Below are 72,089 nucleotides of genomic sequence, written 5' to 3'. Positions count from 1 at the left end.
GCCTGGCTGTGGTGCAGAGGAAGGTCCAACTTGGAGCCAGCGGAGCTTTGAGAAGCTTCTCACAGGAGCCACTGCTGTAGCCCCTTCCTCTGCTACCAAAAACCCCGCCACACACACACAAACCAGGACATTGTATGAGCCCTAAATCAGAGAGGGATCTGATCCTCTCTTTGGGCAGGACACCCCACACTGGGGGTGTGGGTTAGCCACCAGGCAAAAGGAGGTGTCACCTATTGACCTAAGCCATTTTGGGCTCTTCTTTGTATGAAATAAACTAAGTACTTCTGCATCCAGCTCCAATTCAAAGACCAGCCTTTTGCCTTCCTCTCCCACTAGCATCATGTAAAAGAAAAAAAGCTCTGTGCCTTTTGGTACATGCAAAAGACTGAGATTTGAGGAATTGACAAAGGCATATTTGACTGATTTTTCATATTATGGGGAACCTGGAGAGATACATAAAAATGACATCTGGAGCTCTTCCCTCCATAAGCATTCCTTAAGCATCTGTTAGTGAATCAAATGATTCTATTATAACCATGTTTGCTAGGTGTGATTTTATATTGTCCTGCATTGTTTTATATGTTTGGGGTTTTTTTTAACTTATGCATAACTTAGATTTATTTTGTCACAGTTGTGCTGTCCCTCAGCAAGACCCCAGCAAGACAATGAAGCAATGCTGGACGCTGGTCTCTGTGTGTTAGAAGTTCATATTAACCCATGAATTGAATTGCTTTCTTCTATTCTGCTGAATAAATTAAGTACTTTGTTCCATTCTAAAACCTTATTTTAGAACTTCTTGCAGACATGGCAAATTGCTGTGGGATTTTTGTGGCAGCCTGATTAGACCTCTCTTTCCTCAGTTGCAGCCTTGTACATCAGTGATGTATTTTAACTCTTGTGCATGAAGAGTCACAGCTGGGGGATGTGAGCTGTATGGACCAGATGCCTCTTGGCCTTACTCAGCAAAACGACTACCGACTTCAATGAGATTTTAGCTCAGTTAATGAATGTAAAATGCAACTCTGTATTTTACTATGATTTCCGTTAGGGCCCTGAATACACAGACACTTACACATATACTTAATTTTATGCATATGGACCCTGATTTAGTAAGGTAATTAAGCACATGTTCAACTTAAAATACATGAGTGTTCTCAGTGAAGTCAATGGGACAATTCAAGTGCATAACATTAAGGGAATACATGAGTGTTTCCAAGGTTGCAGCTGATTTTCTTTTCACAGGTAACAGACATGGCAGAGGTAGGCTTTTAGGACCCTCTCTCTGATTGTGCCACTACAACCTATAGATAAAGCAAGAAGGAATTCTGTGACTTGACAAGTAAAGGCTGAAAACAACACAGCAGTGTTATTTTAAAGGGAATTAAAATTGTCTGAAATATATCCAATCAATCATAGAAATAGTAGACCATACTCCTATAAAGAGAGTTATACTTGCCTGTTCCTAGACATTGCTCATAAGACAAACATCAAACTGTTTGAACGTAAAAGCATTTGACAGGGACATGAGAGAGCTATCTGTCCAAAGCTCATGTCTTCTACAGTTTTCTTGGTTTGCCATTAGAAATTTCTTGGACTCAGACAACTAGCTTTGAAGGCTCACAGCCAAAATTCTGTCCCTATGAGCAGTACAGGATAGAGGGATGTTAATTGGAGTAGAAGATACAGCTTTTCCAAGACATCCTTCTCAAGGCAGGCTTGTTTGAAAGACTGGTAGGAGCAAGCTCAAAACCACTCCTACACAATTAACCAAGAGCCATGTCATAAGGACATGGTGGCCATGCCCTTCAACCTGTCAACCCGACTGCTGTCTGCAATCTCATCCAGCCACATAAGATCTCCAGTCAGTGAGTCATTTGAAACACCTCCAGACATCCTATTCTGCAAGTGCATGGCAGTTTACAGGCAGAAGTTGCCTTTACTGAAAGTTTATATAACTAGATAGGGTACAACAGAACCTTGTCCTTTATATCAAAACTATTTATTATATGCATACTTTTAAAACAGTCTTTTTCTCTCTTACCACACATACACCATTAATATAAGATCCTGCTTGTATCAGGCTGGGCTACAGACATCTTTGTTCACGTTTGTGTGAGCTAGGCAACCCGTGAGTTACTCTGGATACCCACTGATAGAAACTATCTGAGTGCAGGTAATTTTGCACAGCTTGGTCATTGGACTGCCCCTAGAGATAACCTTCTACCATTGCTATCCTGCTCAATCTTTCATGGATAGAGTATATCATTATATTCCTCATCTGAAAAGATTCCAGCTAGAAAATCTTTCAATCGAAGAGACTTATTTTGCCAGCATGATGTCATCTCAGAATCCTTTGTTTTCAAAAAGTGAAAGTCTTTAGATACAGGGATTCTGGGACAAATTCTCCCTGACCTGGGATTGCTTTAAGCTTAGAAAAACAACTCTAAAAGATAAATCCATCCACAGCAGGAATGAGCATAGGAAGATTGTCATCAACACACATGCAGTATATTAACCTTTTCCGTAGTCATCACCTCTATGGCTGACATAAGGATGTGTCTGAGACAACAGGGACCTCCCTGGGATTTCGGTGAAAGCCTGGTAACCAGACTTTGTCCTCACAGCCCCGCAGGTTCCCTGACATGGATGTATGCCATTTAGAGCATCAGAATCCAAGTGGCATACAGTGACTTCTGGAATTGGGAAAGTACTGTGCAATACAATAGTACTAAGGGCAAAAGTCTCTGCTCAGCTCCACTTTTGATTTTCCTTTTGTTTCCATTCTTTTGACTGCTCTGCAAGCTGTCACTGATGTCCAGTCATAGTCTTACCATGTGAGTCATGGATACCTCCTCAGCCTGTCTGGAGAGGAGCAAATATTTCTGCTTTTCTTTCTGTTATGAAGTCTGATACACTCTTCCAATTAATGCCCTGTTCGTGAGCTGCTACCAACTAAATCGTGTCAGATGCCATGTCAGCATAGTTTCACAGACTCCAGAAAATCTACCTCTCATTGTCTGGAATGAGAGCACTCTGGTCAATGGAATTAAACTGACTTTAAAAAATAATCAACCTCCAAGTGGAAGCAGTTACAGAAAGACTAGGAGGCATAAAAATGGATAAAAGTAATAGGAGCTCACTACATGTCACTTACATGAGTAAAATCTGTAATAAGCTACTTTTTAAAAAAATTCAAAAAGGATAAAAATGCAATTAAAAAAAAGTCAACCTCTTCATGCAATTAATCATCAATCTAGAGAGAGCATCTCTTCCCAGGCAAGGGTGTTGGAGCAAAACCACTGGAATCATTCACCAAACAATTAGATGTTCCTATGGGGAATGATGCACTACAAAGGTAATGAGCCACCTAGTTCTTACTTTCATAATAAAATTCTCCTGCTGTTCTTAAAGACTCTGGGGAATGCAATATCCAGCAGGCACACCAAGACTCAAAATACACTCTACAGAAAGCTGGCTGGCCCTCTGATACCACAGGTCCCTAGTGTATAAAATAACCAGCTGTATTTAGAAACCACACACTTCATTATGGGAATTATTTAAGTTCTATTTGACTTTTTAAGAGACTTAGGTATATGCTAAATGCCTTCCTTCACACTGCTACTCTTCTGAGCTGAAGAAAAGCAGTGATCAAGCTGAAACAATAACGCTCCAGACAACCAAATAGACACAATAGCTTAGCCAGCAGCTACCCAGGAGACATCTGTGTTCCCGCTATGGGCACACTCGTCCCTGGCAGGAGGGGTCTGGGAGAGAGGAAAGTGTTAACCTCAAACTCTGGACCCCTTGGTGGGAATCTTACCTGATGTGCCTAACAGTTTCACTATCCTGAATTTGGGGAGTGCTAGAGCCTGGCTAGGGAACAAAGGGGTTAGGTGCCTCAGGGTGAAGCTCAAGGAAGGCAGAGCCACAGAAGGACAGTTTAGTCTGTTAATACATTCGCTTGCTCCTTCCTTCCTCAGACAATGCAAATAACACACGTTTTAAAACACTTTCTACTGAGCCTGAACATAAATGATTTATTCCACCACTGCATTTGTTTTTCTGTGTACAGCAGAGGCAACCCCATATGGCAAGTGATTTGTTGTCATAGATGGATATTTGAATAACGTACCTCCAATACTTGGGATCTGTTATAAACAGGCATAAGTACTTCAGGGACAAGAAGTACCACAAATGTTAGTGAAGCACATCAAATATTTTAGGTAGGGCATAAATCAAAACATATTGACAGGAATTAATTTTGGATCTGTCTTTGCTTGTGTGGCAACTATGATTGGTTAATCATCACTAAAACTTTCATAGCTTCAGGATACAGCTACAGTACATTGCCTTATTATTTAGACAATTTTAGTGAAGAAAAATACAATACTGAGAGTATAACTACAATGTAAGTATGCACAGATATTCTTAAGTAAACTCAGAAAGGAGTTACAAAGATATAACATCACATATATAAAGATAACATGCAAGCAAACGAGAGAGTGAAAAGGTCATTTGTAGTTGCTGCTTCATTTAATTTCAATAAAATAACTATATATCTTCTAAGTGTCATCTGTCATAAGGGACAAAAAAGGAAAGTGAATTTTATTTCTGAACTTAGAAGAAAAACATCTTTGATGAGCAAAACAAACATCTGCATTTCACTGATGTTGTATATAGCAAAATGTTGTATATAGAAAAAAACCACATTTATTTACTTCATGCCAATATCTTTCTGTTGTAATTGTAGCACTGCTGAAGTCAACCAAGCTATGATAAGAGAAAGCTTGTTTCATGTCTCCAAGTCATTTCAGTATAACACAGATCTGTGTTTTATTTCTGATGGTACCAGTATATCTCAGTACCTCTTGAAGGAGGCCCATTTTGGTGCTTAGAAATCAGCTGTACCAACACTGGTCTGCTGTGCTTGGAGAGGAAGGCTGAAGACTAACTGTCTCTAAGAGAGAAAGAATTCCCCAGGAGGAAAGAACTCCACAGTTTCTGTTACAGATGGGAATATGTAGCACTACTCACCTGTACTGATTGGATTGTGTGTCCTTCAGACATTGCAGAGACATGTTCAGCTCTAGTGGAGAGTGGAATTTGGAATTCAGTCATTTAATAGTCTGACCCAGATTCATTAGTGTGTGCATGACCCACTGCCTTCAGTCAGCACATGTGTGCATATGAAAATTTATGTAAAACAAGCTTGCAAGATTCAAAGTTGACATTTGGTTATTTCACAGCTGTCAATACAACGTAGACATTTTGTAGCAGGAGAAATTGATTTTAAAAGAATAAAAATTACCTACCTTTAAGCTTAAAAAAAATCATTTATTATTTAGGCATTGCTTAAAGAATGTCTCATGTTTGACACATGATTAGCTGCTGGAAGAAGCAAGTTCTCTTACATAAACATTATTATATGCTATTTGTAGGGTTTGGTTGGTTTTTTTTTTAAATCTTTAGTTGACAGAAGACTGCCTGAAAAAATAAGTGGCTCACCACTGTAAGCCAACAGGCAGTCAAAGCTCTCATTCACATTATTGTCAAATTCAGTTGAAAAGTAAACCTCCCACAAAGTGACTTTTTGGTAGAGGGTTGTGCCAGACTCCTGATTGCAGTACATAGGCTCACACAGTTATTTTCTCCGACCTGCCAAAGTTAGATTTGAAATGGCATGGAAGAATGGTTCAAGGAAATGAAAGTATAATTGTTCTGTCAATTATATTTCTGACTCTGGCAATCACATGCATGTTGTGAGAAGCAAGTTCTTCAGTCCGTTTCATTATTTTGTTTTGTTTTCTTCCTGGAAAAGAATAATGATGTCTCATTTGCATAATTCACTATAGGGAAGAAAACCACATTTTTTTATAGGAAACAGTAAATTCTGCAGTAGTTCATAAACACTAACCAGTGGTTGCTGCAGGATGAAGAAAGAGGCCTTGAGGACTATTTGGCGGAGCACTGCATATGAGAGTATTAAATGTAAATTTCTGTGGAGAATAACATTTATGACAGTGACATAACACTCTCAGGACAAACCAATACTTAACACTAACATTTCATGAAAACAATCCATGCATTTCAAATGGATAATGAGTTTGATTTAAGGAAGAACAAAGCTCAAAAAAAAAAAAAAATAGAGTGCTTATTCAAGCATTGTTTTGAGCAATGTTTTCTTTCACTGACAATTAGGTTCAAGTAAAGCAACAACAAACTTTCTTTGAAAAAGAATACCTTCCTTTTCAACATTTTCCTTTTCCAAGAGAATCTTGTTTGTTGCCGTTTAAAAAAAAAAAATCAGATTTGATCAATTTGAACTCTGCAAATCAGAAACAACTTTGAAATGTTTTTCAACTATCTCTAACCACATGCAGATACTAGAACACACAATCAAAATCGTTAGCAGCAGCTTTCCTTTAGAAGCAAAACAAGATTTTGGTGATGACTAAACTGCCTTGGATTAGCAGAAGTTGAAGAAAACCCACAAGCACAATGTAGTTCCCTTTCTTCCTTGATTTTTCCCACTAGAATTGCTTCCCTTCCCTATTATAATGAAATATCTTTTTATGCAGTAAAAACCTGATTTCTTGACAATATATTATCAAGAGGCTGAGCACAGAGTAACACAAATATAGTAGAAGTTATAACATGGGCTTGAATCCATTCCGGTAGATTGGGGAATGAACCCTTTTCTCCTGGTCATTTCAAGGCTACCATGGCACTGCAAAAGTGCTGGAACTGACACCGGGAGCTCTGCAGATCTTTGCCTGATTCTCACCACAAACATAAATATGTTTGCTTGTATTGTCTTCTTTTTATAGTCTAGGTGTAGGAGTCTGCTTATTTCTCACATTTGTTCACATCAATTTTTGCCATTGACTTCAACAATTGTATTTTTGGTGCAACACTTTGAGGGGGATTGTGCTTCAGGGCAGAGGGAACTGGGCAAGAGGAAGATTAAACTGCATAAACAGAAATAAACCTTCCTATTTTTGTTCAGAAACTTATCCTGTGCTTCAGCAAATGCTAGTTGTGCATTCAGTTTCCAATAGTATGGTCCCAGAACACCAGGTACTGGTTTCCAACCTGAGAAACCCTGATTATAACAACCCTAACTGAATTCAAGGTTTGCTGCAAGATGCTGTGCCTTGCACTGGTCCCAAACACTCATCTTCCATAACTCATTAAGATCACCTCCTTGGATCTCAAGAAAAGGCTTTGTTCTACTGCATGGTAATACCGATTTACTTGATCTGAATGAAGATTCCAAACTCTTTTCTTATACAAATGACTATATGCTAAATAAAAATATAAACTATTTTTTCCCATTTTCTTATTTTCTTCTTGCTCTTCAAAGGCATTATCTAAAGATCCATTAGTTCATGTATTTTAAAATGACATGATTTAAGACTATATAGACCAATGTAGACTCACTGCTGGGTTCATTAGTGAATTATTTTAACTGGCAATGAACAAAATTTTAAACAAGTAATTCCTAAAATTAGTAGCAGGCAGATTAAATATATACAATAACACAAGAACTTCAAGTTCTTAAACTTGGAAGTGCCACTTACCTCTTCCCCCCATTAGCTGCACATGCCAAGGGCCTCATTTGGATCAACTTCAGCTCTATAATGCATCCGCAACTTCAGCTGTCTCAGCCAGACCGATGAACCACTTGGCTTTATTAAGTTTCTTAGCCATTTCCCAAAACTCGCTACTTAGTCTTTTGACAACTGTTCTGATTGCTGCAGAAATAGGTCATGCAATTTGTTAATACATAATATTTTCTGCTCATTTTTAATTCGGTGCTCTTGGGATTCGCAGGTGAGGAGCCTACATTACAGGTCATGAGGTATTACCATGGTGGAAGCCTCCATGCAGCATGAGACCATGCATGGAGACCACCATACAGGGCTTGTGAAAATTTCATTAGACAACACTACAGGAAGTCTGACTGTAGTTCAGAGTAATTTTAACTGCCAGTTAAAATCTCATCCCATTACTACCCAAGACTGCCAAGAATTTCTGTTTGTCCATCCGCAAAGAAATTATTCTTACGCTTTCTGGACCAGAGCCAATCATCAAGAATTGAAGTCCAAAACATTCCTTATTCTTTACCTTTCCTGATTAAATAAGAATTAAAACCAGCAATCTTGTTTTCACTAGGCATTCCAGTCCAAATTCTTATTTGTTTCAAAATTCTCTTTGAATGCAGAAAGAACTTATCATGAGGTGGTAAACTGCCTCTTGACCACTAGTTTCCATATTTCTTCCTACCCTTTGCAGTTCTAATCTGTGTCAGATTTCATAAACCTGACATCAGATACAAGTACACCATTACTGCCAGCAAAGTTTTATGGGTGAGAGGAAGCTCTCTTAGTTGTATTTTGCTAATTTCCATCTACCATGGAAAATGGACATAAATGGGAGAATCCTGTATTACCTATCTACACTTGCTAACTGACTAAATCTCTGCTTCCTTTTCCTCAAAAACCTCACTGAAAACATCCATTTTTCATGTCCTTCATACTCCTACTGATGATTAGACAGAATTTACTGAGGATTATTCTCTTGTGATAACCAACATGTTTATGTCCTGAAAAAACTATGGGGTATGGGGGGAAGAAATCCAAAGAGAACAAGCAGAAACTTGAAATTGTTGATTGAAACATTGAAAATGTTTTCCAGATCACCACATCTCTAAATTATTTGCCTTCTCATTGGTTGAGACAACTTTGCCAGTCGCATGAGAAAATGTCATGGCTCATTTTGACTTTAGCAGCAGCTTTCCTAAAGATTTCTTATTATTGTTATTTTAAATCTTAACAAGTAGCTGAACTCTAATACCTTTCTCTTCACTAATATAAAACCCACAATTATCTGCCAGTTGGTTTAAGGATTTAAAATTTTTACAAAAGCTTTGCCATCAACTTTTCACATTAAGTTTGGGAATTAAATCCCTCAAAAAAAAAAAAAAATCACCTTCTGCAATGAAGTCAAATGATACAAATACTCTTCTTCCCACCCTTTTTTGAACAAATAAATAAATAGACTGAAGTTCACAGCTCTGTTTCCAGTTCTCCTTTGACACAGACAGTGCCTGAGACTTAACAAGATGGAAGTGTGTCAGAGCTCTGAGCTGTTTCTTCTACTTCTTCTGACTTGGTGAGTCAGCACTTGCTATTAAAGGTAATGAATTACAGAAAAGGTTGTTTTCTTCAAAGCCTGAAAAGAACAGGGGGGCTATGAGGTTTTGGTTGGTTGGTTTTGTTTTTTTTCTTTTGTTGTTTGGTGGGTTTGTTTGTTTGTTTTTACACACAATTAGAAAATTAATATTTGTCCCTTGAACTGATGCTTCTGATCTTCTTTGGGGTCCCCAGCCTTTTCCTTTATTTGTCTTTAAATAAAGAGTATGTCTAGCATCAGATAAGAAAGGGGAGAAGGGAACTGACAACAATTGAAACTTTTCCAAGAAAATCCAATAAACAGGCATTTATAATGCAGACATTTCTGAGCTACCTTGTTGAGCACCATCAAATTCACCTTTAAATTGCAAATCCACCATACCAAAACATCTGAGACATGCCAGCAAACTGAACCACAAAAGAGTTTCTGTCAACATACCCAAGTCTCTGAAAACTAGCCTGGTGACAGTTATTTATATTTTAAATCTTTGACAGACATAAAACAAACTTATTTGGTGCCATATATGCAAATGTGCCATCAAATACTGGCGCCTTTCAGATTTCAAAGCACGTATATTCTTGTGCTGTTTTCCACATAATCTAGCCTCAAATAAAGGCATCAGTAATTTTGACTTGATTACACTATAATTATTCAAATATCTTTAATTTTATACTCTGGACTAATTTTCATATCCGTTGTTATCATTAAAAGAGATTGTTATAGATAATGTATCTCATGTATTTCCCCTAATTGAAAAATGCAGTTCTTGAACAATAACAGTTATGACAACAACAACAACAACCCTGTTGAAAGGCTACTTCGGCAATATAGCTGTAATTATTTCAAACATAAACTATGGAAAGCCACCATAATAAATAGCAGAGCAGAAATACAAGCTGCCAACAGTTAACTTTGTCCTTTTTGCCTAGTTTCTGTTTCTTCACCATGATCCAATAGACAGTGTTGGAACTTTGCCAGGGAACTCACAAAGTAAGCTTATTATTTACAAAACTCAATGATACCCAGGCTACATCCCAAGTAAATTCAGTGTAGTTGTTTCATACTGAAGACACTCCAGAACAAGAACCCCCACAGCTGGACCTTCCAGCAGTCAGTGACTCCCAGCACAGCCCTAAGTCATGGCAGCAGCATCTTCTCTATTAAAAGGTATGCTTTCCCCAAATAACTTTTCTTGTTGACAGATTCTTACTGGGTGTGGAAAGTGAGGAGGGGTAGAACAATTCACCAGAAAAAGTACAGGTAGGACAAATTAAGACAAGTTACTTCTTCCTAGATCTCCCTCAAAACTGGAAAAAGAACCAAGAGGGAAAATGTCAGACAAAAACAGTGCATGGAAAATATGAAAGAAGTGAGAGAAAGGTAACAAAAAAAAGAAATTGGAGACTGAGACAATAAAATAAATAGGGCAAGAGGAAACAAGAAAATAAAAGAAGGGGGAAATTAACTACGTGAGAAGGAACTACACACTGAGAAGAGGAAAACCAAAGGGTAGTGAGAAATAGAGTGTAGATGCATGAATTTCATATTTGCCAAACACCAACACAACTCTGAGGAAGAGGTTCAGGTGCCATATACTAGAATAAAAGAGAGGATGCAAATACCAAATTAAATTATGAAAAAGAGAAAAACCAGTGTGAAAGACTGGCATTAAGATTAAAAGCTCTTCAGGGGAAAGATTGCCTTTTTATCGTGTGCTTTTGCAAGAGTCAGTAGAATAGGATTTTTAGCATAACTCTTTTCTCTGAGTGCTACTTCAGTACAAATAATTAATAACAATAACAGTCAAAATAATTCATAAGACTAATGACTTTACAAATTATTTTGTGCAGTCCTCAAGGGTAAGTGTTCCTTTCTCTCAACTTGCTACCCAAAAATCAAGAGCAAATCTAGCTGCTTCCCTTGACAGCTCATCTTATCTTTCTCCTTTCCTTATTTCAGCTTGAATTATGGACCAATTAATATACTTTCTACCTTATAAGCAGAGCCAGAGAAACCCCCTACAGTTAGCTCCATGCTGAAGCTGACTGCATGTTGCGTTGAATTTGTAATGAACACCCTTCTGCTGGCACTCGGCACTGCTTTTTCAAAGCCAAGTGTTTGGATAGGTAAATAACAAATGCTGGATTTGTCAGATCTCTGGAACATTGGCATTTTACCATGGATATTGCAGTGTCTGATTACCACACTACAGTGTTAATATCTCTTTTTAAATGTATGCTCTCCAGAAAATGAGTTTCCCTACAATCACATTTGATCATTAACTTACACTTACAAAATATGGACCAGTTCCAGCAGAGCCTACTCACTCTTCCTTCATACCGATGTTCTTCTTTTCCATTACATACACTGGGCTGATTTTTTCAGCAAGAACAAAACCACAGAGAATGAAAGCCCAGAGAGAATTATCTGGTTTGGTGGCAGACGCGAGCAGTGCTCTGAGCTATCTGGATGCAAATCCACCCCAGCCTAGAAGCATGCACCCATGGTTTTTAGCACATGCCAACAGCCCCACCTTCCTCAGATGCACCAGTGGTCTCCCAGACCCACTCAGTAGTGCTGCACTTCTGGCAGTGAGCTGCCAGCTGCACATGGGAATGATCCTATTGCTCTGTTATCCGCTGCACGCGTCCATATTCTAGCTAGCAACAAGCACCTATGTTGTGAGAAAGGGAGAACTGGAAAAACTTAGCGTTGAAAGCCTTCTGTGAGCTCCTTCTAGTTACTTACTATCTTGATTTCTAAGTGAAAATATTCTTCAGGTGCAACTTCTCAAGAAAATAAAAACCAAAACCAAAAACCAGAGCATATCTATCATCATTTTCTCTTACGGTCATTTTGAAGTAAAATAAGTGGACTAGCAAAGATTTCTCTCTCCTTACATTTCATGCCTCTATTGTACATGTGAATGACTCTTCCCAGATGTCAGCTGTCAGATAGCACTGTGGCATTTGGTCAGTGAAATTTTAATTTCTGTCGATGAAATAATTGTAATTGAATTAGAATCAATACAGATTAAAAGAGAGGCAGGCTGCTGGACTGATCATCTCCAGGATCCTTCTCCACAGTTCTCTCCATCTTCCCTCTGTTGTTACCTATTGACTAAGATGTAAGATTCAAGGGAAAATGGAAGGCAGTAGGGATTTTTACTTACAAATTTTTATTTACAAAAGTTATTTTGTTTGGCTGTGCATTTTCCAACATTGTGGCCTCCCAATTCTTGAAAAACTGGTAGACATTATTTTAAGAGAATAGGGGAAGAAAAACTAATTTATGTTACTTTGTACTGGTATGCTACTAACATTTTACCTTTCTGCTGTGACACTCGCACGTATATAATGTAGAGGTGGGGTTTTTTTCTGGCAGAGGTAGAAAAGGGTCTGAAATTTCACCAGCTCTGCAGAAGCTAAAACAGTAGATGGACATCCATCTGTAGAGAGTTTCCTTAATTCACAGAAGTGACTTAAGGAGAAATGTCACTGTGCAGGTCAGTCGCCACCTCCACTGTTCTGGGGCCTCTGCCACCACCAGTGTTTTCTGGAACTCAGTGCATGCATTTTTAAGTCACAGATTCATTATTTCTAAATAAAGCCTCACCACTATCTCTTAAGAACACATTGTTGTGCTAGCAGCAGCTACATTGCAGAGTATGAACTTTTACTAGTGTGCATGCTGATCATGTCTCAGCACATTTGAATGAGCAAGGCTGCCCTGTAATTGCAGTTTTGTTATAAATCCAATAAATAATAATGCAACATGAAATTACATTTGCTCTTTGTGCTGTCATATCATATCATAAATTCGTATGGAATGATTTGTCTAGTCTCAAACTAAAGGACCCACTCAGCAAGCTGCTCTCCAGTTTTTCTCTTCTGTGTTTCTAAATAGTATTCCCTCATACTGTTGGGAGAGCTAAAAATGAGCTGGGGGAGGGGGGGAAAGTGTGTTGCCTAGGAGGCAAAATATCCTCACATGTTCATAAAAATAAGTGAAAACAACAAATCTGCATCAACTTTCCTTAAATAACAGCAGTCACACAATGGCAGGCAGCAGCACTCACAGAGACAGCTGGTCCTTATTGAAATAAGGAGGGAAAAGAGGAGAAAACAGAAATCAACATCCTTGAGTACTGATACGGTTCATTTTGTAAATTGTAAGTGTCTCTAAATAGCTCCTACAGTGCGGGACACAGTTTTAGACAAACCTATGATAGAAAAACATTTCCAACTTTTCCTACATCAAGAGAAATACGATTTGCAGCAGCTTCTGGCAGTACTAACATAAGCTAGTACAACTTATATCCAGCAAGTAATTTATAGCTAAGCCAGACTGACACTTCAAGAAACACCTTCCAGCAAGAGGGAGGAACTGACCGGTTTGAGGAATATTCTTAACACTGAATCTGCTTCCTTTTTGTCAAAACTACCTTCTGATGCAAACCTCCAGTGCACGATTGATCTGACACTAGGTCCCAACAGTCCTTGCCAGCCTCCTATGTCTGCTGTAGGCAGTAAGCAGCCTGTTGTCTGCTCTTCAGAGGTTTGGCAATTAACAATTCATTTTATCATGCAATATTAACAGCTGTAATAACAAAGCCAACCCGAGCAGCAGCAATATGAATAACAACAAAGGAAAAAACAAAACCTGCAACACTTGGAAAGCAATTAAAAGGAGCTGGTTTCATCAGAAAAGTGGAAGTTAGTTATTCAGGGATGAAAAGATGGAGAAGGAAGTAGACAGGCTGGAGCCAGAAGGGCTGCCTCCCCAAGTCAATTCTGGGCTAAGAGGCAACTGGTTTGACTTCTTTCAAACCAAACAGCAAAACACATTTGCCTTCAATGCAAACCAGGTGCATTTACCAATCCCATAGCTTCCCATACACATCACATTGTGCAGCCAAGGTACCATGAACAAGAGACCACCACCTTCACCCAGCCCCCGGGGCTGCCTCACTGGCATAGGGGTTGACAAAGGCACCTGTTGGGAACAAAATAAAGTGGGAGTAAAAGAGCTTGGCCAGTAGGCTCACTAGATGGGATCACTTAACCCTTAAGCAAAAATCACAAGGAGGAAGGGACTGAACGTGCCACAGATGGTCACAAAGGCTTCACTTGTCCCCTGGTTTCTATTGCAGCTACATCAACACTTTTCTTTCCGAGTTTGGCAAAGGTTTTAATAAAGCGTTGATAGGGCAGGGGTGTTGCTAGTAGTTATCTCTTCAGGTGAAGCAGACAGACTGGGGAAGAAGTGGCTGAACATCCTCCAACCCAACAAATGCTGGTAACAGGTGAGATCAACTCCTCAGTGGAACAAAGGACACAAATACAAGAGTTTAATTTTTACATATAGGTATGCACATAGGATCACTGCAGGTACAGAACTGCCCTTTTACAAAATACAGATGTCCAATTTCCTCAGCCCAGTGCAGAGCTCTACAGGCATTCTCACCTTGTTTCACATCCTGAACGCCTACTGGAAATTATTCATGAAGACCAAAGGCCTAACTGAATGCAAGTGATCTGCATTGCAGATTAGGGAGCTAAAAGACGTGTTTGGGAAGGAAAAGTTGAAATGATTGACCAAATTACTTGACTTAAATACTTGTCTCCAAAGATTATATTATTTAATCCTGTTGATATTTGCATGGTGATAGCTGGGTTTTATGCTTTAATCTGAATGAAAGTGAATAAATTGGATGATAAATCTTTAAAAAGTAAGCTGGACTTCCTATCTCACCGATTTTATCTTTCCGTTGGGACTCAGTGGTACTTTGATGAGACATTTGCCCTTTTCTCTGAATTCCATATTATACCAAATTCATTACGACAACTGCTGTAATCTGTGTAGCCCTAACTGTAAGCCTCTTCAATAAATCTCTTATGCTTTGTTTCTGCCAGGTTCTGTAACGGCATAAGGACATGTAAGAGAGGATAGTCTAAGGCAAGACCCAGCCTGTGGGATCGTTTTGTCTATGCCATCCCTGCTCCAGTTCTGGTGGGGTTGGGGAGCCATGTTATCACTTGCAGTAAGGGCCATACTAATGATAGAAAGGAAAAGGCCCTGACCCAAGGGGGCAACAATCATCTTTGAAAAACCTACAGAGATCATAATAGCAATAACTTACTGCTCTAAGATATATGGGAAATGCCAGTTTTCTGCTGCCTGGAAAGGAAGAAAAAGGGAGGGGGATTTTGTGAATGCAGTAGATATTTTAGTGAGAAGAAATCGGTTTTGTGAAAACCACAGAGTTTCAGAAGGGGAAATCTTAAAATATTTGCCATGAAAAAGTTAGTTAAGATTTATTTAAACAATTACAGGGCTAACTCACTTGCCATCAGAAAAGTTATTTAAAATTAGCATTCTAAATCAAATCCTTAAAAAGAGACAGAAGGGGTCCTAGTCCCGCAGCACTGCTGCTTAGTCAAAGCATTCAGAATTCAAATCAGACTATTAAATGCAAAAAGAATAATGCACAGCAATTACTTTTGTTCAGTGCTTCCAGCTTTGCTTTACAGATATAAAACGTACTTAGAACTCTGGCACTTTATTATCTCTAAAGTTACTTCTTGTTTATAGTGAATTCCTGGATATTCTTTCCTAATCACAACTGGGGTGTGGTAGAAAGTTGAGCTGAAGTGACAATGACAAGCTTAAAATTATAAACATAAGATGCTTTATATACAATCAGTGCATAAATTCTACCAGGAAATAATGGGCTGTATGCACCCCTCTCTCCTTTGCTGAACAGATAAATCAGCAGTGCTACCCCTAAACCTTAAAACCAAAGAGGTAAACAATCTGTTTAATTTAGTAATTAAGAGTTTGCCCAGGGCATTAATATGTGAGATTAAAAGACCTGATTTCTGAGTAGTAGAAGAGTATCTAATAAGTAGCACAACCCTGCAAGCCTCTGACTTGGTTTTACTTTTCCTGACTAAATTTAATCAGTTCCTGCAGTCACTGATCCGTGTTTGTTGCGCGGTGTGTAAAACAGCAAGTGCATTTTGCCTTGCTGCAAAATGTGGGAGGAAGAAAAGAGCTTGTGCAGTAAAGGAGCCCATAAGCTCCAGTGGGCTTAAAGAGCAGGAATGCCTGCTGCAGTCATGCCGGGTGCATTGGGAAACAAGGATCAGGTAACTGACTGCTCTGTGCAGACTTCCCCAGAGAAACATATTGTGCCCAAATTCCCGGGAGGAACATGAAACCATTCTCAAATCATCATCCACAAAAGAAAAACCCGGACCATCTGCAGCAACATGCATTTCACAACCATGCAGGCCTAAAGCCGACCAAGGAGAAAAATGTGGGGACTACCCACCGAGGGTCAAAACAGCAAGGAAACACAGGACATGTCTCAAAGGGAACAACCGAGAAATGAAGGCAGGCTCGTTCACACACTGGACAGCCCATTTAGGTACTTTATGCTTACTTGCACTGAATGCCAAGTGTACCCTTCATCACCTTATTATTCCTTAACTTTGCCCCATTATGCTGTGCAAGAGGATGATGCTCACCTGTTTACATACTGCTAAAGCTCCAGCTATACTCCATATCTATTTGTAGACTCTTCCAAGAAATGAGAAAGCAGATGCTTGAGGGAAGGGAGCGCTCCTCTCTGTTTATGAAGACCACAGAGGTCAGTCACACATTGTTCCTTTTGACAAATTCTAGTGTTGCTTCTAGTCTATAAGACAAAACAGAAAGAAAGAAAATGGTGACTTGTCTTCTATTAAAGAACTAACTTAAGAGACTTTCAGATCTTGTTTACGAGGGGCATCAGGAATTGATCCTATATGCAAATCAACAGGCTTCAAAATCCACCTCAGTAACAACTGCATATTGAGAACAACAAGAACTGCATTGCACTGGTTGGGTTTTTTAAATATTTTTGTAGTTTTCATAGGAATTCCAGCATTATGGATTACTGCCTCTTGGCAGCAACTGTGGAAGAGCTTATCCTCCGAATCAATCAGGCTCACATCATCTCCAATGAAAAAGTCATTAGAGTGTATTGCTGTAGCACTCTGCTTCTCACCAAGGATTATTAGCTTGGACAAAGCCTCATGCTAATGCACCTACAGAGTTTCCAGTTTAGATGAGGTCTGTATCTGAATGGCTTAAAATGCAAGCAGAGTGTAGGTGGAGGAAAAAAAAAAACCACAACAAACAAACCACCATATAGGTTTTAAAGGTGCTACACATGTAGATTAGTCATAAATACAAAAAAAAAAAAAAAGCTAGGGAAGACTCATTTTTCTTTTGCTTTCACATATATTAATCAGGACCAGTCTAGCAACGAAGCACTTTCAGAAAGCATATCAGTCAACAAATTTGACATTGCCTCTCAGTGAAAAGCCAGGTTGATGTTATGTTGCAAATTAATGTCCAGTATGGAAAATGAGTAACTCCACAACTCAGAAATGGTCACAGAATTAAAAGCTGAAGACCCCAGTGACACTACGCATTCTGTACCAGTCCACAAGATGCAGCAGATGTACTGCTCCCTCATAATGACTGTGCCACAGCGAGACTTTCCAGATAAGACACATCATACTCCGTGACTTGTCACTTACAACCAGAGGGGTTGCATCAGTGCCTGCTAAACTAAAAGATTTCTATAAAATGACAAGAGTTATATTTCCTCTTACTAGGACTAAGCTTGCTGCTTCTTCCATGTTTCCTACACCACAGCAGCCCAAAAAGTTAATCTTTGAACTCTGGATGCAAACTTGGATCCTAGTACTCCCATTTGTTAAAATAAGCACTAAATGGCCTACGGCTGATTTACCACCAAAATCCAGCAGGCACAAGAAAGTAGGTAGGTTGGTATTAAATTGATTCTGATTGCATTTTCCTGGGTTTCCCAGAAGCATTTTGCTCACATTAGTGCTGCATTCAGAAGCCCACAAAAGGAAGAGTTAGAAACACAATTTTAAGAGATTTAAAATATTTATAGACTGCGGTTTCATGATTACAATAAAAACTATTGCACTTTTGGGGCATGTCCATTGTTCAGGAGATGTCTTCAGCTCTATGAGGACTTTTCCATTATTAACAGGAGGTTGGCAAGTAATTTAATGTTCTCTTAAACACCGTAAGCAAATTGTTGAAGCAAGCCCATATAACCCTGGAAGGAATTTGTGCATGCTCTTCTAGATACAGTTTGACTCCTATCTCCAGAGATGACATGATTTTCTCCTTACTCATCACTTCTGGCTCTAAAGCTAAATTTGTGTAGTTTACTCAGTAATGGAGTAAAAGATAACATAGATGAAGCATTTGCTGCAAGGGGATCAAGCCTCTGTAGGCTTTACAACTTCTCGCAATTCCTCAGCATGCATTTTTCAACATTGCAGCCTCTCAGAAGTTTTGACTAACTGGTGGGCACACTTTAAGAGAAATAGAAAAAAAAAACCTAATATCTTTGCACTGCTCTGTTACTAAGATTTTCTGCTACTTGTGATTTCTGCTAATTGTCACCCCAACATACATATATATACATATATTTGCAGTGATTGTTTATTTAGGGTTTTTTGAGTAAGAGTTGTAAAAGGGATGTAATCAACTCTGCTCATAACCAGAAGTGGTATCTTGAGGTATTCTATAGAAAGTTGGACAACAGCATTTTGGCCTGGAATTTCCATACTATATTAACCCTTTAATTTTGCATGAGAGGGACAGCATCAAGAACAAGTGGCAGACTATCTGCGCAAAAATCAGTCTTCTAATTAATTGCAATTAATCATTATTAAGTGGAAATACAGAGATGTCTTGTCTGGCACCGATTATTAACATCAGGAAATCACTGTTTGGCAGTAGAAAATAGCTGGTTTTAAACTACCAACTGGCTTTAAACTGCAAACATACTATACTAGGAACTGACTTACCTCCTGTAGACATGGCTTTAAGCAACTCTTGCTTCTTACAGGAGTCAAAGGTACTAAACCCTCAGATGCTGCGAGAATCATGGGTGACAAAGATTGCACTTCTCCGTTTACAGGGAATAAGCAAAGTCATAGCTTCCCTAAGAGTTTGGTTCTGTTTTCATAAGTGTTTATAAGCATAGGGGAGGTATTACAGGAAGTTGATTTTTTCAGAAAAAAAATACAGAACCTGTATATTTTTATTTCTAAAATTCAAATTTTTTGAAAATATTAGCTTCAGATCAGAGCATATAAAATGACTTCATTTCATTTCCACTCAAAGGAAACCTCAAGATCTAAGCACTTCTGTAGCTTAAAAAAAGCCCATTGCACCATCTGCCGGACACTTTTTAAACCAAGTTCTGGGAAAAACAACACTGTCCACAGGTACAGGCTGCTTATTTCATACCCTGCTCTCAGGCAGCAGCCCTGTACCAAAATGCTGTAATTGCAAGCCTGTAAAACCATTCTGAGCTTCAAGATTTCTGCTGAAAGGTGAAAGTGAAGCTGCAGTTCACCAACACTGAGTGTAAGGCTTCTCAGCACTTTCTGGTTTGATATAGGCAGCCCCGTAAAAAACAGAATGAGCAAGCTCTCCAAACCATATTCAGCCATGCATCTGCAAAGACGATGACTGGCTTGCAGCAGGCTTCTTTCTTTTTTTTTTTTTTTTTTAAGAAAAAAAGCAATTGCATATTTCCCACTGCTATAAACGTTTTCCCATGTTTGTACATGAGCTCTTACCAACTGGCAGTGGTAGATGGCAGATAGAAACAATTTTTCATAGGTTTTAAAATCTGAAATTTTTCAAATCTAGGTGTTTAAGAAAGTGATTTTACAAGTTCACTGGCAAGTCTAGAAGAATTTATATAAACTTTTAGTATGATTGTATAAAAAAACCCCAGGGTCCTAAAGAAATAAAAAATTAATCCTCAAACCTTGTAGATGACTTGAATCTTCACAGCATCCTCAGGGTGAATCCTAAATGGGCTATATGGTTATACAGTAAACCCACTACTGTCATGGAGCTGATTTTGGTTTTGCCAGATAAAAATTCAGCTGATTTCTAGTCCATGTTTTGATGCTGGTTTTAACCACAAAAACAATACATGGCTTGGAACTCCAAATCCTGACAGAGTGATACACTACATCAATCCATTCAAAATGCCCAAACATCTTATTTTTAAAAGGACAGCAGGGAAGAAGGGGAAGAGGAGTATTATATTTTTACATTTCAATTTATCTGGCTGTTACATTTTGGTTAGCAGTTTATTTCAGACACAACTTTTCAGCTGACAGAAGCAATGATTGCACTTTGTATTCCATAACAACGTGTCTGTCACCTGGTTGTTCATTTTATGCCTTTCTGTCCCTGAATGCTTTGTCAGCAAGTCTGAAAAGACATGAAAAAAGTAATTACTATGTTCACAGATTTTACATTTAAATTTGGACCTTTGAAAAGCAGGTGTTAAAAGTTAACACAATTAATGAGGATGAGGAGCAGAAAAGCCTCCTTAAGAATTCCCAAAGACCACACCATAAAGACTGAATTTCCCTAACACAATTTAGACATCACAGGAATTGATGCTACAAGATAAAGCAGTAACAGTTGGCATATCTAGAATTTCATGCAATGTTTCTTCCTTGTATTTGTCCTTCTTGTCCCTAACCCAGTGGTCAGGGACTCAGAGTCCGTTTCTGCTCAAGCACCCTATTATTCTCCTTCTAGACTATGGGGAAGCCACACTTCCATCAAAACCACAGGTATAAAACTCAATAGCTCAGTATACTACCAGTCAGATAAATGATTGAACAGTGCTAAGTAATACCTTACACTATTTTTCAGTGACAGTAGTACCGAAAAAGCTACATTTCCTTTGCTCTTTGTGAGAGGGGCTCTAAACAAGGTGAAAAGCATCCTGCCTGGCAATGCCAGGCTATGCTAGAAGATGTCACTGAAAATAACATCTTCCAGCCCCAGCCTGTAATTTTATTCACCTGCAATTCAGCTGACATCATTGCCCTGGATTTCTCCTCCTTGATAGAGATTAAAATGGCTGAAGCCAAACATGAAATACTACACTATTTCAAAAAATCTGTTTGGGAATTCAAAACTCAGGGGCAACTGGACTCTGCAATAGCTCTTATGCCCTACTGACACTTCCTCCCTCCAGTCTCAGCAGTAAAACCAGATTTAAACATTACTGCGTTTTTAATGTAGATGACTGATTTCTGCTGAGTATCTTTGCCCTCTCCTCCCCTCCTCCTTCAGTTGCATCAGGTTGACAGGCAGAGAAAGAGAAGTTAAAGCAAGAAGCATCCAGGAAAAACAGAAATTCTAGCTCACTCTGCCTCATACAGACAAGGCAGGCGTGAAAATCATCCTGAAAATTCAAGTTTCCATAATTTTTCAAGTGGCCCCTTGAGGAACTCCCTGGTAATCAAATTGTTCCTAGATCTGCTGGAGCTTATTAAGAAACACCTCTGTAAGCAGAAACAACAAGACCTCTCTGCCGACTGCTTTAACTCAGTGGAGAATTTGTTGGGTATGGGTCCCAGTTGGCTTCCCCATAATTTAGTCCTGACACTGGCTGCATATATGGAGAGGTCTCCAGAGGCTGAAAGACTCTACTGCTGTTGCAAGCAAAAAACAGCTTCCAGAGTTTACAAGACTGAGGGCACTCAGACGGGATTTAGACATCCAACCAAAATTGTACAGCAATGAATCGGCAGTCAGTAAGTGCAGGACCTCTAGGAAATAAACTGGATAGAAGTATGAGTGATTATCATTTCGAGCATCTTCTATCCTGACATCCCTTACGCATGTATCAGAATACATAGGTACGGCTTAAACAGTAACATGATCCAGGTAGAAATCATAGCCAGACAGAATAAAATACAAAGTAGTTTTTGGCTGCTCTGAGCTGACAAAGCACCAGTTTGGGCTTATTAAGTAGGTACTCAGCTGGGAGACTGGAGAACTGGGCTCCCCATTCCTGGTACTGACTTCATGCCCTAAACCAAAAATATTAAGTACACAATGTATTCCATTAGAATAGACATCATCATGGATACAGGTGTAAAACCCCCCACTTGATTCTTAGCATGCAGCGCTGCTGCTGGATGACAAATTTAGAGCTAAGGATAACGGGGAAATACACAGAATTACAGCTCTACCATACATAAGTGCATGCCTAACTGCCCAGGAGAGACTTGAGAACCAAACACTGCCCAGCTATCTGGAAAAAAAATATTAATTTTCTCCCACATTTGCTCTGGCTGCTTGCCAAGCATTTGTACACAATTTCCACATGGATTTCCAGACTTTCCAGTCTTCCTATGTTTATATTTATCTGCCTAATCTCAGTGCACTCAGTAAGGTGTTTGGAGTGCAATCAGCACAGACCTGGAGGGGAGCCAGCTTCCAGAGGTCACAAGACATGAAAAGGAGAGCCATGGTGTTTAAAGATGAAGGATGAAGTTCATTTACTTACGATAGTTTGCTGGGTTTGGCTGGGGTAGAGTTGATTTTTTCCATAGCAGCTGGTATGAGGCTGTGTTTTTGGTTTGTGCTGGAAACAGTGTTGATAACACAGGGACATTTTGGTTGTTGCTGAGCAGTGCTCACGCAGAGCTGAGGCCTTTTCTGCTCCTCACCCCACCAGCGAGGGGGCTGGGGGTGCACAAGACGTCAGGAGGGGACACAGCCGGGACAGCTGACCCCAACCGACCCCAGGGATATACCAGACCATGTGGCGTCATGCTCGGCACAGACAGCTGGGGGAAGAAGGAGGAAGGGGGGGACGTTTGGAGTGATGGCGTTTGTCTTCCCAAGTCACCGTTACGTGTGATGGAGCCCGGCTGTCCTGGGGATGGCTGAGCACCCGCCTGCCCATGGGAAGGGTGAATGAATCCCTTGATTTGCTTGTGTGAGCGGCTCTTGCTTTGCCTATTAACCTGTCTTTGTCTCAAACCAGGAGTTTTCTCACTTTTACCCTTCTGGTTCTCTGCCCCATCCCACTGTGGGGGGAGTGGGTGAGTGGCTGGGTGGGGCTTGGTTGCTGGCTGGAGTTAAAATGCAGGACCAGTAGGGCTGCATTTAGCTGTAATTCTCTATTGGACTTTAAGATATACATAATATAGACACATATGTATGATAGAGATATAAAATATTTATGTTTTTAAACACAGAAACCGTTTTCTTAGTAGCAGAAGAAAAATTGCTCATCAGCTGAATTCTTCCAAAGGAAAATTATAGTCAAAGGTATCCAAAAACCATTGAAATAATGAAAAATCTTGAAGTCGTGGCAGAAGTGTATGTATTAAGTGCTCAGTCCCCATGAGGGAACGATAGGTTTGGACCCTGTTTCATTGCTGGGGCATGTGTGCATTACTGCACTCTTGACAGATGGCCAGCAACCAGAGCCATTGTTTGAACCCTTTCAGTCATGCTTTCATTGTCTCTAACCTACGGGAAGCAGAGCCATAAACATGCTATTACAATAAATCATCTACTGTTTTCATGAGTGAATCTCTACACACAAATAGGCTGAAGAACAATGCAGACGGGAGGTCTTATCCCTAGAGCAATGTAGCTGATGTGATGCCATTTTCCATGCACCAAATAGTAGCTATTCTTTTTGCCAACACTCAGACATTTGGGTAAGACACCTTATTCTGTCTTGTGATATAAAGCCATTTCTAATCACTTACCCACTAAAGTGTGGTAAAACAATCAATATAATTAAGACTAATTACTCTGTTAGTGTGAAAAACAGTGTCCCAGACCTTTATATTATAGCTCAAGAACACCAAAGATAAAAAGATACTCAAGAATCCTCTCCAGAGGACAAAAACTTCCCTTTTCTCATCCAACAAAAACAAACAAAAAAAAGAAATAAACCGATTGACTTTTTTCCAGAAATGGCTTCCCATACTGCCATTATTTAATCCTCAAGGTGACCTGATTTAGGCTGAAAGTACCAATAGATTACCAGAAGGAAGGAATAAAAATAGCACAGAAATGGTATGTGCCGTTCTCCTGAGACTTACAAACATGAAGGACAAGGACAAAATCTTGCTGTTGGTTCAAGGAAAAAAAAAAAGAGAAAAAGAATAGCAGAATCCAACGCCCCCTCCACTCTCCAAAGTATAAACTTCCATCCTTCCAAAAAAACAGTTCTTGTGAACTGATAGGCTTTGCTTTCCTTAACAGAAACTCTAGCAGGATTTTAAATTAACCTACAGATTTAAGAAAGTGTCATTTTCTATAGTTTTGCTGAAGCGTGGGATGGAATTATGAATCATTTCAGAAAATGATTAGCATAGTCTGAATCTTTTGTGTTTAGATCAGGAAACACACATACTAAAAAATGCCCGGAAGTAATTCCTCCCCCAGAAACCCTTTCTGTTACAGTTTACCATTTGTTCCTTTTAGAATAGCCAGCATATAGTTTGCAAATAGCACATTTTTAATATACCTTAGTGAGATGGGTTTTCCTCCCCAAGCGTTTTGTATCACCTTAAGGAACACAACCACTACAGTGGCTATCACTTGTTGGAAGTCTTTTTTCTACCAGAATCACTGATGTCAAGAAGAGGCAACAACTGTGACTTCATCAGTAGTTTAGTATCTGTTTTGTTCTGGTTTCCAGAAGACTGCCATTCCTCTTGTTTCACAGAGAGAGAGAAGACAGAACAGGAAGCCCAAAAGAGACAGCAGCTGGAAACAGACCCTTTGTGCTCCTCTAATATAAGATGAATAATAATCAAAGAAACAAGGGGTTTTGCCTCTACACAGCCAAAAAAGTAGGTCAGAGAACAAAGGCAATACAGCAAGATCTGGTTTTCACTGTCATTTTTCACAAGCAGGAGTTTGCCTCACCCTTCTGTGCACAATGAGCTCCAGAAAAGGCATCTGGTGCTCCTGGTCTCCAGCAGTGAGAGAATATGTTGTAAACCATTGCCCACACCAGTCACCTGAAATTATATAATGTCCGTGGCAGAATTTGATAATATCTATAGTACATTCATGCACATATAGAGGAGTCTGAGTGTTTGGGGTAACCCTACGTAAATCCCCCAGGAAAAGTCCAATAGATAATTATGGGCAAGCACAGCCCTACCTTAAGTATCTGGGCTTTGTCCTTCATCTTTAAACACCACGAGTTTCCTGGGCATGTGCAGGACTTCGGGAAACTGGCTCTCCTGCAAAACAAGTCTGTGCTCACCACACTCCAAAGACCTGACGGAGCACCCTGCTGTGCCCCACACAGAAGGATGCATCACTGCTGGTGAGAGTGCTTCCAGGGCAGAAAAGGTACTGACAGATGGCAAGTTTCTGTATATGTACAGTGCTCTGCCCACTCATCGTTTGAACTTGATTTAATATATATATATATACTTGCCATAGCTACATCAACAAAATAGGATTTACAAAATGCAGAAAATATATGCACTTACTTGCATGTGATTGCACTGAAAAGCACTTTGTTTTCTGTGTTGAATGCATTAAAAGATTATAGGCTTGCATTTAGGCATATTGCAGAACTTGCTAGATAGCACAATCATTCAAGGAGAAGACTGGAAAGACGTAGGAAATTCTGACTTTGGGCTTTTTTTCACTATTTTTACAAATCATAAAGCAACACTTTGGGAACATCCCAAAATCCAAAACCAGACACAACTTCTGTAAGGATTAATTCAGCCTTTAGATATGTACACCCTCTTCTCTGACTGCTTTGCATAAACATCTAGGAGAATATTAGCCCTTAGTAAGGGTTTTTAACCATGTTTAGGCCAGATTTTGCAAACTAGAGTGCAAGTTCAGAGTAAAACCTATTCTGAGATCTATTTCTCTAGATAGCAGGTTTGATTCTTGTCTTATTTGCAGCGATAATTCTGCAAAAGGCACTTTGCTCCACTGCTTGTGAAACAAATCCAGAGACTTCAGAACAGGTTTTTGAATAGATGAATATGAATCCTGCACACTGCCCTCATGTCAATGCTGAGTGGAGGAATTTCTCCACTAATTACAAGGAAGCTTGGTAAGTCAAAGCAGAAGGAAGTTAAGGTACTGAGGAAATTATATTTGCATGAAGCTTTTCATTTGTTTGTGGAATTTCACAGCTATCTAGATCATGATATTCTTGATGCAGACAGATATGCACATCAAGAGTAGGAAGGATGAGCCTCAAAGGTATGTTCACAGATGGCACACACTGACACTTCATCTTGCAGTGGTCTTCTACCCTACTTGCTTAAATCATCAACGTTAGAAGACAAACAAGCAGCACACAAAATGTAACCCTTCCAAATTGCCACTTCTTTAAGAACAACTGCTGTTGATGAAGACTGATCCAAATGACCATTTAAGATTAAAATCTAAGTTGAGTGCAACAGATCAAGCTCTGCATGCTACAGGTAAAATACTTGTATGCACCTTTCACTTGTTCATTTCTCATTACATACTGCTACAGTTTACCATAAAAAGAAAAACACTGCATGTATCATCAGCACGTTCTCATCAGAAAAATTAAGTATATACTCAGGAGACAGAAAAATGTGGCTGAATGACAGACTTCAGTAAGGCAAGCCATGGTGAACGTTGCTGTTGTGGGTCAAGTTGGCCCAGCTCTAGCTACCCACCCTGCAGGCTGCAGTGGTGCCAGGCCAGAGGGGATGTGCAGCCCCTTTTACAGGGCAGAGCTTCTGCTCATCTCTGAGGAAGCAGTCCACATTGAAATGCAGGACTATGAGATGGATCATGTCTGCTGTGGGGATGGAAACACTCTGCCAATGGCTAGTAACATCTCAAACTGCTACAGCTGTTCATTCAGTGAGCATGAGCCCTAAATCTTTACACTGTATTTCAAGGATTAGTCCAGCTTTACCACTATTGTCTGAGACAGGTTAATTCACCTCTTTACATCTCTTTTTTTTTTCCTCCCTATCCCTTCTGTTCCTCTCATGCATTTTGATTTTTGCCATTGGTGGAGGGATGGTGGATCTCTCGGTCTGTTTTAGCTTATAGCCCCTACTATAACAAACAAAAAAATTTAACTCTTAATGATAGTTATCACAAAATCAAATACGCAGGCAATAAAATGAGTGATTATCCTAATATGAATATTTGTTTGGTGCTTTTAAGTCAAAAAGGACTGCTTAGAAATTACAATCATTGCAATCAAAAATCAGAAAGTATACATATTTGCAATCTAGTCACCAGGATTGCTACTGAGTAAAGTGTCAGTAGCCATTAAGTTCTCCTCAGAGATCCTCTGTTGAGGTTACATCCCAGCTTCAGTAGAGCTATATGATAAGAATCTTCCTGAGAGAAGAACACGTTTCTCAGCCAGCATTTTTTTTTCCTCTTTTTTCTTTGTTTATTGTTTCAAAAGTTACTAAAAATTTAGAGTTTAATACCATAGTCATTGCTCTATTACCCAACATGAATTGTATCTACTTCTTTTACTTGCAGGTTTCTTTGTAGAAGGGAGGATTTTTGGTCAAAAAATAACCTATGTGTGAATTTCTGCTCTTCAGTATGCAGCTGAGTCCCTGTGTGATAAAGAAATAGCTAAGGGAGAAATTCAACCATGAATCTCCTATTTCGTGGAGTTATATATACCAAATTCCTTAGCAGTTACAACAGTTTATATTTTATTTTAACTAGAAGGGCAACAAAATTCAGAACAGTATCAGTTGGTATTTGTATCACCATGGGTATTTGTTCTCAGAATCAAGAGGGGGGGGAATCTATAGTGAACTACTCATTTTGATCCAGGCAATATCTACTGTCATTCTTTTTCCTTAAACACACAGAAACAAAAATAAATGGCCCCACTGGCCAGTAATTTTCCTCTTTTCTAAGGAACTGGGAGACTAATATGTCACTTTCAGACAAAAGAGACTTGGGCTGCAGGCTTTTTCAACACACAGAAAATGACTCTGTTACTTCTGGGATTTCTTTAAGAAGGCTGCCTGCCTCCTGTTTCTCTCTTCATTTTGTTGTTCCAGAACACTCAAACAAGCAAACAATTAGCTCAATGGGCTACTACTGATTACAGTCTCTTTGGAAGGAGTGAAGCATGAGCTCTTCAGTTGCAGAGTGATAGACCTGAAACCTCCCATAAATACCAAAATGGAAAGAGGAATACTGTTTCACCATCAACAGCACTCTCCCTGAGGTCTTTCTGTAGCTAACATCTCTACCTCAGAACAGCTGGTGGCAAGTCTTTCCTTCACAGGTTAGTTTCATTGTGGTTAGAAATACTTAACTGCAAAATGCCTTTTTGCCTCCGCCACCATGCCCCCTTCTCACTACATTTTGTACTGATTTTAACCAGCTGGCAAAAGGGTTTTTAAGGGGTTTTTTTACAACTCTGTAATTGTTGTTGGAAAAATTACTCTTGCCAGAATGCTGTGCTGCTTCAGGGCTCTCGTCTCCAGTTTGAGAGAGGCCTGAGGCTATAGACTAAGTGCTTGCTCTGTGCCGCTGGCTTCAGCACTCCAACAAGCTCTTTTTTACAATGTGGCCGGAGATTCAGGCAGTGCCATACTCCTCCTGTATGCTCTTCGGGAAAGAAGAGTCTCAACACAGATTTTATCCACGGCCTCTTAGTTCAAAGAATCCCCAGAACAGTAGCAACCTATAGATCCAGCAATGAATAGCGTTTCCATAGAACAGCAAGTATGAATCACATTACATCGTGTCATGGAGAAGAGTAATTTTCTTAGTTGAAACTAGTACAGATCCTTGATCTATCTATCTATCTATATCAAAAAGAAGACTGAAAGACCTTCAGTCTGCCCAAGAAACATGCAACACCCAAGTTCTTATTTATCTATTTTGCCTGGAGAAAAAAGCAAGCTGTAACTGCTGGATTTTGAATTTATGGTTCTTAAGAATTTAGGGATTAAGTTATACTGTGAAGAAGAAACTGTCATCTCAAATCTTAAAACTGAGGAAGGTTCCACCTTCTCCAGGGTGAGTTTATAGCAAAATACTTAAAGTCATCAAATCAGAACATCAGGTTTTGCTGTAGATTATTACAGTGAAAAGTTCTGAAGGAAAGATGCCTTCATCTCTTTCACAAACTGCCATGCCCAGTACCCTCCCACCTCCTCAGTTCCTGCATAGACTGGTGGGAGGGAGAGTACGCATGGAAAGGAGTTCACTCAATCTTCGCACACTACAGAGCCCTTACTAAGCAAATTAACACCGCAAACCATTTGGCCAGTTTAGCTAATGGGAAAGCTACAGATGTTATAAAGTGAAAAAAGAATGAGCCTAGTGCATCTACTTGGTGACAGGTCATGGCAGATTCAATTGCAGTAATAGCAAGAGTATTTTAGACTTAGATTAAGAGGCTTTCATAGCCTCTATATTTGCAGCACAGAACACAGGGTCAATTGATTAATCTTCATCAAACAGTAGGTTGTACAGAGAACAATAGAGAAGATAACCTCAATTTTAAAGCTGATTGTTTTCCCTGGCCTTATTATAAACTAGTTACTCCTAACCTGAAAAAACCATGAGATTATTTGATGTCAAACTTCAACAAGAATGCCTTATAATACTCATCTATTTAAAAATTTAATAAAGTTTAATTAAAATCTGTCTGCCTGTCCTCTGCACCCATGCTTCCGCAGAGCAAGCATTTAGATGTGCATTCACATTCATGAAATGGGAAAATGAGCTTTGCAAAGAATGGCTATGGGGTTGCATCTACCACCATTCCAAATAAATCCCAAATTTGCAGTAGCTGGAGTTTGTTTTCCTTCACATTAACTGGACAGAAACTATGTAGTGTGAGTTGCATCTTCATTGTGAAAAACATCTATACAGCTTTTCTTTTCTTTTTAACACTTGATATTCTCTGACACAACACTGAACTGGCTATATGTACCATATCTTCTGATCTTTACTAGTGATCCAAGACTAAAGGCACTTTACCATGGATATACTAAGAAGCTCAGTTTTGTTGCTCATATTGCAATAAAAATAGAATTTTATGCTATAAGAAACAGTCACACAGATACGACTGGTTACTCCTACCAGTTTAGTACCTCATAATTCCTAATATCTATCACTGCAAGGTTTTGGTCTTCCCAAACATGCAAGTGCTTACAGCCATTGAGCTCTGATACTCTGTTGTAATTTGATTATTTTGTGTTCACAGCTCTTCAGGGTACAGTGTTTGTAAAAACAGGCAAATACCCTGTACATAAAGAACAGGCGAGTTCTGCAGCTTACAGCCTAGTCTTTGATAACACTCAATAACTTCACGCCACTACACAGAAAGTACTTATTTTACTACAAGGTCAAGGAAAAGCATCCCAAAGGTCACTAGCACTAGATTTCTGAAGTATCCTATCGCCAGCAAACACAGCATCTAAACAGCAATCACAGTGCGATAATCAGTAACATTCATACGAATCCAACTCAACCTTTAATTACTTCTCAAAAGGTGGGAGAAGGCTGATTATTTTAGTATTCATAGCAAAAGTTATTTCTGAAAATTCTCAAAAGGTGATTTAGACACAGACTTCATGCAGGAACTAAGTTTTGTTAGCACTTTTAGAAGTTACTCTGAATTTTAGAGAATCAGACCTTAAAGCAAAGTCCAGGGCAAAAGCTAAGGGACTTCTTTCCTACGTTGTAAATAAATCCGTATTGTTCACTGGGCCCCTGCAGAGATGCTGTAACCAGCCATGTGTAGTTCATATTTCTAGTCTTCACTGTTCTCCCCATATTTCCAGTCTTCACTGTTCTCCCTATAACTTTTCTGATAAGCTTGTCACATTTTCAAGAAGCACCTCAAAGGTAAGCCTTATTTATTAGAAATTATCATAATTCCATCCTATACAATGGAGCTGTCTTGAGTGGCACAAATAAAAATTCCCTGGTTTCATCCGGTCTACTTTCCTATTATACTTTATACTATACTATAATATTATACTATTATCTTTAGCATGCCACATGTAAAAGCATATAGATAAGTTGTGTTTTATAAGTTTCTTTCATCCTTTTCTACCAAAGCAGAGTAACTCCTCTAAGAAACTGCATTGCTCTAACTTTGTCAAGCCTACAAATGGATACAAGTTTTTTTCACCTGTAACAGCAAGAAACTTAGGAACTACATCATCAATTTGCTACTGTTAGTGCCATACAGAATAGTGACACAAACTCCAAACTGAGTGAATACTTCTGCAAGGTCATCCCTACCAAATACATCTTAAAATGGAACAGAGAGACCCTGGACTAGGAGACAGAATAATATATTTATTAATCTCAGAATCCACTTTTTTTTTCCCCCCCAAAGTACAAAAACTGCAACTACAAACATCTAAATACAGCTGTTCTTATAGCTCTGACAGCAGCCTCTGCTCACCCAAGTTGTATTACTCTCTAGTGTAATCTTCATGTTCTTTAATATTTTACTTTACACCTGATTTTCTTTACACCTGTTCTTTTATTATATTTTTGTACATAAGCTACTTTTATTCAAGCTAGCAGTAGAAATGGAATGTAAAGTAAATTGGTTTCCAAAACCACTATGACACCCCAAAAATAGTAGGGGGAAAAGGTAGTAAAGTGCAGCCCTCTAAGATTTTGCTTCATTAGAAATAAAGAAAAATAGTAGCTGCTAATAAAAATGCCGAGTGAATTGATGTTTCATTAAACAAAAAAATTCCAGTGGCACAAAAGACTAATTCCGGTCTTAACACATAACATATTCATGTTTACTATTACCATAGATAAAGGCTAAAATATGTCTGCAGTCTGGTTGTCTGTATACATATTTATTAAGCCTAAGGCAGCTACTATGGGATAACAGTGACCTTTAGAAAACAACTACAACAAGAACAATTATCCTATTTTAAAATAAAGTTACTTGAAAACCAAGAAGCACAACAAATAACATTTTTCATAGCCCATAATCCCAACCTAAACACAAGTTTGGAAAATAAAGACATTTATGTCTTAAATGTTTTCCTAAACCAGAGATTTTGTTCATAATGTATAGATTCACAGTTTACCAACAACACATTTTTTGCACTGTTTGAAAGACCCTGGAAAATGGAATAGTTGTTTCCAAAAAAGAAACAAACCTAAGGAAAAAAAAAATGCATGGCATAGGATAAAAGATTATGTTACACTGCTCTAATTCTGGGCTACATGCTAGCATAAAGAGATGCTGAAGGGCAGTATTTTAAAATAGTTAAAAAATGACAGCTATAGCTTTCTTTGACCTGTTTCCAGGCTGCTCAGTGTGGTCCATTCTTTATTCATGAAGTAGGTCACCTTTCCCTCCAGTTTAATAAAGGCTTACAGGACAATTTATGAACTTCCATGAAAGCTTTCTATCAGCAGTGTTTCTAGCTGTGTCCAGAAGCTTCCAGAATAGGGACACCCTTATGGAGCCCTGATAAGACCTTCTGATCTTGTGGATTTATGTATCTGGTTGGCAAACTGTTAACATTAAACTACTATTATAGCCATCAGGAATGACATCACCAAATTTTGAAAAATAAACCAGGAGAAAGAAAAATCAAGTAAACCCCATTGTGCTAGGAAGATATAATAGACAGTAAGATGTACCGTAGACACAAAACATTTCAAATTCTTTCCCCACATAGTCCATCACACTTCCACTCATGAAAGTGCTTTGGGTTAAGACTAAACCTTCCACAAGAAATAGGCTCATAAAATAGCAACAATTAATATGAAAAGGGAAAGCATGAAATTAAAATTTACAGTCATCTCTCACATCCTCATAGCTTACCTCTCAATTTTCTAAGTCCTACTTCCCCAGTAAATGGACTTTCTCCCCCCTTGTCTACACATAAATTATACACATATTATGTGTGTAATTATGCACATAAATTATAATGATTAAATAATTTTAATTGCTCTATCTGCTTCAAAAAGACAGATACTCTATTAAGGATGCAGTATGCATGCTCTCTCTCCGTGTAAGCAAAGTATTTCTCTGCTCTGGAATTAGCTATAAACAGCTTGAAGCTGTATTGTCTAGTGAGAGAATGGTAAGAGTGTGAGAAAAATTGCATAAGTTTGAGGGCTGACCTCACCTACAGATAGCATACAGGCTTACATTAAAGTAGGTGGATAAAAAAATTGTTCAAGTAATCCTTTTTCATGCTTAAACTTTTCCCAAAAAGTTATTTACATCTGGGAAATACTACTGAGCTCCTAGCAGTCATACATGCATAACAGAAGTGGCTCCTGTTACAGAGAGAGGGAGACATGTATGGGCTTCATGAAAAGGCAGTCTGCTAACCTACTTTGGGTCATAGCGACTTATTTTATATGATTTTGGACTACGGAAGCATGGTTGTCACACAGCATGATTTTCTCTATACATTTCCCAACTAAAGAGTCATATCAAATATTCTGATAACAGATCCCTTCACTTCCTCCCTACCCTGTTTTACTGCACATTTTATGATCTTGAATCCTTCCTCCATTTAGGTAGTTATCCACAAAGCTGTTTAGCAAGAACAATGGCAAATTTTTACTTTTAGAGTTTGCAGATCCAAATTCCCCATAAAGCAGCGTCAGCAGTGTACAAGGGTTCTAGAATCAAACCCTGATCACAGCAGAGTCAGTGTTTTATTAATGATTTAGTTTCAGTGGTGGCAGAATTTCTTGGTCTAAAAAACACTGTAAAGGCTTGAGAAAAGCCAATACTCCAGGAAATAAATATTGCTGGAACTGCTGGAAATGAAAACCCATTTTTCTCTCCATTTTACATTTGACACATTTTACCTTTTATAATACTACCCTCTTTGCCCTAGATCATGACTACTGTTGTCAAACAGTACTTGATATAACGACTAGGATTTATGTGGGGCTGTGACTTTGCTGATAAGCACAAAAAAAAGTTGATCTGCCAAAGATAAGTTGAAAAAAATCTTAACATTTTATTCAATATTGATCTGTTATAGAGCACAAATTATACTTTGAATTGTCTTCAACCTCACAGAATACATTTTAGAAATAACACTTCATATTTTAAGAAACACGAGACTTGTTTAAAGATCATTTTCATTACAACATCACAAATGAAGACTGCCACTTTTCTAAATGGGTAATTGTTGACAAGAGCCATTTAAGCTGTCAAACATGCTAATAAATAGCCATGCACTCTGCAGGCATTTGGAAAAGAAAAAAAAAAAAAATAGCTGAAAATGCTTTTAAGCTATAGAAGAAGCTGAGCTGCGTAAATGGGAATAGCTTGTTTCCAAGAGCAGGGCAGTGCTCTAAATAAGAGTACTGCCAGCCCACAAACACAGCGGGACAATTACATACTGCGGTGAAAGCGAGGAGTTCAAAGTTGGTATCAAGCTCTCAAGGACAACTGGAACTCTGCTGATGCAACTTTCTTAGGTTTAAAGCACATTCTGAAAAACTGACCTACAAGAGTTCTTGAAGCAGCTACTGGTAGTGAAAATTTCTATCCATTTTTATTGTCTGCTGCTGCCAAGGAGTGCATCAACTCAAAATAAAAGAGCCACACAATATGTCCTTCAGCATAAAATCAGTAATTGTTATTAGTAACAAGTACCTTTATTATTCACAGGAATTTTCACTCTGATGCTTTTAAACAGAAGAGGGTTAAGTTGCAAAGAGTGTCCTTTCTTTTTTTAAAATTTTGATTCTTAAAGCTCACAGTTTTCAGCTGATGAATATACAGTAACAGTTTTCATTTTCAGAACCAACATTAGTTTGCTGCACCATTGGTTGAAATCCAAGCATTTAGTCAAGCTTGTTTCCCTTGCTGCCTGGTTTAGCACATGTAATGAGAATTATGTCTTTCACATTCATGCCAACTTGAATACTTTAGATGCAAGAATAACAGAGTCAGCACTATATCAAGATAGACAGCACTGCAGAAAATAATCCAATACTTTCTTACCCAGGTGGCATTCCAGTTCCAAAATGTTAAAACTAATGAACCATAAAAAGCTAATGATAAAATAGAGTTTGCTTCTACAGTCTAACCTTGCTTAGTTTAAACTGTTGTTGGATGATTTTAAAAAGTATTACCTTGAGAACGTATCCGGTTCCACACTGGTTAGGTCTTGTCATAACATTGCTTAAGCAGTCTTTCTCACCTTGCATCCAGATTGCAAAAATTAAAAAAAAAAAAAAAAAAAAAAAAACCAACTTGAATTTCAGCATAAACTACTATCTTTTTGTTAATCTTCCACTAATTGCAACCAAATCTCCACTTTTGTACATTATTTTGCAAACATATTTTCACATCTTAAAACTACAAAACAAGTCAATTTTGCACATGAATGCACATGCAAGTGTTGCATTGTATTACTAGTATGGTAAGCACAAATGATGAAAAATATTATTAGATTATTTTTTAATCAAAAAATTATTTCAGTTTAACATATTACTCATATTCATTGGGGTTTTTTCCTATTCAGCAAGGCACTGATATATAAGGTAAGCTCTAGGCTTCCTGCGAAGTCAACACTATCTAAACATGTCTTCTAGATGGAACATACCCCAGAGTAGTTTTCTAAATGGGGATATCGTAAGGACTTACATATTCCTTCCTTGAATTGGGATCCTCATCCTCAGACTGGCTGAACACAAACCTGAACTGATCATTGCCAAGAAACAGTATTATCAAGGACTATTGTCAGGCTGAGCTACAGTATATGCTTAAACAAGAAATAAAGATATAGTTGAGCAGTTACTCAACAGTTCATTTCAGTAGTATTAAGGTATAAAATACCCCAAAGATTTTATTTATTAATATGAGAATATATTCACTGAAAACCCTCAAGGAAATGACATGGCAAGACATGAGAACACTGCATTTTAATAATTGAAAACTTTCAGTGGAGATAACAGAGTGCTGGGTGGTCAGTTTATTCTATCCCTGTGACAGCCCTCCTTGTGAATCATAATGGTCCCAGTGCCACCTTCCTTCTCTTTTTTCTTAAGTTTTTTCTCTTCCATTTGCTTTGGTTCTTTTGCTCTAAGTTCTCTTCAGACATAAAGCAGGGCATAAACACCTGTGTGTGGATGAATGAATTTTATACGACAGATAGATATGGATTATATTTTTTTTTATATTATATAAGACATAAAAGATTACTTACCCATATGATTATTTTTCCATTACATAAGGTCGTAGGCAACTGGAATAATCAAATCTAGTTACTTACTGCCCCCACAAGACTGGGTGCCTCTGTGCCTTGCTCCCCTGCAAACCCAGTGCTGGGACAACTTTCTAGTTTCAGCACAGCAGGAACATTTGAAGCCAGCTCCGTCGCTGAACTGCATTAACAGAATGCGGCACTAGAACAAGTCACCTCTGGTTGGACAAAGGTATCCCCACAAAACCAACCTGATACTCACAGTATTTGCAAATCAGTTAAACCAGACATGAGATAGCAGAACATGAATCATATTTTGAATTATAGGTTTTATATTTTCTTGAATATAAAAATATCTTAAAATGTAATAAATTAACACTTTGTTTTAATAAACTTACCTTGTATTTCCATGAATAGGATTATCTTTCCAGCACTACAAGATGGTCAGTTAAGGAATGAGCTCTTCAACTGCATTATGTGACATGGGACAACCTGACAGACTAGTTAGGCAAATGCCACTTTAATTTTCTCCAGTAAGACTCTGGTCTCTGGTAGGCAAGTATTTACAAGTGGAAATTACTATCAATGACTTCCAATTTGGGCCAAAATCAGATTTCCCATTTCAAAACAACCTAATATATTTTGTGTTTTAAACACTAAGTAACACTGTGAAAGTTCTCCTGATTTTGCTAACATAAAAACAGAGTTAAAGTATCATCATAAAATAAGACCACCAAAACAAACTGCTCCTTTGTAAACCAACATCAGATAACCTATCTGTTGCTCTGCTCTAGGGTTTTTTATTTGTTTTTGTTTACCATAACACCCTTACCCAAGGGGTGATCCTGTGAAAATACTTTGTCCATTCAAGAACTAGGTTCCGTGTACCCTCATGGTGATGCAGAAGCAAAGGAAGAGCTTACACTGTGAACATCTAATGAAAGACAATATAAATCTAAATGACATGACCAAGTCGATCACACACCCCCAAAGGGAGTTAGATGCACACATGGTTTAATTACTTAGCTCAATTTTGTAACAAGTTAGTTTCAACACAACAGCAGATACCCAAATTATCACTCCCCTACTGATCTATTTCCAATGCTTCCAATGTGGTGTTTGGTTTGGGTTTTTTTTAACACAATGTGAGAGTTTCAGTTTGATTCAATTCTTTATCTCAGATTCTAAGTGATATAGGACCTGCAGTCCAAAAATTGATCTAATATCACTGCTATTAATAGTACCTAAATCTTGAAGTCAATACAGCAATTTTAGAGGACAGCAAATTAGACTTTTTTTGAAGTCACTATTAAACACAAAGTAACATCCTTTTCTCCCTCATATTTTTTAGTGGGTAGAAGCAAGACTAATGTGTCTGACCAGAAAATGCCAAGGGGAAAACGTGCAAGTGTAGGCATTCTGTTGGTAGGACTACCCCAAACAGCTCTGGTAACTCAAGCCCTTGTGTCCTTTTTACATTTCACAAAGATTTTTCTCATCTTGGGAAACTTTTGCAGAGATCTTTGTTCGAAACCAAGCTGCCACTAGAGAGACCACATGAAATCTAGTGAAAACCTTAGCTGCAACAGCCACTTTTGAGATCCTAATTAGACACAATTGGATCAATACCTGAGACAGTCTCTTGCACTGCTGGTAAACGCCAGGTCATGAGCTCATTACTTTTTGCAATCAGCTCTGTCAGCTTTCAAACCCACGTGGCTTCTCCAGAGGTCAAGGCCTGCAGAGCCTGTGATACACATAGGCACACAAGAGATACATTCTTTCCTGCTGCCAGGATGATAATTTTAAGCTTATACTCTTTATCCTTGGGAAGAAAATATATACAGTAATTCACACAGATTATTAAAAAGCAAGGGAAAAAAAATTGAAAGTTTGATGTATCACTTCTATTTATCACTGAAATCTCAATCCACCAAAGCATTCCCACCAAACTCATGCTTCAAAAAAATTAATAAATCTTTTATTCAAATATTGGGATATATATCAGTTTTGTAAAGTAGATTGGGCATTTAAATCTCAATATGACAAGGCTTCTGTTGGGAGGGAGAAAAGTAAGCTTACCTCCCCCTCACTTACAGAAGCTGTAGTATGCAGTTAATACTTCAGATATGGGAGTATTTTTCCCCTCTCCTTTGCGTACCACAAGATTTCTTTGTTCTCTATTATTTCTGGGGTTTTTTGCATGAGAGTAGGCCTTAACCTTCATGTACATATTTGCTACTGCTCTGTGCTGCACCAGCCCCCCTTTGCTATTTCTATTCTTCCCTTTGTTATTATTCTACAAACAGCTGCACTGCAGTGACAACACTTGTGTACAGATCCCAATTTTCAGCTGATAAGAGGTGCTATAGCATTTTAAGATGACAAGATAAAGAGGTAGCATGAGGGTATTATTTCTACCCCTCTCAACAAACAGCTTCCTGTTCACAAATAACTGTGGTTTTCACCAACACTAAACACTTTTAAGATTCAGCTAGACAGGTGGGCCATCTTGTTTAGACTGTGCTTTTGACAAGAAAGTTTGGACAAAATGATCCTTGAGGTCCCTTTCACCTGGTATTCTATCATTCTATGAAATACAGAGCACAAAAGCAGAGGGGAAGAGTGGAACAGGCATTTCCATCTCTGTAGGTCTATGCAGCAAAAGAAAGGGTGCACCAACACAGACTTAACCACAGTTCTCTAGCAGAAGCTACTAACACTGAGTTCTCTTAAAAAATAAAAATATTCTAGTTCCATAGCAACATTAACAGGTAGTAAAAAACCCTATCTATCACAGCACTAAACCAGACTCTGATCTGCAGATGTTCTGCTGCTCCAGATCTATCACGTAACCCTGGAATCAGTCATTTAATCTTTCAGTTCATCACTATCCTTATCTATAAAATGAAGACCCCAGTGTCCATCAACCTCACATTTCCAGGTTTAAGTTCTGCAGGGTAGTACCTCCTTCTTCCAAAGCGTCTGTACAATGCTTACAAAAGGTACTATGACAAGAATGGGAGTCTAAAACCAGTACGAGACCACAGGTACCAGAACAAATCGTTCTGTGTTCCAGAAGGTCCCAGACATCCAAGCAGGATTTGAGGCATTTAAGTTACCAGAAGATTCTGGGTATTTCTGCTGAGGACAATCTTTGGCAATTAAGAGGGGAGATCCCTGGGGTCCAGACAGATTCTCCTGCAAGAGCCAGATCCTGTCCACATAATAGTGAAACTCTGGAAGCACATGCTTTTATGGTAACCTAAAGCTTCTAGTCCATCGTGTTTTATATGATTTGCTATTCCCGTAATTTTTCTCCCTGCATGTTAAAGATCATGCGACTTTTTTCACTGCCTAGAATCTTGACATTTAAAATGTATGAAAAGACTTCACTGGTTTATCATATGAATTGCCAAGAGATTGGTGTCTCCTTATATTGAGGAAGGCTTTTCCTGCTGTGCCAAGGTCAGCCTGAGATATAATGAGAACAGATGTAATCAGTCAATCTCTGAACACTGATGCAACACAAAGGCTTCATACGCCCACTGAAGTACCCTTAAGAAAGAGATAAGGCAGTGGCAATGGTGGGATACATTTTATACTGTAGAACATTTCTTTGTATTCCACAGAAAGCAAAAATGTTTCTTTTGAACTTGAGCATGCAATAAATTTGGAAGAAAACTGTTGGATAAGAACAATGCACAAGGTAGCAAACTGTGATCAAGAGGGAATCATAATCAACCACTCAACAATAATAGCAGGTTAATAACAGTTCTTCTGTTTTGCAGCTAGCTGTAGGAAAAACATTCATATTTAATCCCAATATATGTGAAAGTCCAAACCCTTCCTAGGCTAATGCCAGATTAGACTACTGCTTGAATTTGGTGCACTAAATAATATTATTTTCCTTTTAAAATGGCAAGTTCTATATTCTCCTTGTATTACTGAACAGAAAGAAAGTCTACTGTAGCTCTGATAGTGCTGGGCTGCTGTTGCAAAACCAAAAAAAACCCCACCAACAGTCAAAAAAACCTCAAACTAACCCCAAAAAAACCCATTTTATATGAATGTTAAGACAACTTAAGAGGTGGTGTTGAATATTGGAGGCCTTCTTCCAATAGCTTGGGAGCTGCATAAAACTTTACCCTGCTTCCGCTGAATTTTTTTTGATGTCATTAGTACATTTGTTTGTATGACGTTATTAATAAACTATACCCACAATTCATTTAACACACTGTCAAACTCACCAGCTGTTAAGTCTTGTCATTACACAGCTGAAGATTGCAATTTTAAGAATCCCACTGACTTTAGGAGACAAAAGTTTAAGAAAACATTCTTATGATTAAAAACACAGAATATAAAATATACTATTGTAAGAATAGAGAAAATAGTAATAATTAGATTTACAGTTGAAGTAAAATGATATTTTGGCTCTTAGAGGTTTCAGAGAACAATTACAATATACTCTGTAGCTGGAATTTCAAATGCAGTTAACAATAAATGATCTGGTCAATGATCCAAAAATCAAAGTCTGTATACACTATGCAATAAATACAAAAAACCACCCCCCAAACCCCAAAACTTAAGAATAACTTCTGTGGTAGCGTTCCTCAGGTTTTTAATAATATATCTTCAAGAACTCCTTCCTGCCATTATACCATATCTTCAGGTTTTTTCTGCTACACATGCATTATGAAAAGAATTCTTTTAAATGACACCCATCAATTACTGTACAAGTTAACAATGTAATACATATATATGTATCATTAGAGTAAAACCTCATAATCCTACGGAGAGCATCATTCATGTTCAGTAACAATGTTCAACCTGAAGATAATCCAGTGACTGCCAGATGTTATCTACACTGCTAGCTCAGATTTCAGTAGGCTAAAATACTGGTACAGCAATACTGCTGCAAGGAAGCTTGTAGAGCTTTGGTGTATCTTTCTCTTTAGGAAAGAAATAGCGTTTTTGTGTCTGAACAACAGCTAGCATTATCTCATTTCTTTCACTTCTATAACTGACCTCTCCCAATTCAATGCCTCAATGTCCAAGCGGAGAGCAGTGACAAATGGCGTCCTCAGGGGTCCGTGTTAGGACTGATGCAGTTTAACATCTTTGTTGGTGACAAGGACAGTGGGATCGAGTGCACCCTCAGCAAATTCACTGATGACCCCAAGCTGTGCGGTGCGGCCAACACACTGGAGGGAAGGGATGTGCCATCCAGAGGGACCTGGACAGGCTGGAAAGGTGGGACCAGGCAAACCTCATGGAGTTCAACAAGGCCAAGGGCAAGGTCCTGCACATGGGTTGGGGCAATCCCAAGCACAAATACAGGCTGGGCCATGAGTGGGCAGAGAGCAGCCCCAAGGAGAAGGACTCAGGGGTAACTAGTTAATGGAAAACTGCCTATGAGCCAGCAACGTGCTCTCACAGCCCAGAAAGCCAACCACGCCACAGGCTGCATCAAGACAAGTGTGGCCAGCTGGGCGAGGGAGGGGATTCTCCCCCTCTACTCTGATCTCATGAGAACAGAACTGCAGTCCTGTGTCCAGCTCTGGGGGCACCAGCACAAGGAGGACATGGACCTGCTCGAGTGGGTCCAGAGGAGGCCGCAAAGATGGTCACGGGACTGAAGCACCTCCCCTGTGAGGACAGGCTGAGAGAGTTGGGGGTGTTCAGCCTGGAGAAGAGAAGGCTCCGGGGAGACCTTAGAGCGGCCTCCCAGTGCTGAAAGGGGCTACAGGAAAGGTGGGGAGGGACTCTGCATCAGGGAGGGTAGGGATAGGATGAGGCGTAACAGGTTTAAAATGAAAAAGGGTAAATTTACATTAGATGTAATGAAGAAATTCTTTGAGTGTGGTGAGGCCCTGGCACAGGTTGCCCAGAGCAGCTGTGGCTGCCCCCTCCCTGGCAGTGTTCCAGGCCAGGTTGGACGGGGCTGTGAGCAACCTGGGCTAGTGGAAGGTGTCCCTGCCCGTGGCAGGGGGGTGGAACTACATGATCTTTAAAGTCCCTTCCAACCCAAACCATTCTGTGATTCTATAAGACAATGCAGAACTTTTGAAAGAGGAGACAGAAACATCTAATAACCTAACACAGAGATTGTGCAATCAAATCAGAATTCTTTTCCAGTCCAAAGACTTTATACAAATTGTATGCATAATCATTCCCAGTCCATCCTACAGGGACTCAACTGTCAGCAATTCCAGATGGTCAGAGAATGATACTCACAAAACCACTTCTAGTTGTTAAAAAGAAATCCTTCATCCAGCAAAGAAAGACCTGGCACAGAATTCCAATCAAAAACATGCCAGGTGGAGGAAACATTGCATTTCCTTCACTACAAGCATTTACAGCACTGCGATGTCAACTGTATTTCATGCACTTCCACTTCACACAGTGCAGAGGTGGCAAGATTTCTTCCAGAAACAGAGGTGGCAATTCTTATCACACTAATTTGCACCAAAAGAAAAGTCAGAGGAATACTGAAAAAATGCTACTGAACCAATTCTTACTCTTCATGCTGTGATAGGTCTGAAAGCAAGTGACAAATTTATGTAACCTTGTCTTTTTCATGCAAGGTGTTAAGGTTCAGAGATAAGCACACCATTGTTACAGTTGTGTGTCAAAGTGAAGTCAGAGGTTGAAACTTTTCAAACGCACCTGAAGTGGCAGAAGATACCAGAGCACAAGCTTCCAATACTTGCTGCATTTAACAGTAGTTTGGTGATAAGTATTTGTACACTAGGAAAGTTCCCCAATCACTTCTTCATGCTATTCATCATGCCTTACAAATTTGGTAACTTGTTTTTGAATAATTATTTTTGATCTGGCCAGTGTCACATTATGTATTGCATCAATGATACCCTGATTAGGTCATGTACACACATAACTTTTCTCAAGGTTCATTATAGGCCCATCTAGAGTCAGATGCCACAAAAGTCTTCTAGAATTAAAGAAGCTACACAGTGCTCCTGCATCACATTGTGATATGCTATTACAGCTTTAATTCATCCAACTTGTTTTCATCTCCTGGGGCACAGAATGCCAGCTGCCACCACTGTACTACAACTAGTAATAACATATACTAGTACCATAGTGGTAGTGCCGGGAGTTGAACTCAACAGTCCTTATGGGTCCCTTCCAACTCCATGTATTCTATGATTCCATATTATTCAGTACCTTTTGCAGTGGCAACTCTACATAAAGGTAGAGAAAACGTTTTAAGACACAACTAGTATGATGCTCAACCCAGACTAAATGTTCAAAGCTGAAAAAACAGTCATTATCACCATATACTCTATTAGAATACAAATATTGCAGTTAAACATTGTGTATCTGCCAGGTTAGTTGCATATAACAAACAACGAAGAGTACGTTTTAAATTCTAAATTATACAAGTGCTTGTGAACATTATTTTTTAGAAAGATGCTTTAAGGCTTTAAGTCAAGATGTACATTCACCCTATCCCATTCCTACAATTTACCCAGAGTGAAAGCTGCTTGATACTTCTCATTCTGAAAAGCCACCACAGTCACTAGAAACTGGAAAGCTAACAAGTCTAAATAAGTGCATAGGAATAACAATTAATGTATTTCTTTTCCAATTTATCATTAGCAAGAACCTGTATTATACAATATATATTCAAGCTTCACTGTTAACGCAGTCATCTTGTAAAAATCATGTAATTAATATTAGACTGTTCTCTAGCCTGTCTATAACGTTGACATCTATGCAATTTTTAGTTTATGACCTTCAACCTGCAAATGAACATTTTCATATGTTCACAAGCACAACTGAATTACAAAGAAACTGTGGCACCTAAAAATCAATAGCCCATTATAGTATCCTATGATGAGCAGTTTTAACTGTCTTTCATCTACTGAAATGTAATACTACATGCTATCATATTGCATGCTTGGAAAATAATGCAGGCTTTTGCTCAATCTCATTGAAGTCAGCACCAGTGGAATTCTACACAGTACACAAATCAAATTTGCAAACTATAAAGAGAGCTAAGGCACTCAGTGAGAAATCCCAGTAAGTCAAGGTACATGCCAGCTGAGAAAGCATGTTGTGCAAGAGTAGCTGGTTACTTTGCAGCAAAGACTTCTTTTAAAAAAATAAAGAGGAAGTTTCATTAAATTTTTATGATTTTATGGATGCAAGGCCTAACTTCTGTCATAGCCTGGATTGCTGAGCATTTTTGAGCAGGACACTGGAAACTGACATTAGTTTAACTAATAATGTATATTATTAATGTATTAAAATATCTAAACAGCTTAATTCATTTTACAGTGCTTTATGTCATGACAGCCAGTGTTGCAATCATGATTCTTTCAAGCCAGCTATATGTTTAGTCGCCAGGAGGAAACCGGAGTTTTGGCAAAAGTACAACCACCAATTAACATATCAGCACTCAAACAAACTCACCCACTCTGGGTTCCAACTAAATTATTCAGCAACAACAATTCATGTGATAACCAATTTTGAACTGTCTGCAAGTTTCAAAACAAACAGTCTATTATTAATATCTGGATAACCCACATTACAGAACCACAGCTTCCAAGATCTCCCAGACATCCATTTGTCAGGTTATCATTGCTGCATGTATTCAAGGTTACCTTCTTAACACCAGGGGACTGGAAAGATCCTTGAAAAAGGAAACAGTGGTTTTAGAAATTTAATTCTGCAACAAGGGACAGATTCTCACAAGAATAAACAGGGCTCTAAAGGCAGCTAAACAAGATGCTCATTAGGTGGCTTACATAAACAATTGGAAAGAAAAACAGAAAACAACACACAGTGAAAAGGCCTCTAATCCCTACAATGGAAGATATGTTCATAAACTGATTTCTGCAGTAAAATACACCAAAAACGGGTGCGATAAACAACGGAGCAAAAGAAAACAATAACTATTCAAAGAGCAATTCTTTACTTTCATATTTCCAATAGGAGAGTCTCCAGCTTCACACACAAAAGCACTATAATGAACAAAAACCAGCGCTCCCTCCCCAGAGACCAGATTTCTGGGGTCACTAACTGCATCTGCTTACCTCAGCAATAAACTCTTTAAGCTCAAATTTGCTTACAAAACTTAACTTGAAGAAGAATCAAGATATTTGACAACATTATATGGGACATAAGAATTTACAGCTTCTCAGATGTAGTCTTGATTTCCAACATGAGCTTTACTTGCAGAAAAGTGGAAAATATGACTTTGTTGATGGAAACACAGTTTATATCCATTGCAGAAAAACATACTTGAGACAAAGGATTCCTTGAGAAGGCCAAAAGCATTTTAAAAAGTTATTAATTATGCAATCATTCTTAAAGGTAACTTCACCAACTGAACTCTCATTTATAAACACTAACAGAAGTTTGACGCTTTCTTTGTACTTTGACACTTACTGCAGAACACCTTTTACTCTTGTCCAAACAATTAAAACAAGGCATTACCACAAAGCCATGAAGTTGCCAGAGGACTGATGTTTTTACTAGAGATCTAGAACATTTTCTTTCCAGAGCATTCTCACCTGCAGTCTGAAATTCAGCAAACAAACTGCTGATTCCAAGTTGCTTGTAAGCCAGTTTGTTTTCCTTAACTGAAGAGCTTACTATTTCTAAACATATTTAATCAGTACGTTTTTCCAGACTCTTCTGCTGTCTAGTCATCTAGAGTCAAACTAAAGAAAACTGATGCAAGTCTTGTATTTTAATACATGTACTCAGACTACCATAGAAAAGGAAATTATGTTCATAAAAAATGGACATTGTGGTATACTGCACAAAATTGTCATTTGGCCAATTTATCCATCTCAAAGTATAGATGAGTGAATAATGGGAAGCTTTTAAACCAAGTTTAAAAACTACTTCATTGAAGTAGTATTTATAAGGCTGAATTACTACTGAATTAAGATATTGAGTACACTCATCTCTGTCCTTTCTTCTTTCATTACAAAAACACAACTAAGAAACATCTGAGCACTGCTATTTTCTCACAGCACTGTTTATGTATAATTAAGACACATTCAATATGATTTAAATATCTCACTAAATTAAATCTTTAAGGAAAGTTCTGAAGAACTGCCACATGGTGGAGGTAGATGCCTACAGCTTGAAATGCGAGGCAGACATGATGTACTGTAACATTTCATATTCCTTTTCTATTTGTGTACAAATTACTCAAATAAATATCACTCACTTTGAAACCTACTAGAAAGTTAATTTGAAGGGGTGGGAGAGAAAAAGGAGGACAAAATCAAACACTATCTCCAAGTTATAAAAGTCATAACCAAAAAAATAACTGTTAAAGTTGTAGTGAAATTACCATGGAAACAATACAACAAATCATTGTAGAATTTAAAACTGTGCAGAACTGCATAATGGGAAGTAAATTAGATCTGACTAACATGCTTGTGATGGAGACAAACAACAGAAAATAAGTATGACCGAGTTCTATTTCAGATTAAAGCCATAATCATATGAAAAAAAAACGTAGTCCAGAGTCTTACAAGAAACCCCATGCAACTGAAACCACAACTGGGTTTTGCATGTCACACATCACCAGCTGAAGTCCGCAACTTTGGTTTCAATGTAAAGCACATCTAGCTACAGGTAGAAGAGAATCCTTCCTTGCTGCAAAGCAGCATGTACATAGGAAAAAGGGAAGAACTGGACTTATAAATGCAATGCTACCTAACAAGAGTAGCTAGCCTTAAAAAGGTTTACTGGCAGACCTCTCAAAGATTCTTCACCCATGTACTTCTCAATATCCCCCACCCTTCTGCCCATGGCCCCTGCACGCACATAGAATTAAGAACAATATTATCAGAAACACATTGCAACAAAGCTGTGCAGTGGTTTGTGCAGTGCAGAACTGCAGCGTTCTCTCACTTTGCAATCCCAAATCATTGATACCAGTGTTTAAATAGTGCTCGACAGTAAGACAACATCTTAAGTCTTACCAGCACTCTTTACCAGCAGAAGACTTATGAAGATAATTTCTTAATGACAGTCTGTCCAGAAGCACAGAGATTTCTGTCTTCTCAAGTTTGCTCTCCTCCGATTTACTACCTCCAGAGCAAAGTAAACATCAGCTACTTCCCAAGCGCTTTTACTCTACATGAAGCTGCCTTGACCCATTAGTAAAATCATTCTTAAAACTATCAGAAACAAGATACTAAGGTAAACAACTGGGAGGAAAAAAAGAACAATCAAAACCCAAACAACAAACCCAACTTCATACAGTTTTAAATAAGGTGCTTGATAGTAAAATAGGTCAGCCAAACTACTGACTTTGGCTCCAAGCCCTTCCTAAGTATTTACGTTCAGACTTCCTTGATCGGAGTTCAATCTTGCTCATCACTTCACTAAAAAAAATCCTACATGCATCGTTACAAGGCTGAAGCGCACCAGAAGTACATTTTGCAAAGCCACTAGCAAAGCAAGAACTTAGCTGAACTACCCATTTTCTCTCTGAAGTCACCTGCATGACAAATTTTTCGCCAAGCCAGATCATTCTGAGAAAACACGCTCAGATATTGGTTAACTTTGAGCAGCTCCCTTTGATCAAAACCACATGGATGAGCAGCAACCAAGTTCCCAAAAGCATCAGCCAGCAAACACGCTAAAACACACCTCCAAAACCTCTGCATCTGCCTGCATGTAGGTTACTTCTAAAGCAGACAGTGAAGCACAAAGAGCCCTGAGGTAGAAAACTGACTTCTCACTAAGAGCTTTGGGGATTTTGTTCAGGACTGTCTCTACCTTAACCCTGTAAACCAGATGCCCATTACCATCAGAGGGACATTAGGCATGCTCCTGGACTAGTCTTTCAACCTAATTTCACCAGAGAAGTGCAGCTGAAGAACTCTGAGACCACCCTGCAGCGTGAAGCCAAGCATGGAAATGGGTATGACTGGATATTCACCTGACCAACACACTACTGACCCAAACTAAAATGCTAACGCTGACCCACACCAACACAGCCACAAAATCAAAAAAGCAGTAGTTGCAGGTAGTTTCCCACATACCGCAGAAAAACACTGCTCCCTTCCCAGATGAAAGAGACCTTTATCTCAAAGACCATAAACCTACATGACACACATCACTATCTGACAGGCTTACCTCCCTCCAAAAGAAAACTTCAAGGGGGGGAAGCTCAAATTTTTTTTAAAAAAATAATTCATATCATTCATCCACTACCTTAGAGAAAATTTCTTAGAGCAGGTTTGAAAGGAAAGCAGCTCTGGTCACTGACACATTGCATTTTTCTATTCAGCTATTTCAGCTCGTTTTATAGCTTACAGTGCTCCAGTCTGTTACATGTTAAGTGCACACTGCTGTAACATACCCACGGAGACACATTTACACATTAGCTAGTTTGAAGACTGGCCAATACTACTTCACTAAAAATCAGCAGAACTTGTTCTACTGATAGCACTTTAATAAACATGAGGCAGCACCATTGTCACGGATGAAAGTATTAACACGGTAATGATTTGACAGGAATTTTACCTTTATTAATAAATAAAAGCAATTGACAATGTACAAAATAATTTAGAAGATTATTATAAAAATAGCAACTTATTTACAGATCCTAGGATGACAAGATTCACACAAACTTACTTCTGGTATCTTAATTTATACATATGTACATGCACATACACAAACACAAAACGTACAAACACACAGAGGAACAAAAGTATTTGGATCCAGTAGAATGAACACAAAACATACAAACACACGCAGAGACAAAAGTATTCAGATCCAGTGGAATGAAGTATGTACCCACACACCAGTAAGCAGAGAAAAAGCGGGTGAAATAGAAGCTAGATCAAAGAAAAATTTCTGTCCTCTAGAGTTTAAACGCTCCGAATGCCTTGTCATTCCTTAACGGGCGATCACTGAGACTCGAGCAGGTGGACTTCACCCTGGCCTCCGTCAGCTCTGGCAGCAGATGACACCTTAAGGGTTTTGGTAGCCGAGAGGCCTCCCAGCTCAGGGGAGATGCTGGTCACAGGCCACTGCGATCCAGGAGAGCTCAAAGGGTCTCCCCTGTGGTTGCAGTTTACAGGGTCCGAGATAACTGACTTCTGTCAGATGCCTTTTGCTCACGCCCAGCTCGAACAAAGTATTCTGGTGCCTTCCAGCAGTTGCACAAGAACTTGATGAATGTGCAACTCTGCTGCTGTTCCCATTTGACCTTAGGAGATGATGGGCTGTTACAAACGTTTCTGAGCAATCTGGGGCCGGGGAGGGGGGGGCAGAGGGCAGGAGCCAGGCTCATCAAGGGAGCCCCTTAACCTTAGCAGTCCTTATCTCCATAGCCTGGTGTATAGTTCGGGGGAGGTGGGTGGAATCACACCTGGCACCAAGCAGCCCAGCAAGGGGAAGAGAGGAAGGGTAAGGATTGCACCACCACAATCATACTTCAGCTTGGAGCACTGCACATAGTTTTCCCTAACAGATTTCATACTTGTTTAAAAAACAACCCAAGAAAAACTTGACTTATTTAGCTTTATTAATAAAATGAAGAAATAAAAGATTGCTATGACATTTAGAACATGACACCAGAGAATTATAAACCAGCAATGAATCCTAATGAAAATTACAATCACATATACTAAGAGCAGTCCCTGTCCCTGGGAGCCAGCTATGCATAGTGTTCTTCCTGCAAATAGCCCATCATCTTTCCAGAAAAGAGAAAACCCTATAAAATGAAAAGGCATCAGTAAATATAGCTGCCATTTTACACATTTCCAACTTACTGGGAAGTAATTCACAGAAAGTAATAACAGAGGAAAAGTCCATGCTCCTGTTTTTAATACAATCATGCCATCGGAGCACAAATGGGAAGAAGCACTTCTATTTACACTTTGTTTTTAAAACTGTGTGTACATGGCCATCATTTAAAGTGCAAGCTACATGTTTGCTGAATTAACTGAAGGCATAACAGGCAAGATGTAAGTTAAAATACTGCCACCAGTAGTTATACAACTAGCCACAGATGCCAGTAGCATATTTCAAACCCTGACCAACTTAGTGAGCTACTTCCTATCGAATATTACCAGCCGAACACATATTCCATTGCTTTAGATACAATGCTCTCATCTTTCCGAGGAGTTTGTCTGTCAGAAACCACCTAGAAGCCAGAGGGAAAGAGGGAGAGAGAAAATAAAGAGAATCGGTCAACACAGAGTTGATTCTTTTTATACTAACCAGGTTTTTTTTTTCGTGAAGTACTACTGTATTTTGACAAAATACGTTTGAAAGATTTTCCAAACAAGCTCTTAACCTCTGGAAAAGTGACAGGTCATCAATGTATTATTTGTTGTTATTATTATCACTTCAGAGACTGAACAGACTGAGTTTGTACTTGAACCACAACTTTAAAGAAATGACAGAAGATAAAGGCTGGCTAACGTCACACTGATGTTAACATCTGTACAGCCTCAGGCAACTAAAGGGATATAGCACAATGAAACACATGCTTCTGTTTCCCTTAAAATACCTGATAGTCACTAGTGGAAGCTTTATACGCCGTTGCAAGCGGTCTCATTGTAGAAATTCTTGCAGTATTATTTGCAGGTTGTACTGGTGTGCTGACAGATTTTGTAGGTGGAGTGGAAAGTGAAGACTTTGAGGGTGCAGAGCTTCTTTCAAAGTTTTCCATCACACCCTTAAAAAGACAGTTAATACAATGTAAATAAATACTACAAAGCAGTACTTAAATCTTTATTATAAATACTATCGAGTATTACATATTATCTAGACTTATTTGAAAAAGTATGTACATGTCTCCAAGTAAGAAAAGACCACAGGTAAAGGGCCTGTCACTACAGACAGAGCACACAAGCACACACCACCACCACCAAGACTTTTCCTCACTGGAATCATTTACATGTTGGGTTATGCCACTGCAGAGGAGTGGAAGCCTGTCATCTGCTCACTGGATATACTGCATGACAGCCAAGTTTGAAACACTACAGAGAAACTAAACTGTAAGACTCGTGGCAAACTCCAGGCAGTAACTTTTTCAGGCCCACTTGAACTAAGTAGCGTAACATCTTCTCTCTAAACACTTGTAAAATAGCTCACCTGATCCACACAGGACAGTCTCCAAGCCTTTACCAACTCGCAGCTCTCCGCTCAGATTCAACTTGCCAAGGAATTTCACTCAGTCCCCTTTAGCAAATGCTAGAAAAGGAGTCAGAATGCTCCGTTTTGCAAGCTTAAGTTTAGAAAGAAACCCACGTAGAACGGAAGAGGCAGCAAGTGACTTCATAGGAAACACAAGCTCCACAGGAACCCAGAGAAAACAAGACGGGAAGTGACAACCAGCCTGAGAAGATCCTATTGGCTTCATTTAGACTCAGTCGAGCACAGCACTCAACCAGCCTGAAGGCAGCAGATACAAAGGACAGCTGGCAGGGAACAGCTAGCCAAAATACAGGACAGCACTGGTGTCCAGTGTGGGTGGCAGCTGACTCTGCTCAGCTCAAGGGGAACCCACAGAACTAACTGCTACTTGAAAATCAGAAGCTGGAGCACTGCTGTCAAATCCATCGCATCCAGTTTTCAACTGCAAGGAGGAGTTTCACGGTATAACGCCAAACCCTCAAGGGGCTGGTCTCCAGAAATCTCTCTTCCCTCCAAAATTACAGGCTATGAGTTTATTTATTAACATTTGAAAGCGGACACTCTCCACCAAAGACACAGAGAATCCAAAAGCAAAAAAGATCAGACACCTGACAATTCAGTGTCTGAGACTGGAGTTCTCAACCTTTCCTTCACCACAGACCCCCTTTAAACGCCTTTCGTGGCTGCGGACCACCAAGACTTATTTCAAGATTTAAAGCACTAGACCGCATCAAATATTTAGTTCCATTTCCTCATGGAGGATCTTCAAATTTGCAGAAAAGGGGAAATAAGGTCATCTATTCATGCACACACTCCTATTAAAATATCTTTATTGCAATGATTCCATATGACTTTAAAATAACAGCATCACCCCTCTTCTCAAAGGGCTCGTTTCATTGTATTTTAACATGCAAATTCCTAACTTGATGCCAATTTTTACATTAAAATTTGATGAAAAGTTTTACAATGCCTTTCACCTCCCCTCTTGTTGGTCTGTGTTCAGTCACCATATACTTTTGTTTATGGCTCCAAGGCTGGCACTTGGAGGAACAAATTTCAGCCCCATGGTGGCCCTCAAGAGGGCCGTTGGGTTAAGAAAATGTCTTTAAGAAAGAGTGGGTCCCACCACCCCTACTAGCACTGATATGTCAGGGCAGGTGTGGGGTAGGGGCTGAAGTCTGAGAGAAGCATTGAGGGAAGGAGCTGTGGGAAAAGGAGACACAGGGCTGCCATGAGCCTGACCAAATCCTTCCAGTCTGGTGTACTAAGATAAACTGAAAAGCCAGAATCACATAGAGAGTCACATGAAAAAAGGGACAATTAGGAGCAGTAGCAGTCTTAAGCTGCCATCACAGATCTATTTCAGCCCCTAAAGGCCAAAAACTCCAGTCTGGGAAACTTATCCCAACTGACTCATATGTTATGGTTTAACTTCACGTCTTGTACAGCAACGTCATTCCCTGCACTGCAACTTTCAAGGAGCACCAAGGTTTCCCATCATGACCCTTCTCAGCAGGAAATTTTGTCAAATACTCAAGAAAAACTCATGTAAGGAGTTATAACTGACTATGCCTATATAACCCAACTACCACCGCTTTGCAACTCAAGAAGAAAAAACGTTAAACGGGTCAGGGAAAACAGAGGAAGCCCAAAAGCAGAGTGCCTTGTATTTAAGTAAAAGCAGCTGTTAGCTTACTTTGTCTATGCACGGCTTGACACCAATCATGATGGATTCACCAAAAATCCTTCCATCTTTGCTTAAGGCTTTCCGGGCTTGAAGCTTAGACTGGTATCGAATATGCATCCAGTTCCCTGTGTTGGACATCTGTATGAGATTAAGGGAAACTGAAATTCAGCCTCTTCAAGAATGAGACAGAATGTTTTCAGAAACAAGTCTCAAACTAAGACGTACCACATGCTTTAATATATTTCCATACTGAGCAAACTGTAGAAGAATATATGAAGCTGATGCCTGAGGAAATCTGAAAGACAGAAAAACAACCTCAGAATATTGTAAGGAGTAGTTGAACAATTCTGGTGCTCAAATACAACCCTATGAAGGGTTTTTAGAAATCCAAGAGACCAGCGTGTTAATGCCATTGTAGAAGCAGTGACTTGAGGAATATTATCTCCCAGGCATTTTTACTTCACCACACACCTCAATGGGAGAATTGAAACCTGAAAAAATTAACATGTAGCTTAAGGAGCTTCACTAAAATAAGTGCATTTGCTGGCTTTAACCACAGCTGTATTTCCTGCTGAACCTAGGACTGCCACACGACAACAACACCCAAGTACTTCTTTCCATACGTTGCAAAGACTTCACCCATGGTTTTTCTAATACTTTGAAAACCAACTTACCCAAATACAGTTACCCAGGTGTCGTCAAGTTGATCATCTGAAGTCAGGGAATCACCCTGAGTATAAAAAGGGTCCAGCTGAGCAGGAGAAAGAGTAGTCTTCCTAGGCTGCCCAGGACTGAACATACTTGAAGCTGTCAAATTGAAACAGCATTGTGTAACAAATTACTTTTGCAAGACGGATAAGCCTAAGAGCCTACAGTAAAAGAATAAATCCAGTATCAACCATTTCACTTGTACGTGGCAGAGTTTGATGGCGATTTATTGCAGACACAGACAAAGAGTAAGTTAATCCACGCTTCACATCTGCAAGCATGCTATTAAGCTTTATGAGTAGCAACCTAGCTGTCTCCTTGGCCTCTGAACACAAACATCTTAACACAGAATCCAAACAGGAATAAGACACAGAACTACGCTTAGCAGGAAAACACATGTTCGTGCACCAGACAGGAAACCTTATGGAGGTGGAAGGCAACCCATCAATCTCAGCTGCTTCACTCAAGTACAAGTTTTGTGCTCAGTTCAACAACACATTTGCAATAAGGAAGAAGCAAAGCCGATGGAAATTCAGTCACTCTCAGAATAGAAAGTATCTCCTATTCACATCCACATACCTTTGCAAAGCTAGTAAACAAAGAGGCAACTCCTTCACAAACTAGCAAGGAGTTGACGTAGCTTAAACTGCAATGATTTTTGTGTATTAAGGAAAGCAGTAAGGAAGCATAGCTATATAAATATATAAAAAAAATACATATATATTTTGACAGGACATCTACCTGTTCCAGGAGTTGATGGCATCGTTCCCGCCAACGGGCTCTGTGTTAGCAAAAAGCTGGCCTGCGTTAAAACACAGAAAGTAACAAATCATTCCTACAGGTGATCTCTTCTGACCTAAGTAGTGCATTTCCAGGTAACTTAAGCATCAGGCAAGAATATTAACTGGTTGCCTGATGCTCCTCCAAAGTTTTAAGACTGAGAACAGACATTCGCATGTCTATTTAATCAAACAGGATTACCAGAAGTTATTTGACAATGCTACTACACTCTACCACGCAGCCTAGCGATAACTTGGACACCCAGGAGGCCTCAAGTATTACATGCAGGAATTTCCACCTGATTCCTAGGCCTTAGAAGAGAATGCAGTTCACATTCCTGATCAGAGGCTTAAATGCAACTATCAAAGAAAGCATGGGAGTGTAGATCAAACTACAGAAGGGAAACATCACAAGCAACAGGATTCCAGCGTCTGTCTACAATGTTTTATCATCTAACAAGAAAGAGCTACTAGTACACAAGAATAGAACTTATTTAGGCTTAGGGTGAGCTTTAGGTAACAGGAACTGAAAAATCCATTACCTAACAGCAATCACAAATGCTCTGTGAATCCAAGTAGCTTTAGGTATCGACACTCTATAAATTGACCTTAGAGTTCAACTTGTTCAAAATGGGCATCGCACTATTGCTGGAGATGGATAGTAATTCACAAATTCACGTGCATCCTGATGGAAAGGATGCCAGTATCACAAGTTACCAGCACCCGATTCACACTGTCTAAAGGGCTTAGAAATCATGGGAGCATAACCCCCCACTTGTATTCCTCATCACTAGGCATCTTTTCCCTCGACCTGCACTCTTCACTCTCTACAGCATCAGAAATCACTAACAGGAGATAACTTGATGACTGCAGCTCCCATTTAGGCCACACAGGAACAGGCACACCAAACACCCAGACCAAGCAACAGCAGGACCTGAAGGCTCGCCAGTCACTTTGCTACAGCACTTTATACAACACAGTGAAAGAATTCACTCAAGCAGTAAGCTACCGCCCATCTTCTGCTAAGAAGAGCCCAGTGCCTAAGCCACTTACTGGTCTTCTTGAGGTCAGAGGTGTTGATCCAAGTCCGGGACTAGACAGTTCATCATATATGCTTCGAACTGGTGGAGCACCGCTCTTATCTTTATGTGTGGGGACTACTGGCTGTGGGGGAGATCCTCCTGCAATTCAAAGGAACAAATGAAAAGTGTGAGAAACTTCTAGTTTTACTCCGCTGCTACTTGTTCTCGAAAGGCCAGCAATAAATTCGCCATGAAAGACTCTTCATTGTTTCACTGGAGGTTTGCTAAACCATCTGGCCTACCAAACTCTTCAGGTTTCAATGTTCTACACAAGAATATCGCCTCTGTGTCAGAAACTGCCTCCTTACACAAACATCACCTCAAACTTCCAGACCTCTTCTTAACCCCGAACCCCGTATATTCACCTCTTACACGCACTTGTTCTTTTTATGAAGAACATAGCTACATCTTCCCATTTTAAGGCAGGTTTGTAGTCTCTGAAACAATGGAAATACACGAACTTCCCTATAGCAGAGATGCACGAGCAAGGTTCTTTTTTCAGACCTGAGACATTCTCCATGCTAAAGAGCCACAGCAAAGCGCACACAGACGCTGCACATGCCGTCACATGCCCACCATCCGAATTCCCTTCCTTCCCATGTAATTTCATATTAAGTAAAATCATAAGCTCTTGAAAGCAGGGACTAGCTTGCATTTAGACAGGATGAAGTTAAGCCACCTGCTCTCCCACTTTGTTAACTTTGGGACTGCCAATACAACAGAGAATTAAACTGAGGGAAAGATCCTGACGTGGATCTCAACACTTTGTGTGGGTTTACCCCCGGAAAAAAACAGACGAGTAGCTTGACTTAACAGTTTTCACCTGCAAAACATCTGGAAATTAAGCTTTACCAAAGTACTTTCCCATCCTAAATTCTGAGCTTCAAGGCTTCTGTCTGAACTGTTGAACGCATCCAAGAACCATTAGAGTGTACTATATAAAGCACTCTCCCACCACGGTTTTCAGTTTAATCCTTAATCATTCATTTTGGGAGGACTGTGTTAGTATCTAGAATTGATACTCTGAGGCTGTAATAAACCCTTTCCAAACCAGTTAGGTGACATTCACATGACTACTTCCTATTTCACAAACACTTTCCCAAGAGGCTTCGGGGGGACGGGGGAACAGGACGGGGACTGACAAGAGCAAGAAGCAGGAAACCAACAGACCACCAATCACAGAATATCTCAAGCTGGAAGGGACCCATAAGGGTCACCGAGTCCAATTCTGCTTGAAATGGAAAGGAGAGAAAATTTAAAATTATCTTGCAGTTCTTTAATCCTCCCTTTCTCCTGCAAAGCGACCAGCACACTAACACCACCAGACATTTAGATTATGCCAACCCTTTAAATACAAATACTAAGATCTCCCATGACATTAAATAAATCAGCAAAGCTGTTAACCACTCGTACTTCTCAGACAAGAAAGCAGACATAGGAAACCACCACCTTAGAAACATGGGGAAGGACGTTTTCTAGTCACATCAGTTAGGTGGTTGGCTAGAAATGAACATCTACAGCTAGGAAAAGTCACTTCTCCAGCCCAATTACAGCAGGCATCAACGCTGTAAACACAACCACCAGATACCAACTAAGAAGTATTTTTCAGGTTCACCTCCATACAGTTTTTATCAGACAAGTCTGACAATCTGTAAGCGACTTTCTACAACTCTTTGCAAAGAAAGCAGCAGCTTGCACAAGCTGCACTTCGCTTGCCAGCAGACACCTCTGTTTGAAACAGAGAACACTGATGGCCGCACGTGCAACCGACTTGTAAAGGGCTGTGGAAATTCATTTTCTACTAGGAGAGGTTCTCATTACCTTCCCTGTAAAAGCAACCTTTGCTGGCACCAAAACGGCCGTGTTTAAAACACTCATTAAACTTCACTTTCCTTTGAAAAGTTTAGCCAAACTCCATGGAATACACTCAACCACCATTTTTCCAATGAACAGAGTTCATTTACAGCAAGTTATACAACTGTAAGAAAGCAATTCTGCAGCAGCCACATAGAACAGCAAGCAAGACAAACCCCGTTTTTACTTTCAGGACAATTTGTCAGCATTTAACCAATTCTGACCTGCAAGTAGCGGAGACCTCATTTCCATGACGGCGACGGAAGGGCCGCTTGAAGCACGTGGCTGGGGAGTCGCTGGAGCAGGTACATCGCCCATCAGGAATCCAGGAAGAAATTGCGCGCTGGCGCCCGGTTTGGGAGATGTCGGGGAGCCCAGAGTCATCGGCTCAGCTCCTGCGTGAACGAAAACCAAACTGAAAACCACGGGAAGAAGCAGCCACACGATCGCGGCTTTGCCACTGCTTGAACAGCGGCTCGATTAGAGGAACAAGTCTACGGGCAGTGCCTAAGGCGGTTCTAGTCATCTGCTTTCCAAGGAAGCAAAGTTCATCCCCATCTCGGGGGTTTGGCAACGACAAGAACTGCCACGCTAATACCTGGCTGTCAAAAGAGACCGACTGCTTTGGTCACGGCCGGATTCTGGGCTGGAGGGTCGTTACGCTTTGGGGGTTGCTCTGAAGCTGTTGCCTAGAGAACTGCCACCAGGCCAAGGCCGGACTCTCCCCCGCCGGCCGGTTCCAACGCGCTCGGGCAGAGCCCCGCGGGCTCCCGCCTGCCACACCGCGGCTCCCCCGCCGCCACAGCCGGCCTCGCCGCACGACGGAGCCCTCCCGCCGTTCCGGGGTGCTTCCCTACGCCTCCTCACACGACGGAGCACCGGCTGCCGGCTGGAAGCCCACGGCAACCTTGCCCCGGCTTTCCCCCAGGGGAAGGCGCTCATCCTGCCGCGGCCTCCCGTCGCCCCCGCCCGGAGCGGGGAGCCAGCCCCGGCCGCGGGCCCCTCACCGGCCCGGCGGAGCGCGGGCAGCGCCGGAGAGAAGAGCCGGGCAGCAGCCACCGAGCCGGCGCGGCGGTCGGGGAAGCCCAAGGGGGCGGGAGCGGCCCCACGGCCCGGCTCACCTGCGGGCGGCGGCTCCACGGCGAAGGCGGCCATGCCGGCCCGCGCGCGGGAAAGTCTACCAGCAGCTCCGCCGGGCGCCGTCGACCGGGACGGCAACTTCCTCCCGCCGTCACTTCCGCTCTCTGGTGAGCCGCCCCCTTTCCCCCCGCCTGCGGCAGCGGCCCTCCCGGGCGGCCCCCGGCTAACTAACAACGGCCGCCGCGGGCTACCAACGGCGGCCCCCGCCACAGTCGTTACACGCGGGACTTAAAAGAACCGCAGTTATTCCTGGATTATTTCTGCGGCCTCAGCACTCCTCAACCTGCCGCTGGGATGAGCCGGGAAATCTCGCTCACCGGGGAAAAATCCGCTTCCAGGGCTGACAGCACCCACAGCCACCCGCATCCGCAATGGGAACGGGGAAATGATGACCACAGAATAGCCATCAGATGCGGGGGGGGGGAACCTAAACCTTGTGGCGGCACGAGTCATTAAGACTGAGAACACGGCTCAGGGTAGTTCCTACGGAAATGACATGCTACATCTCAAACTAGCAATGCTGGGCTATAGTATCTATCGGTTCTTCCAACCAAACCATTCAAATCACTTTTAGCACAGATTTTACCCAAACACACTATTCTTTTTATTTTATTGGCTATTCATATGTCAAACCCTTTAGAACCGGCATGAAGGCCACAAAAAATACCATTCAAATCTTTCATAATTGGTGGTTTTTTTAAACATGCCATTCCAGCCTGAAATTGGTCAGGAGTGTCAAAGTTACCTGTCCTTTGATGTCTGTTCTTTATACATGATGTAGAATTGAGCGAGGGGATAGCAAATGATGCCCCAATGCACAGGAGAGGCAGTAGCAACAAGTCGCAGATAGGTCGATATAAACATTTTTTGTATTTCCACCAAAATCATCTAATAAAAAAAACCCCTGATAGCCTAGTTCCAGCACTTGGGAAACATCACGTGCTAGTGCATTTCATATCACTACCTGATGAAAAACAGCAGAAAGACTTGAAGCATTATAGGATCCTAACACATTTTTGAACAGCCTCAAAAGACCATCTGTTTTAATTTCCAAAACTATTTAATGGCTGGCTAGCCCACAAAATTCAGTAAAATCCTCTCTAGTTGCAACAGACATTTCAAATCCAATATCAAAGTACTTTATTATACGAACATTTCATTACCTAGATTTTACAACCAACTAGAACACACAGATTTGATTTAGTATTAAGCAGGACAGGCAACTTAGTTGACCTGCCTTTTCTGACAGTTCAATAAAAAACCAGCTTTCTGTTTTTTTCTAACACTACAAGGAATACTGAACTTTATCTTTTTATTAGTAACCTAGAAAGAGCTTGTTCTTGGTCAAAATCATCTCCAAAAGTAGTGAAATCCCATTTGGTCTTTAGATTATGTGCCAAAAAAAAAAAGGAGAGGGGTCAAGAGGAAATAAGAAAAAGTAAAAAAGTGAAGACTTTAAAATGCACATGTGAAAGGAGACTGCAAAATGACAGAGTACATCCAACATCTGTTACTGTATTCTCAAAACACGATGTTTCACTTCTCCCTTTTGATCAGTCATGATCATTTATGCTTCCATTTGCCTTTATATTCTGTTCTTGGTACTTGTGAAGCTGCTCCATGAAGCCAGGATTTGGACAAGCCACAGGCCTTGCGTTTTTCACCAAGGAAAAGGCTCTAGCAAAACTCAGTCTTTCTGAATTCATTAGAAAACCAATGACTACTGCGGCTGCACGGGAGACTCCTGCATTACAGTGGACCAGTACCACACCATCCTTCAAGAAAGAAATGAGACATAAGTTGGGATATTCATTAAGTAGATAGCAACAAGTCTTAAAAACTTTATATAAAAATCTATCAAGACTTATTAAAAGCTACCTGCTGAGCTCGAAGAAAAGATATCGTGTGATTTGCAACAAATCTCTACCTCCCCATCACACCACTGGTACAACTGTAGTGGCTGGTTCAGCTGGTACTACAAAGGTCCCTTAATGGGGGACTAAGGTTCAAAATGGAACCTACTAAACCTCCCCGTAAATTCACAAATGTTTCTCCTGGTGATTAAATTCAGGCTTATCCTGAATTATCTATAAAATTAATATTTTTATCCTACTTAAACATTTCCCATACAACCTCTGAGACACCTGAATGACTCTGAAAATACACTGCAAGTTTTGTTACAAAGACAACTAGACAATCTAGTGTGGCTTAGGTAATGTTTCCAACACTAGAGTTTTGTGCTGGTTTGTGCTGTTTTCATATTTGTACATCAGACTATGACCTTGAAAAGGCTCGGTCCAAACTGTGAAACACCAGTTTCACAAAAAAAGACTTTAGTATCTCCATATTCTGAAAAAAGATACTGAAATACAACACAGTGTGCTCAGGTATTTGAGGCTAAACAAATACATTCTAGATATAAATGGCCTGCTCTGTCTGCCCTTAACAGGCACAGATTACTCAATGGCCATTTTACCCACAGTAAAAAAAAGACCTTGTAATCGATAGGGTTCTGTTCCAGGAACTTTATGACTTGCGTTACAGACTAGGGAGTCGCAATTACCTGGTATATTAATAAATGCACGGAGCGGAAAATGGTTCCTGCTCCAAAAATCTTCCAGTTTAAATAAGACAAAAAGGTATGAAATTGAGCATTATCCTTGTTGAAGAAATGCCAAGCTGAGACTAGAAGAATAACTTGCTCAGGGTAACACAACAAGCTTATGGCAGAGCGAGGAACTGCTTCCCAGCACAATGAATCACAATACCACCCTTTTTTGCAAGAGAAATCACAACCCCTTTGTCTGGTGGAAACTGTCATCTTCATTCCCTTTCTCACATTCACAGGAGAACGCTTCCTGACCACACAGACTACAGCAGAGTACAAAGCAGACATGTACAGGTATTTCAACTACCTGAGGAAGTACCAGTGGTGACCCGTAAATCCACTATCTCCTTTATAATAATGGCATTAAAATTATGACATTAAAAATTAAATTTATGCCACTGTTAAGGAAGCAATTGCTGAAGCTTATCCACTGTAGATCTGGAGTAGTTTTTACTGATTTAATGGGAGTTATTTTAGATATAACACACGATAATTGAGATGTACATCTAACAGTGGCACTGAGGGTAAAAAAAAAAAAAGCATGGAAAGTAATCTTTTTTTTTTCTTGCACAGGCCATGCTTTATTTTCCTTTTTCACATTTTTAAATATTTTTTTTAATTAGTGTTCTGTTGTACATTGCCAAAAATTATATAGAGATATCCTCAGAATGAACCTGAAAATTACTGAACATGGGCAATAACATTAAACCGAATTTAATGCTGAGAACATTTATCTTTCCTTGCTGAACCCGACTGTTTCTTTATACAAAGATGAATTTGGCATGTAATTCTTAACTAATTTTGTGTTAGATATGAATACAGAATAAAAGTGAAAAACAGATTGCAAATATGAAATTAATCTCTATTTACCAAGAACTCCTTGCTCTGATCCTGATAGCCTAACCTTCACCTACCCAGAAATGGTCCATGGCCTTGCCAGAACCTCTTAAGATTCAAGACCGAGTTGTTTTTCTAAGATTTTTATATACAGGGAAGCAAAATCACTTTCCACCAAGAGAAAAGGTGATTATACTGTGCTTATACACAGTGGGCAAAAAGCCTCACTAAGGAAAGAAATTAAAAAGAAGCATAAAGCTTTTGGTGAAGAGCCATAGGTTAATGTAATTCCTTAGGGAAACACTTTACTTTGCAGTGGTGCCAGGGTTTTTTCTTTAGGAGGGACAGAGGGAGCAATGAGGAGAGATGTTCATGAATGAGCTAATATTTCCTCCCTGGAAAGACAAGAATTTAGGCGTTTTACAATTAGATATTAAACAGAAAGATAGAATAATATCCCTCATTCATAGCACTATGATCTGACATGGGTCACCTAACATGTCATGGAAAATCTGCCTGCCAGTTTGGAGCCTAGAAGAAAAGCTGAGCTCTGATCAGTATCAGAATTTGTACCATGGTGTCTACAGACTTGAGCAGTTACAGTTTTAGAAAAGTCAGTCCTGTTACAAGTACAACTGACAGTAACTTACTGAACAGTGCAGGCTTTACGTGCATTCTCAAATTGAAGTGCTGTCTCAACAATGAGCATCTCTCCCTCCCCCATGTTAGGAGATGAAGCAGTAGTATCTCTTTGTGATTACTTAAACAGAAAAGCACTTTGTGATACAATTTATCGTAAGCTCTTTTAGCACTATTTTGACAAAGCAAATGAAGTGAACCAAACCATCCAGAGATCTCTCTCTGCATACTACTATCACAGGCTTCATGAACTGACCCTGGAGAATATCTACTACACCAATTACTTGCTCTTTCACCCAACTGTCCCATTAGAAAACTGTTAATATTGCTATAAAAAGTTTTCAGGAAAACACCTTATCTTACAAAATAGTAACTGGCACATAAACACCAAAGGCAGAAAGCAACACTATGCAGTTATGAATGGCAAGTCTCATTTAGAAACGAAGTGGAAACCGTAACTAGAAACCCTGATAAGGTCATTAAGTGACAATGTGTATCACATAGCTCGTAAATGATAAATGAGAGAAGGAAAGAACATTGCATGACACAAAGAAAGCTGGGACAAGATTATCTTCTTTTATCCCAATCTATGTAAATAATGAATATGGTAGATATGGTGGAATAATGTGCAATAAGGTTTTGTTGTCAAGTGATAGTTTTGATACCAAAGCAATGGTTGTCATGAATTACACAGTAAGCCTCAATTTAACAAATATGAGTCAGGGATGGTCTCGGTTACAGACACGTCTGCCAAGCAACCCCAGAAGGAGTCCCATCACCCTATTTCCAATGTCATGTCTTTTTCAGGATTTTGTTAGCAGTTAAATCACTGGTTGGCTCCAAGACTACTAACACATTCTCGGACAGCCTTGGTACATAATTATATGTGGATTCATAGCTCAAAGTGCTGCACTTTCAATGGATGATCAAGGAAAAACACCAGGATGGTGGACAGCTGCTGACAAACCACACAGATCCGTAAAAGCCCTGTTAGGCTTTCTGCTAATCTGAAACAACATTCCTGATGGAGAAATTATAGAAAGTAAAAAAGTTTCCCTCTGTCAGATGTAGTTACTTGGCATTACAATGGGCTTTCTTCATGTGAAGTCAACCACTGCTCCAACACTATTTAAGAAGCATTTCTCTAAAACATCCAAAGACAGTCATTCTAAAAAAGCAATAGTGGAGGGAATCTGGATTGATAGCAGTGCCACATCTCTAGGAATGCTTAGAAATTACGTGGATTCTCTATCTGAAATTCAAAAAGACAATGGCATAACTATTCACTTGGTACCATACTTTCTTTTGACAAAAGATGCTGCTTTAGATTTTAAATAGGGTAGTAAATAAGCTAAACAGGTAACCAGTAGCATTAATTATTGATATACTGTACCTGGATCTTGGCTTTCTCAATAAATTCAAAACATTCTGGGAAATAGGAGATAATATCAGTTTCTGGGAGGTCCAAAATAGAAATGGTCTTGTATATAAAGTCATTGAGGAAGGCATTTTGGACTCCATATGCCACGTTTAGAACATGCGTAACCTAAGTCCAAAACAAAAGGGAAAAGAAAATAGGTATGTTCTGAAGACAGCAAGCAAAATAAGCAGTTGCAAAAGTGGATTTTTCTTCAGGCATACACAAGTTGTAACTTACACAACTGCACTGTTGTACATGCATATGCTGTCTATGGTGTGCTTTTCTCCAAGCAAAGTTTTACTGCTGTATTAAAATATATTGTGATAAAAATCAGTTTTCTTCTTGTTTTTTTTTTAAGAGGAAATTAAAAGATCTGTGCTCAACCAAACACTGGGTAAAGTAAGGATTTTCAATAAAAAAATAGAGTTGTCAATACATAGATGGAAAGTAAAAGAGAAAGCAATTGGAATGAGAGGACAAACCACCCAACTATCCCCCAAATTTCAAGTCTGCCCTAACCCGTCAGTTTGAAGTTTCTTCCACTGAGTTGCCCATTTGCACCATTTGCTGGAGCAGAAGGATTTCAGAGTAAACTATACCTGCACCAGGCAGGGGAGATCACCTCTAGCCTCCTGCCATCTTTGTGCAGGCTATGGCCAGGTTGTGGGTTATTTTAACTTACAGTGAAGTGACATTTAGATGGCACCAGATGCCAGACTGGTGCACTCCCTGTCCTGCAGAAGCACCACTGTCCGAAGGCCTTATCACCCCGTTACCGTAACAGAGAAAAAGACCAAAGTTCGGGACAGACTTAGAGCTGCTGCTTTGAGGGTTTTTTGTTTCATCAATCCCCGAGAGGCAAGGCGGCCTGATGCTGCTGAGCGTCTGAAACCGAGCCACATATGGCAATGCGGGAATCCCTTCCAGAAAAACGGCTCTAAACAATCATCAGCCTTGCAGCAAAGGATTTCTGTTTCTTGAGAAGCTCACAGGCATCCACCCATCTGCAAATGGAGCAGCCTCTTAAAAGTGCAAATACACCACAACTTCTCTTAAAGTTATTTGAGAATATTTTAGACTTTTTAACTTAAAAAAGAAATCCGCTAGCAAGCACTACGCAAGGTGCATTTCCGTGTAATGTTACCTTATACTTTCTCATCGTCTCCAGGTCGTGAGCAGCATCCTGCGACCCTGAAGAGAAAGCGAGCCGGTTACCGGGCTAAACCCCTTCCCGGCAGGCAGCCCCGCGCCCTCAGCCCCGCCGGGGAGATCCCGGGCCCGCCGCCCCACCAAGCGCTTGCCCGGCCGGGTGAACCGCGGCCTTTCGCGGGGCGGCGATTCGCCCGCCACCCCCCGCCCGGGCCCAGGCGAGGCGGGAGAAGGCGCGCAGCCGCCGCCGCCCCCCGGCCCCACTCACCCAGCAGCAGCCAGGGCTTCACGACGCCGACCTGGAGGTCGGCGCTGAGGTCCCGCACGTAGCCGCCGCCGGGCGCCGCCTCCGCCTCCTCCTCCACCTGCAGACAGGCGCCGCGCCACGTCTCGATGATCCTCCTGCCCGTCAGTGTCGTCACGCGGGTGCGCTGCTTCCGCAGGTTGGCCCTGGAGAAGCTGCGGATCTCCTGGGTGAGGGAGTGCATGGCCCGGGCCGCGCCGCTCGCCCCGCGACTGACGGCCAGGCCGCCCGGACCCGCCTCACCCCGCCCGGACCCACCGCCCGCCGCCCGGCCACGCCTCCCGCCGCCCGGCCACGCCTCCCGCCGCCCGGCCACGCCTCCCGCCGCCCGGCCACGCCTCACGCCGCCCGGGCCCGCCTCTCACCGCCCCGCCCCGCCTCACGCCGCCCGGCCACGCCGCCCGGCCCGGCCCGCCCCTCCCCGTCCGTGATTGGCCCCACTGGGTGCTCGTCCCTCGGGGGCGGTGCCTCGGCGCGGAGGCGCGGGGCGGGCGGCCTAGGCTACTCTCAGCGGCGATGGCGGCAGCGCGGGGTGCGGAGCGGGTTGTGCAGCCCGGTTTCGCAGCCCGGTTTCGCCGCGGGAAGGGGGTGCTTGGGCTGGGCCGCCGTGGCCTTTCTCTGCCCGCTGCGTCCAGCCTTCGGAACGGCAGGTGTGGGGAGTAGCTCCCTGCGAGGCGCTCAGGTCGCTTTACGAGAGCTGTGAGTGCCTTGGGTGGCATCAGACACAGATTTGCCAGCGCTTTTTCCTTAATTCTTACAAGCCTGGGAGAAAGTTTTGGGTTCACCTAAAACTTTGTCTTCTTAATTAAATTTTTGTTGCTTGTAGGGTTTTGGTCGGCCAGTAAAAGAATGCAGCAAGTGTAATTAAAGCAGCCTTCCGGTTGAAAATGTCCATATTTAAAATAAGCGCTGCTTTTCCAAAACACAGATTGTGCAGCAATGCCTGTCTGACTGGCACTTGCTTTGTGGGAAACTATTGTAAATGGAAAGTGTTAGAATTAAATACTTCCCCCCCCCCCCCCAAGTCACTGAGCTAGTGACCAAAGGCTAAGCAAAATCAGACCTTTCTTTTTACCAAAGAGGCAACGTAAGAGGAAGATTGACGCAAGGTGAGGCTGGTTTTCCCTTATTCCCCAGCCACTTAACGCCCATGCTTTCATGGAGTACTACTTGTAGTGTTATACAGCTAGTACATATGTATGTGAAATTTTTGGTTTTGAAGTTAATGGTAATACTGTTAGCTTAAATTGTGCCAGAAATAATTTTTTTTTTAACAATCCTCCATGCTGGTTTGTAGAATAAGGATGTATTACTACAGTAATTCCCTCCTGATGTTTTGATTACAATATTCCTCAAACCTATGCTGGCAGTATATGATGACTCTGAAAAGGTCCTTCTGATGGTTTCCTAGAATGCAGTACTTAGCAAAGCAAATTAGCTTCATGTAAAGAGGCCTACAAATGCCTTGTCAATTCAAGAAGCAGAGAACAGTGTTAGGAACTGCAAGAGCATAAGTTATTTATAGGAATGCCAGAGGCAATCTTCTGACAGGAATTAGACATAAAATCAAGTTCATCTGAAGAAGGCAGAGGTACCCCACACACTGTCTGGAAAAGCAAGTCTAAACCAAGAGGTAAAATCAAGGAAGATGCTCAGGGCAGGGAGAGGAGCAGAACAGAGGTCTGGGCTGGATCAGAGATCATGGTAACAAAGGTGCCAAGCAGGAGGCTTTAGGACAAAACATAATTCTTAGCAATTGCATTACGCAACAAAAATTAAATTTTAAATAGAAGTGGGAGGTTTTGTAACATTCTGCATGGTACGTGTGTATTCAGTAGCCTCTCTGGAAGTGGACTGGGGCTCATTGCAGGTAACTTCAAACAATAATGATGTAGAAGTTGATTGATTCATTTTTGTTAAGGTCTAATGAATAACTTTGATGCAATTGATCAGAAGAAAGCAATGGAGAGCTTTAGGTCTGTGGGTTAAGCCAGCAATTGCATAGTATTTCATGGCTGTTTTCCAAGCTGTGTTGGCTTGCTACAGCTGCCCCTGAGGAAGACCAAGAACAGCAGGGTACCATGCAGGAGAGTCTCATGCGCCAAAAAACGGAGCAAAATTTGCCTGCAGTCCAGACCCAGAAGCCTGCCATTAGAGTAGCAAGGCTGTAGGTGCTTTGTAACCAACTTCTGCCTCATACAAGTAAGTATGGGGCATGCTGTGTAAGTGTTTGCAAGAATAAGCTGTGACAGTTCTGTAAGATACTTACAATTAAACTTAATAATAAAACTACATGTTGCTTCTTAACCTCTGATGAAGAGCCTGCAATATGTGTTGTCACAGAAAGGCAACTGACTCCGAAGTATAATTGAGTCATTTGCTGCTAGGAAAGTTTATCATTGTTATAACTACATTAAACACCAGGGGTCACTACTGGACATAAAATCTGTACTATTATCTCTGCAATACAAGTATTCTCCAGATGTTTACATGCAGAATAAGTATATTATTATTTCATTAGTGTGTCTGCATCATAAGCATTAGCTCTATCCTAAATATTCATAGATGTTATTTTTTGTGATGCAGGCATTTACATGCTGTTGTTAGTTGTTCATACTTTCCATTACAAGATAGAAAGGAAGGTCATTGTGAGATTAGAGTTTTAAACTGGGATCTCAGTTCACAGATGAGCACTTTCTCTTGCGTGCCTTGCTGTCTTCTTAAAAGATATGTCAGGAGCTAGATGCTGTCTCCACTTCACTGGTTGAATGCATAAATGGTATCACTGGATCTTCAGGTTTTGAATACACTACCTACCAATGCAAATGCAGTAGTTTTAAGCCATTTTTAAGTTCATGGTTCTCCTCTTTTGTCTGTCAAGAAATTCACTAGAACCTGTTCTAGTGGGTATAAACTAAGAAGTATGTAACTTGATACTAATTATTACAGAAAGCAGCTTGTACATACTCAGAAAGCTCATATGACAGTACATCATCTCTGTTGTATTCCAGTATTCCTTCCAGTATTCATTTTGGTCTAGATACTGCCTGTACTTATCAGTGCAAAAAGGCTAGCTTCTATCAGAGAAACAAAACGCAGACATTCCAGATAGCTGACTCTGAGAAACCAGCCTTGCACTCTGAAGAATGCATATGTTAGAGGGCTGAACTTGGCTGTAAAATGTACAAAAAATTGAGAGTTGATTGCTCATGGTAGTAATTTAACTGAAGTGGAGAGTCAAACCCTAATTAGTAAACTAATCACATTTCAAACTGAAATAACCAGATGACTTTGAGGAGTAAGATAAACAGGGCAAAATTTAAAATCGGCTAATATCTAACTAATAATATAAGCCTCTGCTGCAGACTGTACATTCATTAGCTGAAAACAACTGAGAAGTTGAAAATAACTGTGTGCTCCCATTGGTCACCAGATGACTGTGAATCATTAATGTAGTGTGGTGATGAAAAAGGCAAGCATGACCGTAGAATGCGTCAGGAGGTATTTAAAATAGGGAGAAGGAAATAATAATAATGCTATTGTATAAAGTTCTAATAAGCCTTTTCTGAAGTGCATTGTGCTATTTCAGGGTGACTGTACTTGTATTTGGAACAAATGCAAAGACTAGCCTAAAGCTTAAATTGCGCTATTGCACCAGATCCCTCTGTGCTACTCGGACCCCTTGGGGCAGGCAGTTCCTGTCCATACTGACTTGAGTGGGAGTAGCCCCCGACATAATAGCTATTTCACCACCATTTGTACCAAATCACATCTAAACACTCCTAGCCATGACTTGCCTGACTCGGACACCGCAGCATGGTGTGCCCCACACAGCGTGGGGGCCCTTACCTGATGCAGAGTCTCAGTTTCAGCTTTGCAGACTTGCCAAGACAAGATACCTACTCCTGCTGTCTTTCCTATTTCTGAAGAAGTGAGCAGTTTGGAGGCACAAGCTCAGGATCATTCACAGCATAAGCAACAGGGCAAGGCAGTACACGGGAGGATGACTGGAGCATGACATACTAGAGGGAAAAATCACATTTCCCTTCTGAGGCATTTGCTTTGGCATATGTTTGTGCTTTGTGCCATCTCCCTCATGTAGAGAGGTTTGGGCTGAAACACAACCACTGATTTGTTGTCATCCATTTATTTTTCCATCCTTTGGACTTGTCTACATCTAGCAGGCATGGAAAGAATATTCTGGAAGAAAACTAGAGTCCCGGCAAAGTAAGAGTGGAGTTAATGGAGAATGACTTGTCCTCTTCTCCAGACTGGTTGTGTACCTTTGTCCTATATGCTGAATGAGGATGCAGGCACTACCTGGTACCCAGTACCATGCCTGGAAAATCTATCTTAAGTGGGATCCTGCCTGCGAAGTGAAACATACGGCCTTAAACAGTGTAGACAAAACCTTGAAATGTCATTTTATGGGGAAGAATGATTTTGTAGCAAAGCCTCTTCTGGAACAGAATATAGTGAAGAGTGAAAAGTCCACAAGGTCTCTCAGTTTTGTGTACTGAGGTCACTACATCACTGAGGTGAACCATACAGGCCTAAGAAACTGTAAGTTTGCCAATTATTGTAGGGTTTTTTTCTTCCAGGATGGGAGGAAGAAGGGGTGAAGGCAGGGGCAGATGGTTAAGTATATGGCATTTTAAAAGTGTTGCCATAGTTGTGAGTCCCAATGAGGAAAGCGATGGGAAGCAGGACCATGCTGAAGGCTGTGTACAGGAAGTCATCAGAACAAAGAGTTGACAGGGCATTCCTACACATATTACTGCAGTTGCAGGTACTGTGACTTAGTGGTTAGTGAGCCAAGATTCAGTGTAAGGTGCTAGTTTGTTTTTGGATCTCTGGCTCTGGCAGTCTGTAACATGTTAGAAGCCCTAGACCCTATTGGCTAAACAATGTGCAGTGAGTCAGAATGGGGTAAGGCCAGAGATGGTGGGAGTCATCTGGAAATTTTGTTGTGCTTTGGATCTACATAATTGTGGTGCTCATTTACTGCTGCAGAGGGTTTCCCATTGTAAGGGATAGTATATATCCTAAGCACACATTTACATGTCCTCTCTTCCTCTACCCCTTTAACATTCAAATCAAAACATCCATTAAAGCTATGCTTCTAATGTATGCTATATCATTCTTGATCAGCTTTACCTATGCTGTGCTTCTTCAGGTGAGAGCAGAGGATGCATCTTGGTCCAGCCTGGAAATAGAGCCAGTTTCTCAAGTCTCTGGGTCTGTAGCCTGGGAGTCTGAGCTGGTGATCTGACTCTGACAATGTGCATGTGAAAGCCCAGTCCACGCTGCACAAGACAGTGAACCATCAGAGGCCCAGCAGTTGCTCCTAGTAATACTGGTAAGTCTGCAGACCTCCTCCAAACACTGCCTTCTGTCCCTGGCCTGAAGGGTAGGCAGCTTCTCTTGATTTCATTTATTTATTTCAAGCAGCATTGTTTGCTGGTTCTTATAAAGGTAGCCTGAACCAGTGGTGTTTCCACTGGCAAATTTCCTCATATCACTGCAGGGAAATTTCCCCAGAAGCAAAGCTATGCCCATAACCAAAGGCACAGCCCTACAAACACTTATCAGGGCATTTCTCTCTGCTCTCACCACACTTTGTGAGAAATGCATGCAAATGAGCAGGCTGATTCACTGATCTAAAGATGTATATTATGGTGTGTCACAGATTATGCTGAATAATGAGGACTGAGGAACAGAGTAGAATGCAAAGCTGAAATGTTTAATAGCCATAGGGAGTATCCCTGGGTACTGATTGGTGTGAGGAAGATCTGGCCCAACTTATATGTCTGTGTTGCCTAAGTAGGATTTGAATTCCACTCCCATTTGTGCTCAGGTTTCTCTTCTCCAGCAGCACTTTGACTTGCTTTAGTGCAGTCATGTGTGAGCAAAGATAGATAGATAGATAGATAGATAGAGAGATAAATGATAGATAGATAGATAGATAGATAGATAGATAGATAGATAGATAGATGATAGATAGATAGATATGAAATGTCTTGGTGTAGTAAAGACACAGGCAAAGTTAATCACGAAAAGGAACAGTCTGTTAAGAGACTACAAAAATGTGACCCATTTTAACAAAAATGTACATGTACAAGACACCTTCCATTCAGGCTAGCTGCTCTGCAAAGGGATGATGGTTAATTATACACTTAGCACAGACGATCAGTCACCAAGGCAGTTGTTTTACACTATTTGTGTGTTAATTCTTTTTAAGAATACCTTCAGTTCAGGAAAAACAACTTAGAATAAGTTAACTTTCCAGTAAGGCCTGAAAGGAGCCTGTAAGGGTCAGGACCTTGGAAAAGAGAAGAGGAAATCTGAGCTTTTCAAGAGAAATTTTGTTAACATAGGTGAGTTGCTGTAATATTGTCAAGTCCTTTGAAACCCAAAGCATGGTTTTCTTTCTTCATTTTAGGGGGCA

The 72,089-nt window shown here is 40.3% G+C and overlaps 2 protein-coding genes across 4 annotated transcripts; both read right to left on the bottom strand.

Moving 5' to 3' along the window:
• Positions 1-49,797: 49,797 nt before the first annotated feature.
• On the bottom strand, positions 49,798-59,033 carry NUP35 (nucleoporin 35). Of its 3 annotated transcripts, XM_074910469.1 has the most exons (10): positions 58,666-59,031; positions 57,769-57,939; positions 55,662-55,789; positions 54,571-54,631; positions 53,796-53,928; positions 53,347-53,416; positions 53,131-53,259; positions 50,806-50,973; positions 50,363-50,436; positions 49,798-50,004 (listed from the first exon to the last, which is right to left on the bottom strand). In XM_074910469.1, the coding sequence occupies exons 1-10, from the start codon at positions 58,697-58,699 to the stop codon at positions 49,980-49,982; spliced, it is 993 nt and encodes a 330-aa protein (XP_074766570.1). In that variant the 5' UTR covers positions 58,700-59,031; the 3' UTR covers positions 49,798-49,979. The 3 variants fall into 3 exon arrangements, with proteins under 3 accessions (XP_074766570.1, XP_074766572.1, XP_074766571.1); XM_074910471.1 differs by having other exon boundaries at positions 49,798-50,436; positions 55,662-55,798; positions 57,763-57,939; positions 58,666-59,033; XM_074910470.1 differs by having other exon boundaries at positions 49,798-50,436; positions 58,666-59,027.
• Positions 59,034-59,807: 774 nt separating this feature from the next.
• On the bottom strand, positions 59,808-65,916 carry DUSP19 (dual specificity phosphatase 19). The gene is made up of 4 exons (XM_074911327.1): positions 65,606-65,916; positions 65,333-65,379; positions 64,162-64,314; positions 59,808-60,459 (listed from the first exon to the last, which is right to left on the bottom strand). Exons 1-4 carry the CDS (start codon positions 65,823-65,825, stop codon positions 60,238-60,240), a joined length of 642 nt encoding a protein of 213 aa, XP_074767428.1. The 5' UTR covers positions 65,826-65,916; the 3' UTR covers positions 59,808-60,237.
• Between the last annotated feature and the right edge of the window lie 6,173 nt (positions 65,917-72,089).

Source organism: Athene noctua, chromosome 7 (genome assembly GCF_965140245.1).
Source record: "Athene noctua chromosome 7, bAthNoc1.hap1.1, whole genome shotgun sequence".
NCBI classification, from domain to species: domain Eukaryota; kingdom Metazoa; phylum Chordata; class Aves; order Strigiformes; family Strigidae; genus Athene; species Athene noctua.
This window is presented reverse-complemented; position numbering and strand designations above follow the sequence as displayed.

Excerpts from the sequence above, each read along its gene's own strand:
- DUSP19 (XM_074911327.1), bottom strand. The coding sequence starts at position 65,825 with ATGCACTCCCTCACCCAGGAGATCCGCAGCTTCTCCAGGGCCAACCTG. Across the intron at positions 65,380-65,605 it reads GAAGCCCTGGCTGCTGCTGG|GGTCGCAGGATGCTGCTCAC; the intron begins GTGAGTGGGGCC and ends CTTTCTCTTCAG. Across the intron at positions 64,315-65,332 it reads AGACGATGAGAAAGTATAAG|GTTACGCATGTTCTAAACGT; the intron begins GTAACATTACAC and ends TTTTGGACTTAG.
- NUP35 (XM_074910469.1), bottom strand. The coding sequence starts at position 58,699 with ATGGCCGCCTTCGCCGTGGAGCCGCCGCCCGCAG. Across the intron at positions 57,940-58,665 it reads CGTGGAGCCGCCGCCCGCAG|GAGCTGAGCCGATGACTCTG; the intron begins GTGAGCCGGGCC and ends TCGTTCACGCAG. Across the intron at positions 55,790-57,768 it reads GAGGTCTCCGCTACTTGCAG|GAGGATCTCCCCCACAGCCA; the intron begins GTCAGAATTGGT and ends TTTGAATTGCAG.